The 72,089-nt window shown below is 40.5% G+C and overlaps 1 non-coding gene across 1 annotated transcript; it reads right to left on the bottom strand.

Moving 5' to 3' along the window:
- Nucleotides 1-28,356: 28,356 nt before the first annotated feature.
- LOC130039032 (U6atac minor spliceosomal RNA) lies at nt 28,357-28,479 on the bottom strand. Its single transcript, XR_008794828.1, has one exon. It is a non-coding gene; the product is annotated as a U6atac minor spliceosomal RNA (small nuclear RNA).
- Between the last annotated feature and the right edge of the window lie 43,610 nt (nt 28,480-72,089).

Raw genomic sequence — 72,089 nt, forward strand, 5'->3', positions numbered from 1 at the left:
TCCCCCTGGGGTTGTCCGGCACCCGTAACCTACTGAGAGAACTGAATGCATTTCTGCCAACAGCTGCTGGGTTCGGAGATTTGTTTCTGAGTCTCTGTGATCATGACCATTAAGCAGTTTGATCAGGAACCAGAGAGGCCATGCCTCCAAGTATATAGCTGAGCTGGATGGAGGTGGTTTGTGGGTGTGTCTCCCACATACCTAACTTTTGGCCATTTACTTTTTTGGTAAACTTGGCCCCAAGTTGTTGGGGTCTGGCCAAAGGCACAGCAGCAATTTTGGAGTATCTAGAAGTCTGACGTTGCCATCAGGCTGCTGATGCACTCACCTCACAGGTACAGATTTATTGTTAGTTTTAATAGCTTTCTTAGAGTGGATTTGGGATATCCTCTATGTAAGATAAATATCACCTGTGAAAAAAAATTAATTTTACTTTTTTCTTAAGTTAGGATGGCTTTTATTTCCCTTTTTTGCCTAACTGCACTGAATAGGAAATTCAATTCTGGTGAGAATGAGTATACTTGAATTATTCTTGATTTTAGGGGAAAAAGTATTTATTCTTTTATGTTGAATTTGATACTAACTTGCGGGAAATTTTAAAAATGGGGAAAAATAACACCAAAAGCAGAAACAACATATCAAGAACTACTGGATCCAGGTTCCATGCAGCCTCTCTTGAGCATCATGCCAGGATAGCCCCTACACGCCCCTAGGGGTGGCCCCATAAGTAAAAACAATTATCAGGAGTGGATTCTGAAAATGTGGATTCCTAGGTTCCGGGCAGGAGCAATTACGTCAGGATCAGGAGGAGGATCCTAGGCATGTTCTTTACCCAAACTTCTGGATGCCTTTAGTTTTGGGTACTGATGATGCAGATGATGCAGGAGCAGTGGCAGCGGGTCTCTGTTTGTGACTTCCAGATTCTTCAATATTTTTAAGAGTGATAATATTGAGTAATAAAGATGCTCATACTCAGAGTTGGAAAGTAGAAAATTTTATTGGAAAGTAGAAGAGAAAGGAAAAGGAACTCCCCTAGCAGGGAGGAACTTAGTATAGGACTAAGTTAAGTATGGCTCATTTTGTGGGGGGTTTATAGGAAAACTGGGTCTTTGTGTTATAAAGAATTCAGGAAGTTAAGGGTTTGTTGTGCAGGCCCTTTTAATGACAGTTTGGCTCTTTGTACTTCTTATTCATTGATAAGAATTTACAGGTGATGCAAGGATCCGGCAGATCTTTGTCTGGTCATTTGCCTCAGGTATGGCCCAGTTTTCAGCCTCCAGGTGAGCCTAATCTTTGGGACATAATTTGATGATGGGCAATTGCTAACTCCCTGTTTTTCAGAAAGAACACAGGGATTCACAGGATGTCAAAAATGTAGAATGGGCAAAGTCAAAAATGGGACTGCTCACAGCAGCTGGCAGAGGTGAACGGAGCCTTCTTCCTTCAATATCACAGTTCCAGAGTTCTGCTCCAGAGGAGAAAGTTTCTCTAGAGTCAAGTGATTGGATTATCTAACATGGTTGTAAACTCTATTGCTTTATGGTTCAAGCATCACTTTTCTTTCCTTCACTCTAATCCTTTTATCCTCTTATATATTGCTTAAGTATATATGAATTATTAAAGAATACAGTTAGTATACCATGAAATCATTTTTTTCCCTTCCTGCTGCTGGTTTATTTGCTGCCACACAGGATTTTTTTTCCTTTAATGTAAAATGTTAAATAAATAAATAAATAATAAACCTGTTTTAGAACTTATACCTTTGACTTAAAAACTCAAATTCTGAGTCATCTATTTACAAATTATAGATTGACTCCAGGCCTTTATTCCCAGCATCCGTAACCAATTGTGTTTATTAAAAAATGCATCTCATTTCCTATGTATCTCTTTCCTGGTTTGTAGGGGCTTCAGTTGTGAGTACAGATGGAAAGGGTTATGGGAACAGTGCACAGAGGTGCTGTGTATTCCTGATAAAGGTCTGGTACCACACCCTGCTTTACACCAAACACATTTTCCAGAGGCGCTTGGAAGATAAAAATACAGTGAAGACAACCTCTCCTCCATGTCAGATAAAGTTGGTTTATGTCCTCACTTTGTCATTTCCACTCTGTGTCTAACTGGTAACCGCTTAAGCTTTGGTTTCAGAAACTCACAACCCTCTGTAACAGATCAGATAAAATGAGTAAAGGTGAGGAACAAAAATGATGGCAAGGAGGCCACATTTGGGAGGTCAAAGAAAGCCTGCTGACAGGCTTAATCTATGGGCCTGACCGTAACTGATGAGGAGGTGGATTCCCCCACTCAGTTTGGTGTCCATTTCCTTTGAAGTGCCCGTGCCTTGTTTTAGTCAGAGCCTCTGTTACATGGTCACTGGATTGGTCAGTGGTCAAACATTTGTCCATTTTTCATAAATCAGTTTTTATTAGAGAAGCCAAACTCATCCACTGAGTGATTCACATGTTATTAATGGCTCCTTTCTTACTACCCCAATAGATAGAAATAGTTTTCACAGAAATGAAAGGCCCTGTGGAACCCAGGGTATTTACTGTCAAGTTCTTCACAGACTTCAGGTTGCCTCGACATAAGCTTCTCCTGCTCCAGCAGGCTCTGGCTCTGACTTTTGAAGGAGATTGTCTGACCTTGATGTCGGTGGGCCCCATGGGTGACTTTTGTGAAGTGGGGAGGAGAAAGACAGTCACTTTCTTCCCAACCGCCTCTGCCACCAGGGACCCAGGGTTACTGGTTTCTTGTCTTGCCTCGCAGAAAGGAATTTCAGGAGTAGACAAGCAGTGAAATAGATTTTATTTGGAGGATTTTTAAGGTGTGGAGGGGGAGAGAGTGGAAGAGTAAGGTATTCAAGAGAGAACACAGGCTTCTCCAAGGGTGTAGAGAGCCTCTACACACATACCAGCATTAGACATGAAAGCATGAAAGTACACATCCCAAGAGGGGAGATGTGGGTGACACATGTGCTCGGGCGACACATGTGGTCAGGCACCACATGTGCTCAGCCACATGTGTGCAAGCAGCACATGGGCTCAGGCAGCATATGCGAGCCCCTCCTTTGTTCAAGGTGGCCTTATAGGGTTTTTCCAACTTGTCCAAGTGAGGCTTCCTCCTAGGTCAAAGTCCGTTGCTGAGGAGGTTACCAGGGGGGTTGGGAATGGTGATGATCTTTGAAATTCCTTTCGGGCTTTTTGTTCCTGCTGGAGCTTCTTTGGGTCTGTTGCTGGTGCCAGGTCTTATCAGGCCTAAATTCCTGTATTCCTATTTTCTGCAGGGCTGGCTTTTGCCATTGCCTTGGGAGGGAGCCTTCCCTGTCTACCTGCCTACATCAACCTGAGTCAGCCAGAGCCAGATCCTGGTATTCACTCCTGCGTTCTTGTTTAGCACCAGTCCCTAGAGCCTTACTCTGAGACTGAAACTCTGGGAACCTGAAGGCAGATTGGGTGGAGAGGAGGGTCACACTGGATTGTGGGGATTTGGTCATTGATAGCTGCCAACAGAGACTGACCATGCTTTTGCTAGCAGTACTGAGGAAGTGATCACAGAACTAGGGAAGAAGGTGAGGACCAAGGTTTTTAAATTAAAAGGGACACCAAGATCAGGGGAGAGCAGGGCAGTTGAGAGGCTGCTGCCTTACCCTTCTGGACTAGTCTGTATCTTCTGATTACCCATGAGCGAGCAAGTCCAGAAGGCAAATGTTGGTAGTAGAGTGATGCAAACGGAGCCTTTCTGCTTCTTACCTGAATGTGGAAAAGATCTGGTGAGCTGCCTAGCAAGATCTGAAGTGTCAGAACCCAGGGATCTTTCAGAGTCCCTTTGTTGGAAAGCTTTCGTTAGGGTGTCTGAGCCAGGCCACCTGCTCCTGGTTCCAATTTCCTTTGACTGTGCAACAGGGCCAAGATCCAACCCTCCTCCCAGCAACCAGAACTTCCCCCTTTGCCCACTTCCTGCACCTCCCTTCTCCGAACACTCTGTTCCTTCATCTCTCTTTATCTATAGTGAGAAAACACCCATTCCTCCCTCAGTTCCAGAGCTAGTGTCTCCTCTGTGGTGGCTCTTTCCTTGTTGCTGCTCTATGAAATCTCTTCTCTCTGGGACTGCAAAATACCTTTTCTGTTTCCTTGTCTCTCTAGTGTTTACTGGCTTCTCTGTGGTTTTCTATCTTGCTCTCAGATTAGGATGACATCTTTGCAGTTGGGACCTCAACTTCCCAGCCCAGAGTCTGGCACAAGAGAGAGCACCCGTGATTGTAATGCACAGATGTCCTAAGTAACAATCAGTGGGCCACTGGAAAGTCACATCATCTCTTTAAGCCTCACATCCTAGCTGCCAAGTTCAAATCACCATCCTCACCACAAATGCTGCCATTGCTTTGGGAGCGGGCCTTAAATCACGAGCCACAGAACGCTTGTGAACTGAATAGGCAAGGTACTTAACAAAATGTTTGGTACATAATAAAGACTCGATAAATGCCGGCTGAGGTTATTACTAATACTATCAAAATCTTAAACTCGGCTGCATTTAAGAACACTGATACCATTTGAATACCAAATACTGCATGATTCAAAGCTCATTTCATTTTTTTTCATTGCCTTAGTGGTGCCACTGACTATGACAGGTTAGCTCCTAATGAAAAATCTTGCCTGGGTAATAAGGGGCCTGGTGATTCCTTTTCTGAAGGCTTTCTTCCCACTTGGGCAAAGTTTGGAGTCTCTGAACTTCCCTTTTCTTCAATCAGGTCAAGCAATACTGGGCAAGCGGGAACCAGCACCAAAGGCCAAGGAATGGACTCCAACACCCCAACTCATTAATATCGTCAGCCTTCTAACAAATGGGAAGCCGCAAAGCCAGACCGAGCAGCCACTTGGTCACATGGCGGGGGTCTGCCCCGGGGCCCTGCGCACATTGAGTGGACGGGCACAAGTGCCATCCATATTTCTCTGCACAGCACCGCCCCCCACCCCCCATGTCAGCCTGCTGAGCGTGCTTGGCCCAGGATCTCGCACTTCACTGAGAAGATTTATTCCTCAAGACTGACCTACATGGACGTATGTATCTAAATTCACAAAAGCTTGAGTTTGATGGCAAGCAACAAAAGGTCAGAGGAAAAGCAGGCAAGGCGTTTAAATCAAAATGATGAAACTGGGTAATTTCATTAGCAACAGTTGTATTTACTGGAAGTCACAGATGGTGCAGTTTAGCTCATAGCCAAGTTTTTAGGACAAAATAAGAATGAAGAAAGAAATATTTCAAGAGAGAGGTGGTTAAAAATTAAATAGGCACCAGATGGCTCAAGATTGTCCTTCCTATAAATTTGGTGAACGGAGGCATGCTGAATCCAAAGGCTTTCTGAATGGGATTGGAGTTTGCAAAGGGTCTTTATGAATATATAAATAAGGTCTTTAAAAGAGAGAGGAATAAAGTTTGAAATTATATTGAGGAGGTGACCAATAGTCATATTACATTTTATTTACTTATATAGGATTTCTCACAGACCTACTGTGCACCAGGTCCAGTTTTTATGTATGTTGATGAGACAAAGGAAGGTTGTATTTCTTTTGAATGTCAGGCATCTCCTTGCTTAGTCTAGGACAGGTAAAATATGGCTTTACAATGAATTTGACTAAAGGGATACACCTTTGTTTCCCTTTGGTGTGTTTGCTGATAGTTCAATGGTTTCTCATTTTTCACAGATTAAAATCTAAATTCTTTGTATGCTCAGAACCCTTCATTAACTGCTGGTGTCTATATCAGTCAGGAGACTTCAATGGGCAATGCATGATTGTCTGAGGTACCTACAAGCAGCTCAATGCATATTAAAGTCTGAGGAATACTATTCTAGACTCCTTTCCTATCTCCGATTCAACCTGCAGAGACATCATGTCCACAACCTGAGTTTCTAAGTCACATGATCTTACTATTTTGGGGCGCACACTATGTTTAATTTTCTCTTAGGTTCACTTCCAAGTCAGCTTAAGAAAGACCTCTGGAAAAAACTTTCTTACTATCAGAGTCCACTTAAGATCACGTGGAACCATTTTTTAAAAAAATTTTATTAGTGAAATACCAAGAGGTACAGTTGTAGACTTACAAATTTTTGTGCTTGGGTTTCAGTTATACAATGATCGAGTACCCATCTTTCCACCAGTGCCCATTCTCTGCCACCAATGATCCCAGTATCCCTCCTACCCCCCATCCCTCCCATTCCACCCTGCCTCTGTGTTATCTCTTTTGTTATCTCTCTCCTTTTGGGTGCTGTGGTTTGCAAAAGGCTGCTCAAACCCCTTGATTCTGAAAACACACCCCTTGAAAATCACTTGTGGCACCAGGTAATGCAAATAGGACAGTTTTTAGGGTCCTGCTCAATGCGAGAGAACACTGGGGATTTGAACTTGTGACTCCACCCTTCAAAGGCAGGCTTTAAGCCACTGCACGCGTCCTCTGGGTCTGTATACTCTGCCACCACGGATCCCAGTATCCCTCGCACCTCCCATTCCCCCCATTCCCCCTGCCTCTGTGGCAGGGCATTCCCTTTTGTTCTCTCTCTCCTTTTGGGTGCTGTGGTTTACAGAAGTGGCATTGAGTGGCAATCATGTTCGGTCTACAGTCTACTTTCAGCATGCTTCTCCCATCCTGGGAGGGTCCTCCCAACACCCTTTATTTGGTGCTCCCTTCTCTATCTGAGCTGCCTTTTTCCCTAGCATGTGTGGCTGGCCTGCAAGCCATGGAGTAAACCTCCTGGTACTTATCGCAGCTATTCTTGGGTGTTAGTATCCTATTTTGTTACTTTATGTTCCCCAGATGAATGCAATTTTTCTATGTCTGTCCCTTGTGTAAGCTCAAAAAAGGACAGCAGCAGCGGTGGCTCTGTCTCTCCTGCCACCCATGTTCGGTAGTCTCACAAGGGGTTCCCCCACCCCGGGGAAGATTGATGGCGATGAGCAGGCAAGGGAAGGAATGAGGGCCAGGCTGGTTGATGTCAATTGAAGTTTATTCCAATCCTCTCTCCATCCACTCCTGTCTCTGTCCTCTGCCTCTCCTTGCCCATTCTTACAGTCTCATTATAGCCCCCAGCATGAGGGATTGGGGTAACAATTACACATAGGTGTGGTCACAATCAATAGGGGTAGAATTCTTTCCCTTGGGGAAAGCTGCTTGTAGGACAGATTGTCATTATCAGATCAACCCACCCTAGAGTGGAATCCCCTGGGTGTGTTTCTCCTCTCCTTGTCCAACAAATATATCACTGTCACTGTCCTCCCGTTCATCAATTTTCTCGAGCGGGCCCAGTAACATCTGTGTTGTTACTGTGTTTGGCATATCGAATACATCACGGGGAGCTTGCCAGGCTTTGCCTTGCAGGCGAGATATTCTCGGTAGCTTGCCGGGCTCTCCAAGAGGGGCGGAGGAATTGAACTCCGGTCGGCCATGTTGGCTGCATGCAAGGCAAACACCCTACCCTTTGTGCTATCACTCCAGCCCCAACAAATATATAAGCATATATAATATAAATCATTTTGTATGGATACAGTAAGAAATACCTTAAACTTATAGAATTGCCCTCCTAGGGCCATCTCGATCTCAGACTACAGTACTCAGGCCAGATAGTCTTTCCTACCCCTAGCAGGGTCCTATTCATTACTTTGGATCATGACAGCATTTGTCTATGATCAAGGTAAGAATCGTGGCACTTTGGCCTGGCCCATTTCGATGCCAGGGTAGCTCACCGCTTGCCCTGGGTCCATTCAGTCCCTCCTTGGGACCCTGCTTTTGGGGTGTTAGGAACTAAGGGCAACTGAGGCTTAAGTTGAGAAAGCAGATGCCTGGGAATGAATAATATTCAAAGCCAATTAAATCCTAAGTTACAAAACATAATGTTAACGGTCTTCCTTTATCTATACAAAAAGGGCATTGCTTTAAAGTAAACTATTCAAGAGACATAAGGAGAGGAGAAAGGCAATATTAACTTATAATATAATTTCAGTGTCCTAGAAGGATCTGACCTTACAAATGAACAGATTCTGATTAGGGGAAAAAGCTGATTAACTGGTTGGGAAAGAGAGCATAGAGAAGTGGTTACAGATAATTGAAGGAATGGGAGTGATTTGGGAGCACAGTGATTGGTGTAACCTGATAAACCTAAATTCCTTGTGGAGAAAGGGAGAAAGAACAAAGCAATGTCATCCTACAGTCCCTCTCTTTCTGACTCATTTCGCTTAGCACAATACTTTCCATGTAGTACCACTTGTATGTAAATTTCATGACTTCATCTTTTCTAACAGCTATATAGTACTCCATTGTGTAAATGTACCAAAGTTTCTTTAACCAGTCATCTGTTCTCAGGCACTCAGGTTTTTTCCAGATTCTGGCTATTGTAAAGAGTGCTGCAATGAACAAACAAGTGCAGATGTCACTCCGACTGTACTTTTTTTGCCTTTCTGGGATATATTCCCAGGAGTGGTATTTTGGGTCAAATGGGAGCTCAATTTCTAATTTTTGGAGAATCATCAATACTGTTTTCCAAAAGGGCTGAACCAGTCAGCATTCCCACCAGCAGTGAAGAAGGGTCCCTTTCTTGCCACATCCACGCCAGCACCAGTTGCTCTTGTTCTTTTGAATGTGGGCCAGTCTCTGTGGTGTGAGATGATGTCTCGTTGTGGTTTTGATCTGCATCTCCCTGATAATTAATGATGTAGAGCATTTTCTCATGTGCCTTTTTGCCATTCAGATTTCTTCTTTGAGAAAGTTTCTGTTCATTTGGTCGCCTCATTTTTTGATGGGATTGGATGTTTTCTTCTTTTGGAGTTCAACCAGTGCTTTATATATCCTTGATATCAACCCCTTATTGGGTGTGTATTGGGTGAATATCCTTTCCCATTCTGTAGACTGTCTTTGTATTTTGGTCATTGTTTCTTTTGAGGTGCAGAAGCTTCTTAGTTTAAGATAGTCCCATTTGTCTATTTCTGTTTTCACTTGCTTGGCCAGTGGCATGACATCTTTGAAGATACCATTAGCTTCAACGTCATGGAAGGTTTTGCCAACTTTGTCTTCAATATACCTTATGGATTCAGGTCTGATGTTGAGGTTTTTAATCCATTTTGTTCTTACTTTTGTACATGGTGTTAGGCAGAGATCTGAGCCCATTTTTTTTTTTTTTGCATGTAGCCATCCAGTTTTGCCAGCACAATTTGTTAAAGAGGCTTTCCTTGTTCCACTTCACAGTTCTTGCTCCCTTATCAAAGATTAGATGATCATATGTTTGGGGGGAGATGTCAGTATATTCAACCCTGAGGTGGAGCTATTTTTAAGAACTTTGACCATTTCTCCTGGTGGAATGGTGTCCTTTGCAGTGTAACCCCAGAAAGACCACACAGTAAGGAACATCTGAGGATAAACACAGTGAAGATAGGTAAGATGTGTTTAGAAAAGTCTTTCTGAGAGCTTCAGTTCTGTTGATAGAATGTCTTTGATTCGACCTTCCTATTGTTGTCAACAGCAAATAACATCATGGAGGAGTTTTTGAAGATGATGAAAAGCAGTAACTAGCAGGCAGAAGATAAAGTGGCCTTGACCTTTCAGATAAGGGAACAGAGATGAGGTTCTTGTTAGGAACTTCTCCCTTTTTTGTTGTTGTTTTTGTTGTTTGTTATCATTTCCTTTGGCCTGATCTGGTGGTGCTTTGGGGGGTTCAATGCTCAGAAATTGCTCCTGGTGGTACTCAAAGGACCAAGCTGCGCTGGGAGCTGCACCAGGGCCTCCTGTATGCAAAGCCTGCTCCCAGCTCATTTATCTCAGAGCGTTTAGTCTGGTAATGCATTGTGTGTGTGTGTGTGTGTGTGTGTGTGTGCACACGCGCGCGCACGCACGCATGCTCACGCACACACGCAATGCAAGGAGATGGTAGAAAAATCAAACCAAAACTCAAACTCTTGCTATCAGAGCTTCCCTAGCAACCAGGAACTTAGGCAGCAAACAGAGGTACCGTAACCTTCTGACTTGTGTGATACCAGGTATGATTCTGGAAAAATAACAGCAGGTTTGTGAAAGACTTCAGCAGACATCTCTGCGTTCAGCAGGTAGACAGCCTTTGGGGCTGAATTCTTGGATTTTGTCAAGTCTTTAGTGAGATAGGCAAAGACCTTGGACTTGCCACTAAACCCCCAGAAACACCACACAGTAAGGAACATCTGAGGACAAACACAGTGAAACAGACCCGGCCTAGCTGTGCCTAAAACTCTAGTTTGCTAGTGTTTTCTGGTTGACAGTTATTAGTTGCTCTCTTAAAGGGACAATGATCATTTCTACTCAGGGAATACTCAATAATCACGTTCACCGTATTTAGACAACAAGACTTGGGGCGAGAGAGATAGTATAGCGAGCATGGTGTTTTTCTTGCACATGATCAAACTGGGTTAGATCTCTGGCACCCTTGCTGAGTCTTGCTGGAGAGATTCCTGAGTGCAGAATGGGAAGTAATCCATGAACACTGTTGGTTGTGGCCCCAAAACCAACAATGAAAAAAGAAAAATGCAGTATTTGCCTATCATCTGTCTAGTTTCCATCCTCCCTTTCTTCCTGTCACGATGACTAGGGAATCACTTGCATGTCTGATTGTGGTGCCGACACACATTTTCAATTAGGGTTCTCAGTGGGGCTCCCTCACTTGGGATTTGCTCTCCTTAGTTGTGGAGCTTGAGCATGCGCTCGTTGTCAGGAGTGGGTGGAACCCTTACAATTGGTGATCAGGAGGCTTGGGGGCTCCTTATGATACTTAGTCAGCCAGATGGCAAACAATAGAGGAACCACTAGGGCCATCCTGGCATGCTTAGGAAGTCTCCAGGGCCACACCCAGAAATGTGCAGGGACCATGTGGTGCTGGAAATGAAACCTGTACAGCTCTCTGACCCCACACTTCTGATCTGAGTCATACCAGTTAGGGCTGTGCTGCTCACTGGGGTGTGTAGGGTCGTACCCTTGACCCGTAGGGGCCATATGTCCTGACCAGGCAGCTCTCTTGTCTTCTAGTCATGGTGTTCATTACTGCTCAAATCCCCCTCCCCCCTTTTTTAAGTTTTATTTATTTTTATTTATTTATTTTTAAATTTTTATTAGTGAAACACCATGAGATACAGTTGTAGACTTACAAATTTTTGTGCTTGGGTTTCAGTTATACAATGATCGAGTACCCATCTCTTCACCAGTGCCCATTCTCTGCCACCAATGATCCCAGTATCCCTCCTACCCCCCCATCCCTCCCATCCCACCCTGCCTCTGTGGCAGGGTATTCCCTTTTGTTATCTCTCTCCTTTTGGGTGCTGTGGTTTGCAAAAGGCTGCTCACACCCTTTGATGCTGAAAACACACCCCTTGAAAATCACTTGTGGCACCAGATAATGCAAACAGGACAGTTTTTAGGGTCCTGCTCAATGCAAGAGAACACTGGGGATTTGAACTTGTGCTCCACCCTTCAAAGGAAGGTTTTTAGCCACTGCACGCGTCCTCCGGGTCTGTATACTCTGAAACTACAGCATTCCCCTCATAGAGGAGGCTGGGAGCATATTCATTTTAAAATTTTATATTTGTCTGTGCAGTTAATTTCTTAAATTTGGGGGGAAAATGTTCTATCCTTAAATTAATTTCAGACCAATAAGATATTGTAAATGCTTCCCATTGTCAGAGTTCTGAGATCCAATAGCCAATGAGGGCTTTGGTGTTGTGATGGAACGGGACTCTGTGATGCTATCTAAAATAGCGGGAAGCTGTCTATTTCCCATTGGACCCCTGTCCACATTTTCTTCAGAGTTGAAGCTCTGTCTCACTTTACACCCTCCAGATCCATTATAACTGAATTCTGGGGAATTTCACTACAGACACAATGTTTCCAACATTTGGCCTGGTTTCCTGAATTATTGTCACTAACACGACTATTCCACCTTAATTCAGACTCTTATGTTCAAGATGAAATCCTACGTTTTGTAATTACTAATTCCTCCAATGTCTTCATCAAACCCAATTTTGTACACCTGTTTTTCTGACCACTACGTTCTCTCAAATTCACAGCCTTTATACCAACTCTAAGAGCCAGCCATTGACTCCTCAAGGTGTTATCTGCCCCTAACTACTGGATGTCTCCCCTCCCCTCCCTCCAGCCACACCAACACTGGATGTTCTTATTCTTTTTGATATGTTCTCATTTATCTGGTATGAGGTGATATCTCCTTGTTTTGATTTGCATTTCAAACTAGAAATTGAACTTCCACATGCACATGGCCCAGCAATTCCAATCCTTGAAATATATCCCAAGGACTTAAAAAAAACTGTGACTTTGGACTTGGAGAATAATACATAATTCAAAGAATGATGGTTTACCGGAACCTCAATTCTATTTTTTTTCTCACCCACTGAGATGGTGGCTTCTACCTTTTCAGTTGCACCCTCCTAAGTTTTTTCGTTATCCTTCCATTCAGACTTGGTCTCCTATTTCACTGAAAAAATCATATATATATATATATATATAATAAAAAAGATGGTGGTAGTCCATATATTTATTTCATTTTTGTTCATTTATTTCGATTCCTCCACCCCTCTTGGAGACCCCGGCAAGCTACTGAGAGTATCTCGCCCGCACGGCAAAGCCTGGCAAGCTACCCAGGACGTTTTCAACATGCCAAACACAGTAACAACAAGTCTCAAGAAATGGAGATGTTTCTGGGCCTGCTTGAGCAAATCGATGAACAACGGGAGGACAGTGACAGTGACGTTGTTAGTATGGACTAAAGATGAGCGCTTCATTCAAAGATGCCACGCCACTGGCCGAGCAAGTGAAAACAGAGATAGATAAATGGGACTATCTTAAACTAAGAAGCTTCTGCACCTCCAAAGAAACAGTGACCAAAATACAAAGACAGTCTACAGAATGGGAAAGGATATTCACCGAATACACATCTGACAAGGGGTTGATATCCAGGATATACAGAATACTGGTTAAACTCCACAAGAAGAAAACATCCAACCCCATCCAAAAATGGGGCAATGAAATGAACAGAAACTTTCTCAAAGAAGAAATCCGAATGGCAAAAAAGCACATGAGAAAATGCTCTACATCATTAATCATCAGGGAGATGCAGATCAAAACCACAATGAGATACCATCTCACACCTCAGAGATTGGCCCACATTCAAAAGAACAAAAGCAACCGATGCTGGCGTGGATGTGGCGAGAAAGGGACACTCCTTCACTGTTGGTGGGAATGTCCACTGGTTCAGCCCTTCTGGAAAACAGTATGGACGATTCTCAAAAAATTAGAAATTGAGCTCCCATTTGACCCAGCAATACCACTCCTGGGAATATATCCCAGAGAGGCAAAAATGTATAGTCGAAGTGACATCTGCACTTGTTTGTTCATTGCAGCACTCTTTACAATAGCCAGAAACTGGAAGAAACCTGAATGCCCAAGAACAGATGACTGGTTAAAGAAACTTTGGTACATCTACACAATGGAGTACTATGTAGCTGTTAGAAAAGATGAAGTCATGAAATTTACATACAAGTGGTACAATATGGAAAGTATCATGCTAAGCGAAATGAGTCAGAAAGAGAGGGATAGACATAGAAAGATTGCATTCATCTGGGGGATATAAAGTAACAAAATATGAGATTAATACCCAAGAATAGCTGAGATCAGCACCAGGAGGATTACTCCATAACTTAGAGGTCAGCCGGGTATCCTAGAGGAAAGGGCAGTTCAGATAGAGAAGGGAGCACCAAATAAAGTATGTTTGGAGGATCCTCCCAGGAGGGTAGATGCATGTCGAAAGTAGACTATGGACTGAACATGTTTGCCACTCAATGCCTCTTTTGCAGACCACAACACCCAAAAGGAAAGAGAGAACACAGGGGATTGCCCTGCCACAGAGACAGGGGGGATGGGGGGATGGGGGTGGGAGGGATATTATCCATGGTGGTGGAAAATGGGCACTGGTGGAGGGATGGGTATCTGATCATTGTATAATTGAAACCCAAGCACAAAAAATTGTAAATCTACAACTTTAAAAAAAATAAAATAAAATAAAGGGAAAAAGAAAAAAAAAAAGATGAGCGCTTCATCTTCTGGTCTAGCATCATCCCTGTGTTGACCTGTTTTTTTTTTTTTCTATTGCCTCTCCTCTGGAATATTTCTAACATCATACTCATCTGTGTTAAAAGTGAAAAGTACAATGGCTCTACTTTCCCCTTTTATTAATGTTCTATCCTTTCTCTCTTGAATAGGACCACCTCTGGTTGCTGCTTAGTATAGCTCTTGAATTCCATCAACTTTGAGCATTTTCAAGTATGTGTATTAGGTAATGAGTATAGTGGTATCTTGACCCCTATCTTTGCAAGGGACATCATATTTTGGTGAACTTTTGGGCAATCATGATTTTCTTCCTTTTACTTATTCTTCCTAAATTTTCTATGATGAATATGCAATGCATTGGTTAAAGTAGGAGACAATAAAATTATATAAAAAGGAACACCATATTTTATGAATAATTTGCAATCAATTTTTGTAGCAAAATTTGGCAGTGGGTTGGAGAGGAATGGGCATTGGGACTGGGGCCAGTTCTACTCCTGACTTGCTCTTGAGAAGCCACGTAAATTCTCTGAATTTCTGATTCCTCAGCTGTGAAGAGGAGAAACTGCCATGTTCCCAGTTTTCCTTTTAACAAAGTTCTAAGAATCTTAAAAGAAAATGGTTGTGACTATGTCTCTCTAGGCTTACAAATCTAATCCTTTATCACCTTTAGCCATGCATTTGTGGGCCACATGGGCATTTTCCCTGACTAGAGAGGAAATGGGCAAGCTGAGAAGAGGGAGGTATAAAGCTGCATCAAGCTTGTAATAAAATCAAGTATCCATGCTTCATCACAAGCTCATACCTATTTCCCAATTTCTTCACTATGCTACTTTCAAAATATCCAGGTAAGACAGGGTCTGCTTTCCTTTATCCAGATCACAGATCACAGATCATCCTGTTATTCGTCAATTGCCTTGAGCAGGCCCCAGTAATGTCTCCTTCATCCTGGCCCTGAGGTTATATTCAAGGTTCTTTAGGAGAATGAGACCCATCATTGTTACTGGTATTTGGCATATTGGGTGCGCCACGGGGAGTTTGCCAGACTCTGCCGTGTGGGCAGGCTACATCTTATTATGACATCTCATTCCTTTATCCAAGTTGACTCTAATGGTTGCGGACAAGAAGTAGTGTTGTTGTGAAGGCCTCTTAGATCACTGGATGCTGCAGAGATATTAACAGAAAGCCACTGAAGATCACTGAGAGTTCCTGAACTCTAAAGATACTCCTTCATCATGTGGGACATTCACCAGGATTGGAGTAACAGTCTCATCTCGAGCTAAAGTTGTGATCTGGAATCTCCGGCACAGTGGGCAATTTGGGGTGGGTGGTTGGGTTCACATGAATGATCATGGAGCATCCGTATAATCTGTACCAATTGTTTATACCCATTACATTCTTTCTTGCACATTCTTCCCTTGGCTTGGATTCTAGTAAGTAGGGAGGGAAACCCTGCTGAGAAGTGAGATGTGCTGGATCCCATTTTCTGTGTTCATCACTACCTAGGTTAATAATTTGTTTCACATGTACTTAAATTTGGGTCTTTATTTTCTAGTAAAAAATTGATGAAAGGGCCCCATACTTACAAGTTCAAGTCATTCTCAGGGCATTGAACTGTAACTCTACAAGTCTATAGCCTTCACTACATAGCTCTTCATAGTTTAATTTGCAGGTTCCCACTTCCACAAGGATGCTTTCTCTTTATTCTACCAATCACTATCCTGTTCTTCACAAACAAAGAAGTGCATTAACTTGATGCCTACTCTGTCCCAGAGTGTGTGTGTGTGTGTGTGTGTGTGTGTATGTGTGTGTGTGTGTGTATACACACAGACACATACACACTGCCCCATTTAATCATCAGGACAACCTTTTAAGGAACATATAACTCAGTTAATTGAAATTCTTCGACTCCACTGTATAGGGCTGCATATATGAATTAAAAGTCAGGAAGTAAGAACTGCAGCACTGAGATTTTTAAGTGAATGCTCTAATTCTAGAGCAGAGCTCCTTCGAACATTCAAAGTGGTTTTTTAAGATTGCCCTTTGCAAAAATTTGACAACAACTTTCCTCCCCATTAAAATGAAAGGAATGAGAAAAAGGTCACCGAGGTCAGAGGCACGGTGGTGGATGGAAAGTAGACTTTTGGTGATGGTTGTATGCAGTCTATACAGATGTAAAGTTTGTAGCTATATGCAGTACTATAAATGCAATGTTAGCTCAATTAAAAATAAAAGGATCAGTTTGAGCCCATGTTTCTTCAACCTTCACCTTTCCTACTCAATAGCACACGTATTTCAAATTTTACCCTTGACTGTGTGGGATGCTGAGCAAATCCATCTAGACATGGATACCTGGAGCTGCTTCATGTTCAACAGAGGAGTTTCCTGGTAGATAAGGGCTCCACCCAAAAGACTTAGAAATGACTTGTTGGTTTTCTTATAATTGGATTGTTAGAGTTTTCACAGAAAGAATCTGAATCCAGAGAAGCACAATCTAAATGTAAATGAATGTTTACATGGGTATTTGGAAGGATTCTGGGGTTGGAATACTGATGTGGTGGTGCTTAATAACCTAAGGGGAGCTCAAGTTGGAGGCGTTGGGTGGGGAATTGCCCATCCTCCTGTTCCCACCTCGACAGAGGGAAATGGATCTTCTCTGGCTTCACAGCCTCCCTGAGCCTGTTCTGAAGCTTCAGTGTCAATCAGTAAATGATAAAAAAACAAACAATCAAAACAATAACAGCAAAAACAGTTACTGAGCTATAAAAAGGATCCACGGAAGTGGCTTCAGTAGTTACAGTACAATTAGACTGTCCTCAGGGAATCTGTCTTATTGTCAGTATGATTGGCTTCTTTGTCTTGGTCTTTTGTCTGCACTATAGACTTTAGATAGCTCCTATTCTCTGATCCAGGAAACCCAGGCCTCAAGATCCAATAGTTTGCAGTTCAGTCTACCATTTCTTTCTCAGACAGATCATATGTTTTTTCACTATTCTCTACTGTAAATTCTTCCTCATCTTTGCACTCAGGAGAACAGCATTCTTTTCAATTGTTCAGATAGTTTTCTCAAAACTGATTTTTAAAATCTCTTTAGGTAGAGTATTTGTCTGATACTGCTGCAACTTCTACTCCATAATAGATGGACTCCATAATAAAAGTAAAGGCTCTCCCGTTGATCATCGATTTGCTCGAGCGGGCCCAGTAACATCTCCATTGGAGACTTTGTTGTTACTGTGTCTGGCATATCGAATACGTCACGGGGAGCTTGCCAGGCTCTGCCATGCGGGCGAGATACTCTCCGTAGCTTGCCAGGCTCTCTGAGAGGGGCAGAGGAATCGAACTCGGGTTGGCCATTGTTGGCTGCATGCAAGGCAAACGCCCTACCGCTGTGCTATCGCTCCAGCCCAGACTCCATAATATAGGACACTATATTCCACTCCATAATATAGGACAGACTCCATAATAGATGCTCAAAACCCTTTTTGCTTAAATGTTTGCACATAAGTACAACAGAATATTCATTTTCAATAAATATTAGTGTGGACATGATGAGTGGCATTAAGATGAACAGATTAAGATGACATAATCTGATATCTCCTAACTCCATCCTCCACCAAGCTAAAGAATATATGAAAATAATTTTTCTTAGTTGTGAATTGAGAATGTGATTAGTACCATTTTCTCTCTCAATTCAATAAATTCAGTTAAAAAGTACTATTGAACCTCTATTATGTTCTAGATGGACCATGAGCTATTTGCCAAGTATGACTGGAAAATGCTCTACTTGCTAAATCATCACAATCTAGAAAAATAAATAGGGCTAGGTTTGCAGTGATGCGTGAGAGTAGGTTAATTCTACATGAGAAGAGAAGGCTACTGGGAGGCATCTTGTGTTTCTCAAGACTTGATAAAAACATTAGGAGAAAGGAAATGTTTGATTTGTTGTAAAAGCTAAATTGAATATTTCCCAGCAAGAATAAGGAAGGAGAATGCTAGGCAGAGAAAGCTGTATATACATAGGCTGGGAATGAGCAATGACATTGTAGAAACCTCTGAGTAGTGTCCTATTGGTCTGTTATTGCGGTAGTAGGAAGAATCATAGAGAGGGATGAAAAGAGAGATTAATAGATCCTTAGGCACCCCCACAGCCTCTCTCATGGTCTACATTTTCCTCCTGCAGAAGCAAAGGAGAGCTACCAAAGAGGAGAGTTAGGACTCTGGCATGATGTAAAAAGGTAAATAAGAAAAAAAAGGTAAATCAGAGCAGAGCAGAGCTGAGTCCTTGAGACCAATTATGAGTCTATTAAGATATTGTAGAGTAGGGCCAGAGATGAAGAACAGGAGTTAAGATGCATGCCTCGCATATGGCCAGTTCCAGTTTAGTCCCTGAAACCATGATCCCCTGAGCATCACGAGGTACAGCCCTAGACATCACCAGGTACAGCCCTAGAGTTCCAGGGGTGGCCAGATGTGGGAAGTCTCCAGACCTCCTGAGTACTGCTTGAGAGGGTGCCTCTCCAGAAAAAGAGTGCAAAGAGAGCTAATGAAGGGGTAGAGAGGGAACAGTCTGACCAATGCTTTATTCCTGCAAAAAGCAAGGAGAGGAAGATAGCGAATTGCCAGTTCTGTGTATTTCATTCCTGTATTTCTATCCCTCAACTTCAAGTATTTGATGGTTTATGGATAGATGTGGAAATGAAAGAATAATTCCAAATAGTTACCTAATTCCTAGATCTTGCTATAATTTTTTTTAAAGCTAAAATAAGACCAAGCTCATTTTGGAAAACATAGATGAAACATACAGGGACTTTTTGCTTTATTGTGTTTACTTTATTGAGTTCTACAGATAACTGTGCTCTTTAAAAATGAAGGTTTGTGTCAAGTCTGAATTGAGCAAGTCTGTTGGCATCAGTTTAATAATTGCACACGGCTCACTTCATGTCTCTGGATCCTGTCTTGCTAACTCTCACAGGAGTTCAAATTTATTATATTGTTGTTGCTATACCTATGATGGTATTCTGTGATTAGCAACATTTGATGTTACTGCTGTAATTATTTGGGTGCCATGAACCATGTCCATCAAAGATGGCCAAGTTAATCAATAAATATTATGTGTTGTTCTGACTGCTCGATCAACAGGTTATTTTCCATTTCTCTATCTCAGCTCTCTCTGTTCCCTAGGACAAAACAATATTGCAGTCATGCCAATTAATAACTTCACATGAACTAAATGTTTGAATCAAAGGAATAATATAACCTTGCTTGATTTAAACACAAAACTACAACACTAGAAATGAATGCATTTAGCAATGACAGCGTGTCAAAGTGGAAATAGACCGTTAGCAGAAAACAGTTAGCCAAGTTTTGAATGCAGAAGAAAGGCTCTTAAAGAAACTAAAATATCCTGAAGCAAATGTCAGGAGTATAAGAAAGATAAGAATCATAGGTGTGAGAGGTGACTTCTCAAGATAAATAGATCTCTCTGTGGACCACAAATTATGCTGTGCTTCTTTCCTTAGACTGACTTGACAATTATATACCAGGTCACCTGACTCCTGACTCACTTGCCAAATGATGTAGATGAATTGGGTGAAGTGAGGAGGGATGGAGGTAGCCTTATGAGAAGAATGTTCCTGCCTTCCTACTCCACCCACCTGAGTCACCTGTGGAAATGCCCAGGAAGGGTTAGGACTGGTGAAGTTTGATATGAGTACCTACATGGCAGAGATGCCAGTGATCTATCTGCTCCACTGAGCAGCTGTCAGGCTGTACCTGAAATCCACTTGGTCTACATAATGTAGCAATAGGCCTTCACCACCCAAATCTGCAGGGAGCCAAACTCAAGCTGGAGCAAGGAATTTCTCTGCAGGAAAAGAAGAAATAATCATAAATTCATTCTCCCACTTTTTTCAGGTTTTTCCAGGTTTTCTTGTTCATTGTTTTCCCTCAAAAAGAATTTCAGGAGGTGACAAATAGTGAAGTAAAAGAGTTTTATTTATAAAAATATGAAGACAGGGTGCAGAAAAGGAGGGAGGGAGGGAAAAAGGAAGAGAGACAGACAGAGGGAAGTGTTCAAGAGAGAACACAAAGTTCTTCAATGGGGAGAGACAAGAGTATAAATCTCAGTTGAGATGAAGATGAAGCTCCAAGACAGAAACATTTGACTTTGTCATTACACTGTTGGTTAGGATTTCTGATAGAGTTTTTTTTTACCAAATTACTCCCCTGGGACTTAGCTTGGGGCTTTCTAGGATGTTGTCAATGGTAAGAACCTGGGACAGTTGATGGTCTTTTCCTTATTCCTACCATAGCCTTTTGCTTTTCTCAAAGTTTCCCCTTTTCTGACGGCTTCTACTCTTTTCTGCATGATGCTTTCATTTCTTTGGGTTACTGTACAGCTGGTGACTTGAAACTTTTAAAATCATTTCTTGGTTTTGTTCCTTCCTGAAAACCTTTCCAGGGGTGCCCCTTTCTGAAGCCCAAAAACATGAAGCAGACTAGTTGCTGGTTTGGGGGAGGTTTGGACTGGATAGAAGATCAGACAACATTCCTTTCAGTCAAAGTCTCATGCAGAGGAACATCCTGACTCTCTGGAATTCTGTGAAGATGGAGAGGTGAAGAAGCTGTAGGTGAGGTTTGAAGTGAGAAAAGTTTGTTTTTAAGGTCTATAGAAAAAAGCCATCTCTGAAACACACAAGGTGGCTGCAGTCGATCAGGTGCTAATGCAGAAGCTGCAACAAGTGGTAGAGAAGATCTAGTTCAGATCGTTCATGAGTGTGGCTATTCCAAAAAGCAGATTTTCAGTGTAAGTGAAACAATTTTATCATAAAAAATAAGTCATCTAGGACATTCAGAGTAGTAAATTCATGGCTTCAAGTTTCCAGAGAACAGGCTGATGGTCTTGTTAGGGATGAATGTGTCTGTTGACTTTAATTTGAAGCCAATATTTACTTACCGATTGGAAAAGTCTAGACACCCTAAGAATGAAGATGAATCCACTCTTCCCTTCAACTGCACATGAAATAATAAAACCTGGATAATGATATTCCTGTTTACTGAATATTTTTAAAAAACTACCTCTGTAGTTCACTAATTGTAAAACAAAAAATAAATTCACTTTCAAAATATTATTGATTATTGATAATATATCTGGTCAAGATATCTGATGAAGATATACAAGGAGGAGAACATTGATTTCATGTCTGCTATTATCTATTCTTCAGCTCATGATCAAGGAGTCTTTTCAAATATCAAGGCTTTTATTAATGATGCATATAAATTCGCACCTCTATAGCATGCATAGATAGTGATTTCTCTGATGTATTTGAGCAAAGTAAGTTGGAAAATGTGTGGGATGAATTCTTGATATTATTAAAAATATTTGTGAATGGAATAGAGACAGTAACACTTACCTTGTAGGCAGCCGACCTAGGTTTGATCCTTGGCACTTCATATGGTTCCTTGACCACTGCCAGAAGTGATCCCTGACCACAGAGACAGGAGTTATCCTTGAGCACCACCAGTGTGGCCCAGAAAAAACAAAAAGTTTTAAAAGGAATATTTGTGATTCATGAGAAAAGGTTAAAACATCAACATTAACAGGACTCTGGAAATCCTTATTCAAAACCTCATAGATTTCTTTGAGAACTCCAAAACTTCAATGGAAAGTAATTAAAGATTTGGTGTAAACAGAAAGAAAACTAGAATTGGAAGTGGAACCCAAAGAGATGATAAAAGTGCTGTGATCTCCTGATGAAGCTTGAATAGATCAAGAGCTGCTACCTATGGAGAAACAAAGTGGTTCTTGAGAGGGAATCTATTCCTGGTGGAATGCTGAAGTGACATCCACGGATTTGGAATAGTTCATAAACTTGGATGCTTTTAAAGCAGGCTTTGGGAGTAGGAGAACTGACTTCAAGTTTGAAGCAGCTCTACCATTACTAACATGCTATCCAACTTCATCGTAAGAACTGAGGGAGGTTTCACAAAGGGAAAGGTCAACAGATAAGGCAAACTTCATTGCTGTCTTATGTCAAGAAATTGTCCTCATCAACCCATCCTTTAGCAGCACCCATTAGCCAACATCAACATTGAGATAAACCTTCCAGCAAAAGGATTATCACTTGCTGAGGACTCGGATGATGATTAACATTTTTTAGCAAAAACTATGTATTTTTACTTAAGTACTTGAGGTATGTACATTATTAATATAATGCTGATTTAATAGACTGCAGCATAAGTTTTATATGCACTGGGAGATTAAATAAATGAGTGCCTCACTTCTAGAGGCATTCACTTTATTGCGGTCATCCAGATCCCTGCTGCGGAACCCAGAATATCTCTGAGGTGGACCCAATCAGCACATTTGCATCACAAGACCTTTTTTTTTCCTCCCACTTTTAGACTAGAGAAATGAGCCCCAGGCACAATTTGATTAACTGAGACCCCGCTGGATTATTTATAGTAGAACGTATGGCCTTGAATGAGGCATTTAAGTGATCCAAGATCTAATTTTCTTATCTGTCTTTATGATGGAGATGATGGTATTTTCCCCACGGATGTGTTGTAAAGATCAAGAGAGGGAAAGAGTGTCAAAATATTTTGCAATCTGAAAGGGCCACGAAAGGGTTCATTAAGGATTATTCCTGTTAGGGAACTGAGTGCTGATCAACATCAGGCTGATTCTGGAAAGCCAACCAGCCACCAACAAAACTTTCTCAGTATCCATCCCTGGCTGATCCCTGTACAAAGACCAAAGAACGAGAAGCCTGTTTCTAAGCCAGTGCCCTTTCCACTCCTTCTCTACACCTGTTCATCCTTGGCATCACATGCTTTCCCCAAGCACTCATCCTAGTTTGCCTGCCTCAGTGCCACACCTAGAAAGATGGACCTTATTCTGCTGCTCAAATTTTAGCCCCCTTTGTAGTTGAGCTTAAGTGGTTTGGAATTCCTTGGAGACAGTGAACCGTAGAGCATACAGGACTGTGACCCGGAGAGGGAGGAGGTTAAGGGCAGGTATGTTAAGGGTTCTTTCTGATTTAACTATGCATAGGTATAGATGTACATGTGTGTGTGAGCACATGAGCTTGCATGTGTCGTATGTTGCACATGTTTTGGACATGTGTGTTGGACACATGTGTTCATGGAGGTCCTATGTGTGTCTGCAAGCACGTGGCAGGAGAATAGCTGTTCTCTATGCTAACATGACAGAACAGACAGAACCACCTGGAGTTTAGATGGGGCTGCTTGGATTTACAAAGCTTTTCTCTCTATCCAGTTTCCAGATCAGTCTGAGGGAGGGCCATTATCCCGATTTGTGCAGAGTAACCAAGGTAGAAGATGACTCATCTGTGTTTCCCTAATTGGTGGCCTGGAGAACAGAAGCCTACAAAGAGCCTTCTGACTCCTTTGGCGCTATTATTTCTTTGCTGCTTTTGGCAGATGAGCATGGATGCTGGTTTGTGGAGAAAAAAAGGTATTTAGGAGGAATGTATGAAGGAAAAAATTAAAAGTAAACCTTACTTCAAAAATAAAAGTAAAAGTGCTTCTTAAAGAAACTTTCAAAACATGAAACAATCTACAGATACAGGGTCTCCTCATTAGGAACACAGTTAACAATAACTATATTTCCTTTCTCTCTCTCTCTCTCTCTCTCTCTCTCTCTCTCTCTCTAGCGTGCTCTCTCTCTCTTTTTGAGCTTATCTTCTAGAGGAGCTTGCCAGTGATAGGTAGTTCCATATTCTATTTCCCACTTAATATTACATGACAAACATTTTCCATATCATTAGAAACACCCATAATTGTGATTTTGATTGGCTTAAAAATATTCTTTTTTTAGGTGTATGTCTGACAGAGGAAAGCATCCCGGCTCCTGGAGGACCGAGCTTAGGGAGTTATCACTTATCCAATCATTCCTCAGGCCCCGTGGAGGGCAAAACAGTATCCAGGTCAGCAGAAGTCAGAAGTTTCATCTCTAAAATTTTTAGTCCTGGAGGTTGAAACAAGCCTTCTCTCAGCAAGGCAGCCTCACAATAACACATCACATGACAAAAACTCAAGGTCTGAACTGGATGGGAAAGTGACCCATGAAGAACTTGCAATATTCCATGAGTAGCACAGGATGGTGCCAAGACTCCCTACCGGACAGCTCAGAGAATGGGACTGAAGAGGAGAAGCAGTGAGCAAGGAGCAGGTGTGTCACTTTGTGCACAAGCAGGGCTTGGCCTTTGCCTGCTCCCCAAGGCTGAGCCAGATATTCGTGATTCACTAGTTGGAGGAAGCCTGGTAAAAATCTGTGCTGTGCTCTCTCTCTCTCTCTCTCTCTCTCTCTCTCTCTCTCTGTGTGTGTGTGTGTGTGTGTGTGTGTGTGTGTGTTGAGTAACCCAGGCTTGGTGTACTTGCTATATGAGCAGACTTTAATAGAGAGTTCTCTGTGTCCAGTTTCCCAACCATCCTCTGGGATGAACATAAAAACCTCTTGATCCCTTTGACCCAAGAAAGTTCATCACAGAGGTGGGAGCATCCACATAAGGGGAAAGTTGCTTGCTGTGTCCCTTGAGATGAAATACTTAAACCTGTTTGTAGTTTTGCTTCCTCTCCTGTGGAAAATGGAAAAAAAAACCAGCTCTCTCATAGTATGGGAAGAGAGACAGCTAAGATAGACAAAGCACTTAGCTAAGCCTATCGTAATTTGTGACATCATCATCCTGAGACATTTCCTGTCAGTCCTCTTTTGATTCTGTTTAATGGAGGCTGAAATGAGACAGAGAGAGTCGAGTTAGGTGCCTTCCCAGTGTCACAGAGACAGAATAAGGATCTTAACAACTCGGCTTCAATAACTTTGCTCCATTACCCAGAAGGAATTTTCCATGGGGAAAGGAGATCTGCATATCAAAGAGGGGCACACACAGCGTTGCATGTGGTCAGGTCTTCAGAGATGAAAGCCAAGCCTGAAGAGGAAACAGAAGACTACAATGTTTGTTTGCCAGCATCCCAGGCAATCCTACAAAGACTTCTTTGCACTGCCAAAGTCAGGGGAGCCAGCTGCCATCTTTAGGCCCCAAGAAGGGGGTGAAACTGTGAAAAAAAATGGTACAGGATATGAAAATGCTTCAGAATCAGGGAAAGCGAGTCGTGAGCCCAGGCTGGTGTCCCGGAGAAGACCCTCCATCAGGGCACTGGACTGACTAGGATCCGAGGGATGTGGCTTTGTCAAACATCCACACTCTTTCCGCTTAAACCAGCTGCAGTTTCTCTGAGCTCCTTCTGGGTTCCGTTTCACTCTTTCTTGACACTCATGGGCATTTGCTAAGAAGTCCCTTTACCTCCTTACTTGACCACACCCAAGACTTACACCAGCCTTCGTCTTCTCAGTTGTTCTCTGTCTACACTGATGCCAAGAGTCCTGGTCCCTCCTGGAGGTATTTCAGCATACAAACATTCTAAAATGTGCCAGTGCGATTGATGCACGTTTCTGTTTTGGTCATATTTTTAGTGACAAATAATATAAAAATGTAATGACTAATAATAATATTAGTCATAGTAATAATCATAATATTAATCATCATAATAATAAAGTAATTACAAATAACAGTATTGAGCATTTTCGTACCTTGTTGATTTCTAGTTTGGGTATCATTATATAAAATCAATAACATATATTTAATTTTGCTAATATAAGGTCTAAAATATGAGTTCTTTTCCTTTTTTTTTTTGGTGGGGGGGGTGGGTGGGAAGAGTTTTGGGCTCTGCTCAGAGCGTAATTCTGGCTCCATGCTCAGAAACTTCTCAGGGTTTTTCAGGGACCACAGGGGATGTTGAAGGTCAAACGGGGCTAGCTGGGTGCAAGGCCAAAGTTTTAGTTCCTGTACTCTCTCTTTCTCTGTCCCAGTTTTTATTTTTTCTGTGAGTTTAATAAAACTCACATGTAAATCACTTAAATCTGTTTTCTTTTTAACAAGGCTAGAGATATGCTATTTGAAGATATTTGGCTAAGATTGGAAATGGTGTAGTATAATTTGGACACTTTTCTGATTTTTATTTCTGCTTCAGTTTTGGGACTGCACACAGAGGCGACTCCCTGCATGGTACATAGGAATTGTCACTGGCAGTGCTCAGGGGACCCTGCAGTGCCAGGGACAAAATCAAGACTGCTGCCTGTGAAACCTGTGCCCCAGTCTTTTCTGCCATCTCCACGGTCCTGGCAGACATATTTTTCCAAAGTGATTACATCAATTTATACATCTACCAGTGTTGTCTGAGAGTTTTTGTGTTGATCCTCACACTCTCTCCCTCATTAGTATTGTTTAGCATAATTGACTTTGTCTCGTGGTTATTAGTGTAGATTTAACTGATGACTGTCAGGACATTATGCTTCCATCTTTCATGAATTGTCCATGTATTTCCCCTTTTTCTGATGATATCTTTGTGTTTTTCTTAATGAGTTTAGGAACTGTTTCTATGCCCTGCATTTGAATCCACAACGAGCTTTCATGAATGCGTTCTTAAGTATATCATCTATATTTAATATAATAATTATATATGCAATTTTTTCAAATACAGACATCTATATTATCTATAGATTATTTTTGTGTACAACATGAATTAGAAGTTCAATTTTTAACATTTGACCAAGTGGAAAATTGAGTATCAATTCAGTTTGCTTAATGTATATTGGTTTATTTGCACTAGTGAAATTGTTCTTCTGGTTTATTTGTGAGTGTGTATGTGTGTGTATTTGTGTACACACATATTATCTGTCATTAATATTTGTAATTATAGAAATACTACTTAATCAGAAAATCTTCTTACAAAGGTTTTCTTGCTTGAGTATTTTCTTTTCTCCAGTCATTCAAAAATCAGCCTTTAGTTGTACAAAGCGATAATGTTTTTCTATTTATTCCTTTCTATTTTCCTTGTTTTTTTTTCTCCTTGAAAGGAATTCTTTTATGGGGGTGTGGGGGCAGAGGCGGGTGACTTTTTAGGGCTTACTTCTGGTCTGCACTCAGGAATCACTCCTGGTGAGCTTGGGGAACTATACCCAGTTAAGTTTTGTGCAATACTACCCAATTATCCCCTTTGAATGAAAGTCTTAACTCAATTATTTTCAATATTTAGTACATAAGTTTAAGACTGTAGATATATTGGAGCTGGAATGATAGCACAGTGGGTAGGGCATTTGCCTTCTTGGGTTCGATTCCCAGCATCCCATATGGTCCCCCAAGCACCGCCAGGAGTAATTCCTGAGTGCATGAGCCAGGAGTAATCCCTGTGCAACACTTGGGTGTGACCCAAAAAGAAAAAAAAAAGACTAAATATCTCTATAATCTGCAGCTTTCATTTACTCCTATTGACTCCCATATATTTGATTTATAGAATCTTCGTTGTTATTCAGTTCTGAATATTTCATCATTTCCATTACATTTTTTTAAACTCATTGGTTACTAGCAATGCGGTTTTTTCTTTTCAAATTTATTATTTATTTTTATATCTTTTTTTGTTTGTTTTTGGCCATACCCAGTGGTGCTTGTGGCTTATTCCTGACTCTGCACTCAGGGGTCATGGCTTGGTGGACCATATGGAGCTCTGGGGATTGAGCCTGAGTCAGCTTCATACAAGGCAAACACCCTATCAATATTGCTCTGGCCCCATATTTTTAAATAAAGGTTTTTCGATTACTTTGAAGTGTGTATTGAACCTTTTATGATTCTATGGAAGTTCTGGGCACAACCTTTATGACTAAGCTTGCAGGAGTTTGGTGAATTTTATGTGTTTGTGTAAGAATGCATAATTTCCTTCTGTGGGTCACTGTTAGTTTCAGATTGATATTGGTTCTGTTCAAATCTATTTATCTGTCAATTTTTGCTCTGCTTGATCTCATACTAATAACTTAGTGTATATGAAACTTTGCCACTAGCCATGCTGATTTGTCAGTTTTCCAGAGTAATTCTGTTGGGGTAGGGCATTCAACTACTTTTGAGGAGAGTGACCTGTGCTATCTCTGGGGTATGTCTTTCCCTGTTCTCATCTTCCCATCATCTGGGAGGTCTTCTGTTTCATATGACATAAGTGCAGAGGGCAAGCAGGGCTTCTGCGCTCTATGGGACTTGGCATAGTAAGCCACTGGGATCTCAGGTGCTTGTCAGTTGTGGCACCTAGTGTCAATCATCCTAAATATGCCTTGCTGGCATGTCTTTGGCCATAAATTCTATTTCCCCTTTTGTTATTTTCCATATATTTATTCATTTTTGGTTAGATGCCACGAAGTAGGTGGCAGTGCCTTAACTGTATGAGTGTTGCAGGCTGAAGCCTCTTCCATCCTTGTCAAGGGGAGTGCTAACCTTGTCTCCTTTCATACAACACCAGGGCCCCTTGGAGGAGAGCGGGTTGAGTTTCCCTCTCCGCCCCGAGCAGATCTCTGACAGATGAAGACCTCTGGGACCCAGCCAAAGCCATGCTGAGACTACTCTGCACATGCTTGGACAAGCCTCACCCAAGGAGGAACTGGCAGAGGAACCCAGGTGTGCGGGACCCAGAGCTGAGATCTCCAAGCTTGCTCGGTTCAGGACTGGGCCTCCTCCATCCACTCCCCCACCTTTCAGTAGCAAGACAGTTACTCACCAACTGCCATATAACCTCATCAATGGCCAGGATCCAGAGACTATAAAACCAAGCTCCTGGAAGCACGCAACCTCTTATTCTCTACTTCTCACTCTCAGAGAACCCAGCAGTCTACTGAGAGTATCACACCTGCATATATGCTTGACTAGGAATACCTGTAAATGTGATTAGAGGCTGCCCCCAAAACCTCCATTCCTCTCGGAGAGACTGGCAAGTTACCGGGACTATCCCGCCCGCATGGCAGAGCTTGGTAAGCTACCCATGGTGTACTTGATATGCCAAAAACAGTAACAATGAATGGTCCTCATTCCCCTGACCTTGAAGGAGCCCCCAATATGTCATTGGGCTACACTAGCACGTGACAGGGACGAATGGAGATGTTATTGGACCTGCTCGAGCAAATCAATGAACAATGAGGTTATAGTGATGGTGATAGTGATATTCATTTTTGTTCATATTTTAATTAGAAATCCCTTTGAATTAACTTAGTAAAGTAAAGCTAGCACAGCAGGTAGGGCGTTCGTCTTACAAGCGGCCAACATGGCCGACCCGAGTTCGATTCCTCCGCCCCTCTCGGAGAGCCCGGCAAGCTACCGAGAGTATTCGATATGCCAGACACAGTAACAACAAAGTCTCCAATGGAGACGTTACTGGGCCCGCTCGAGCAAATCGACGATCAACGGGAGGGCCTTTACCTTTACCTTTACCTTTGAATTAACTTAAATGATTAACCCTGCTTTAAATGTATATATTAAAACCAAAATATTGTTGGGTTAAATTTTATCTCAGTGTGTCTTCTTAAAATTAGTGACTCTACTTTTATTTCTTGGTCTTTTATCTGTCATTTTATTTTGTGCTTTTTATTTTGAAAAAATTTCCTTGCTTCTCCCCACCTCCTTATCCCCCATTTATTTGGATTGCTCAGGGGACCATATGGGATGCTGGGAATTGAACCCGGGTTGGCCAAGAGCAAGGCAAACACCCTACCTGCTGTGCTATCACTCCAGCCCCTTGCTTTAGTTTTTTTCATTTTCTTTGTTTTCACTTTTTACTGGCAATTCTAAAATTTTGATATACAATCACTTATATTTTATCTTATTTTTAAGATAATTATAAACCTCCAGAGTTGAGAAATATAAAGCATCCAGAACATCAATTTTCTTTATCTCCAGATAATATCATCTTCTGTTGTCACATATTTATGCAATATATATACATGTATCACATATATGTATATATCATTATATGTTCATATTTCCACAAATACATATATGCCACTAAGAAATAAACTTATTTCCATTACAATTCTTGTTCTCTAAAAATTGATGATTTTGTATATGTATACAGTCATTCGTAGAATGCCATGTAGGATTTTTAGAAAAGGATGGGGAGATGGTCTGAATTTTGTTTTAGCTTCTACTTCAGGGTTTTATTTTTGATTGTTTTGTTTTTTTTCTTGTTGGCCATTTCTGTACTGCTGGCATCTGTGCTGAGACTTACAGTGGCAAAAATAATGACATGTAGCAAAGATTTTGAAACAAAGTATTTTTTCTTTTTTTTTTTTTAAAAAGAAAAACTGGGAAAAGAACCTAGATATAATTCTGATCGCTCATCTATAACTTTATCTGTTTTTACCCAATGATTCTTATAATGTTCCTTTCTAAGACTGGGATCAGAACCAGGGTCCCTCCCTGCCCTTATTCCTAAAACCTTAGTTTTCAACATGGAAAATTACGCATATATCATTCATCTTTTCTGATATTGGCATTGTGAAGCATACTAGTCAAATAAGTTTTGTGAATGACCTTTACTTACACTGATTATTTTTATGATAAATTGAGGTGTGTATTTTTGGTAAGAATACCAGAAATAAGATATTATGCTTTTCTTAGAATTGTGTGGTGTCAATTTGTCTCATTACTGGGTTGATGTCAACTTTTATCATGTAGGTATGGTGCTGATGTTTGGGCATTTCCACTGGGTAGTCACCATTTTCCTTTGGAGCAGTATTTTTAGACAAGTATTTTAAAAAAAGAGAAATTTGAATTCCCACTATACTTTTATCCATCAACTCTTTTTTGAATTGAGGTAATTGGTTTATGAAATTATATATATTTCAAATGCACAACATTGTGAATGAATACATTTATAACAGCGGGTAGGGCGTCTGCTTTGCACGCAGCCAACATGGCTGACCCGAGTTCGATTCCTCCGCCCCTCTCGGAGAGCCCGGCAAGCTACCGAGGGTATTTGATATGCCAGACACAGTAACAACAAAGTCTCCAATGGAGACGTTACTGGGCCCGCTCGAGCAAATAGATGATCATCGGGAGGGCCTTTACTTACTTACTTACTTATACTCACCATCTGAAATTAGTTTCTGGACCTGAAGTGGGTAGGGTGGATAGGGCCAGTGGGTAGGGTGCTTGCTGTGTACCCCACATCAAAAAAGAAAAAATCAATTTCCATCTTTCACTATACAATTGATTCTTTTTACTGATTTCTCTATTCTGTGTCTCCCTTTCCTTTCCCTTCTGTGACCAATATTTTATTTTTATAACTGAAGTTGTTTTTGTTTTGCTTTGTCTTTCATTAATGTTGTTCCTTTATTTTCAACATATGAATGAAATCGTGCAGTGTTTGCCTTTTCTTGCGTGGTTTATATCACTTAGTACAGTACCCTCTAGGTTTATTGCTGTTGTTGCAAAAGGCAGGGTGTTATCTCTTTTATATAGTTGAGTAGTGTTCCATTGTGTATGTGACACATCTTCTTAAACAATCCTTACACAGGATATGGAGGCATTTCCTACTTTTGACTATTGTGAACAAAGAACTAGGGGTGCATTTACACTTATTAATTGCAACAGCATCAATGATTGCTGCCACTACTTTTACTATTATAAGTCTTTCAAAAATGGTATTATTTTCCTTTTTCCATTATTTCTTGACATTCACCAATTGAAATATGCTCTTATATCTTATTTTAGTATTTATTCAATTTTAAAATTCCTGGCACTGTGTACTCGCCATGTTTCTGCCAATCTGGTAAATTTTTTACTAACACTCATATTGTGTTTCAGATTTGCCATTGGAAGATATTTTTGGTGGGGGAGCCACACCCAGCATGCTCAGTGCTTGCTCCTGGTTCTGTGCTCAGAGATCAGAGCGAGGCTGCTGGAAACATATGAAGTGCCAGATTGAAGTCGGGTCACCTTCATGCAAGACAAGTTACCTGCCCACTGTACTATCTCTCTACCCCCAATGGAATTTTCTTAAAGTGGGCTTTGGTATCCTTTTAATTTGTAACCATCATTCCTTGAGCATTTCCTAATATTTGGACACCACAAGATGTTGGTGGCTCACCTTTATACCAATGTGCTCCATTCATAAAATCTAGAATTTCTCTAAAGAATTTGGTTCCTGCTGGGATGTACCAGATCTGAAGCCTTGATCTGATTGCTAGAAGTTCTCTTTGTTACTGTGTTGTAATAACTTCCAAGGCCTCTTAGTAGGCATAACTGAGGACCATTCTACATCAGTTAACAGAGGTTTCCTCTTTTGTAATAGATATATTTATCTCTATTTTATTATCTTTGAATTTTGAATCATAGGACGGCCTACCTTACATTGAAGTTAAAGAGAACTTTACCCATTTTTCTTTAGATTTTGCATATTTAAATTTTTAATCCATTTGAATTTAATTTTGGTCTATGGCACAAACATAGATTTGATTTTGTCTTGTTTGAATTGATAACCAGTATCTCAGAACTATTAATTCAAAAGTCATCTTCTACCCAGTTACTTCAGATAACACTGTCACTGTCACTGTCCTCCTGTTGTTCATCAATTTGCTCGAGTGGGCCCAGTAACATCTCCACTGTGACTATTGTTACTGTGTTTGGCATATCGAATACATCATGGGGAGCTTGCCAGGCTTTGCTGTGAGGGCGAGATACACTTGGTAACTTGCCGGGCTCTCCGAGAGGGGCAGAGGAATCAAACTCTGGTCGGCCATGTTGGCCGCTTATAAGGCAAATGTCCTACCTCTGTGCTAAAGCTCCAGCCCCCATTTAACATATTTTATTATATATTAAGATTCTAAAAATTCTACTTTGGAAGTCTATTTGTCAACTCAAGTCAAATAACACATTCTTTTAATTATAGAGACTTTCTGAATTTATATTTGTCTGGTAGTTTGTTTTTGTAGTTTTGGGAGGGTATTTGGCTGTATTTTTTTTATACAAATGTTAGTATCAATTTATAAAGCTATAACTTCCTAAAATATTTGTTGCAATTATTTTGAGTTTTAATTAGTCTTTCAATAAACAAGGGAGAAATTAAAATTGATAAGATGTAGAATCAAACTATCCAAGAATGATTTCTTAGATTGCATTCATCTGGGGGATATAAAATAACAAAATATGAGATTAATACCCAAGAATAGCTGAGATCAGCACCAGGAGGATTATTCCATAGCTTAGAGGCCAGCCGGGTGTTCTATGGGAAAGGACAGCTCGGATAGAGAGGGGAGCACCAAATAAAGGGTGTCTGGAGGATCCTCCCAGGAGGGGAGAGGCATGTTGAAAGTAGACTATGGACTGAACATGTTTGTCACTCAATGCCTCTTTTGCAGATCACAACACCCAAAAGAATAGAGAGAACAAAAGGGAATGCCTGCCACAGAGGCAGGGTGGGATGGACGGGATGGGGGTGGGAGGGATATTACCCATGGTGGTGGAAATGGGCACTGGTGGAGGGATGGGTGTTTGATCATTGTATAGTCGAGACCCAAGCACAAAAATTTGTGGATCTACAACTGTACCTCATGGTGTTTCACTAATAATAATAATAAAAAAGAATGATTTCTTGCATTTAAGTTTACTCTGTCTTCCAAATACATTTAAAAGTTTTGTTTACCTTTATTTTACACACTGAAGGTTTTCTAAGTATTGAATTATTTGTTATTGCAATTTTTCTACCATAACTTCCTGTAGCAGATTATTATGTATATATGTTATTGATTTCTGCATTAAAACACATAAAATTTTATTAGCAACATTATAAAAGAGGAAGTGAATAGGAACTTCTAGGAGGAATAAAAATGGATAGTCAATTGACACATGAAAAATACTCATCATCACTTACTATTGGGAAATCCAAATAAAGATGACAATGAAATATAATATCACACCAGTGAGAATGCACATATCAAAAATACTGGGGACAATCTATGTTGACGAGGATGTAGTAAAAAATGAAACTCTCATCTACAGTTGGTTGGAATGTTATCTAACTCAACCCTTATAGAAAACTAAAACTTGTGCTGCCATATGAACTAGCAATTCCACTTCTGGGTATCTTACACAAGACAAAAAAATATTTATTCAAAAGGACATACACACTTCATTATTCACAGCAGCAGTTATTGCAATAGTTAATATATGAAATCAAAGAAGGTATCCAAGGACAGATGAGTGGATTATGATGATGTGGTGATATATATATATATATATACATATATATATATCTCCAGCTTTATATATGTGTGTGTGTATATATATGTATATATATATGTACACACACAAATATATATATATATACACAGCAGTAGGGCATTTGCCTTGCGTGCAGCCAGCCCACCGGAGCCGGGTTCAATTTCTCTGCCCTTCTCAGAGAGCCCAGCAAGCTACTGAGAGTATCTTGCCTGTAATGCAAAGCCTGGCAAGCTACCCGTGATGTATTCAATATGTCAAACACAGTAACACACATGCAATGAATGGGCTACTATGCAGCTGCAAGGAATGATAAAATTATATTTGTAATTTGCTGGAACTTGGATGGAAGTGGAAGAAATCATGTTATGTGCTATAAGCCGGAGGAAGAAAGACAAACACAGGATGATCTTACTATCTGTGATATACAAAATAACTAAACAAGGGAAAACAATGTAGTCAAGTGGTGATGCCTAGAATATCCTTGACCTCAGAGTCTGCGGAAGAAAAGGACAAAGAAGGAAATAAATTGAGGGTAGGAGTAAGATGAAGTGGGCAGGAAGTGTCAAGAGCTAGGAATCATGGGCCTAGGGTGTATCTGTGGTGTAGAGGAGTGGCAAATACCCAAACCGCAGAGTCAATGACAATAAAAGCAGGAGATCCAAACTACAACAATCAAACTTAAAAATACGCCTGTCAAAGAGGAGGCTGGAGGAATGAGGGAGTTGCGAGGGAAGTTGGGGACTCTAGTAGAGGGACATGGCCGACCCGAGTTCGATTCCTCCACCCCTCTCGGAGAGCCCGGCAAGCTACCGAGAGTATTTGATATGCCAGACACAGTAACAACAAAGTCTCCAATGGAGACGTTACTGGGCCCGCTCGAGCAAATCGATGATCAACGGGAGGGCCTTTACCTTTACCTTAGTAGAGGGAAGTTGACACTGGCAGTAGAATTGGTTCTGGAGGCTCTAGAACACAGTGTTCCTGCAACACGATTATGTATAACTGTAAATCGTAATCTATTGACAAAAAATTTAAAAATTAAAAAAATGAGTAATCTCAAACCGTTCATTTATTACCTTCATTTTTTGGTGATTTTTATGCATTTTATTTTCATAAAGTAGTTTACAACAGTTCATTACAGATAATATTCAAACACCCACCCCACCAGCGAGCATCTTCCCACCACAATAAGAGAGAAATGTGTTAAGGTTGTCATATTTCATTCTGGAGCCATTTAAGCCCCTTAGATAAGAGAATACAAGCAAGTGTGTTAAAACCAAACAAATGTGTGCTACTTTAGTTACATCAGCGGGGGGTAGAGTGCAAGAGGTTGCACGGCTGCAAATGCGGCAGCGTTCCAGGAAATATTGCATTGCTCTCTTCCGGGAGTTTTATTTTATAGTCTCTGGATCTTGGCCGTTGATGAGATTACATGGTGCTGGGGGCAGTTTGTGGGTGTGACTGCCAAGCTTTTGGAAAACTGGGGAGCTGGGTGAAGGAGGCCCCGTCCTGATCTGAGCAGGTTTGGAGATGTCAGCCATGGGTTGCACATACCTGTGCTCCTCTGTCGGTTCCCTCATGGGTGAGGCTCCTCCAAGTGTGTGGAGAGCAGCTTTGAGCTTGGCTGCCACTGGGTTCTGGAGGTTTTTGACTGCCAGGGTTTTGCTTGGGGCAGGGAGGGAAACTCAACCTGCCCCCATCCCCCTCAAGGTGCCCCGGTGAAGATAGCTTGGTGAGGGGGGGTGTTAGGAGATTCTGTCTATTAACCTTCATTTCTCTCATGAGCAATTTAAACTTTGAGCTTTCTGCTCACAACTTTCAATTAATTTTTTTCAGTATATAAGTTTCTCCTTGATTTTCCCGTTTCTCAACGTTATTACTATGATAAATATTCAATGCTTATTTATATTTTACATTTTCCAGTATCATTGCTTATTCTTATCGTTCAGAGCCATTATTCACTCTGGATTTGCTTTATTTCTTATTGAAGCATACTTTTAATAAGTCTTTCCACACAAGTATAGTGAACTTTTCCTGAAAATGCCAGTTTTTAGCATTTATTCTTGAAGAGTAGTTTAGCTGAATAGTACATTTCATTGTCTTTAGTATCTGTTGCTGGTAGGAGATCTCAGTCACAGTAATTACTGTTGCTGATTAATTTCTCTTTTGGCCTCAGATAGATTTTTAAGTTGCCTCTTCGCTTAGAGCACTGTTCTATTCTATGTGTGTAGTGTGCATTTATGCTAATTAATTTTTCTCAGAAACTTTTTGGCCCCTAAAATATGAACATTTATGTCTTAAAGCTTGGAAAATCCTTGAGGATTACCTCTGAACAATTTTGGAGGCCTCTCAAGTAGTGGTCAGAGTCCCCCAATGCTACTCTTGATAAGACTTGGCCAATGGGAGCCAATGCTTCAGTGTGGGGCCTGATGTTTTACCCCTACTCTAGCGCTACAGATCATCAGGGTCACAGCCTGACAACACTCAGGGACCTCCAAGGCTACACCTGGTGGGGCTTGGGGGAGAGTGTGGTGCTGGGGATTGAACTTGGGGCATTTCACATGCCAGACATGCACCCCTAATTCTTGTGCTATCTCCCTAGGTCCTTCTTTGTATATTGACTCTTCTTGTTCCCATCCCCATGTTCTGGATTTTCTAATATATATGCTGGAAATCATTATATCCTCTGAGGATCTTAACTCTTTCATCTTTTCTGTCTCTCAGTGTTGCATTCCAGGCAGTTTCATTATATCTATTTTTACATTTCTCTTAAACTCTCAGTGGTTCTGCCTAGTTTTCTGTCCAGCTCTTCCACTGGATTTTTTTCAGTGTCTATATTTTTATTTCTAGATCTTATATTTCATCCCCCCCCAATCTTTTCTTTTTTTTTTACTGCCCTATTTTTGCCATATAATCTCTTTCCTGCTGTTAGATTTTGTGCTAGAGGTAGTACAAGGTTTTGTTGAACCTGAATCTTACAGATTTATGAAGAATTGTATTTAAGGAAAATAATACACAAATACAGTGTTAAATATGTTAGTTAATATTTATTTGAATAAGAAAGAAAATAACAAAAATTATAGTGGCAAAAAAATTGACAACTGCTACAAATACTATATAGGATCCAGATAAATAACAATAAAATAGTTGTCTTTTATAACTTTACAATAGACCTACTATGTATGACAAGAGAGAATTTTAAAAAATCATTTCAAGAGAAGGTTAAGAAAATAACTCAATCTTTTGTATTGTGTATTTTACCAAATTTAATTTTTGTTTTTGTAGTTTATTAAACTTTGACTTGATATAATAGTTTTGGCAATATGCCTTTTATAGTTATAAAAATTGGGTAAATATCTCTTTTCTTTCATTCATGAACTATATAGCTTGAAAGGGTTTTTACACATGAACAAGTGTGTCAGCACAGTTCAACATTTTTCTTTTCTATATGTTTGTTGTACAGGGTACTCGCCTAAGTTTGTATTAAGATATGATCCCTGGCACAGTTCCTTTGTGCAACTACATGGAAATGACTATGAATCACTTGAATAAGTCCCACTAAACTGATGTATAACTTTAACCCATTCCACAAGATGGCTACTGTCACTCCAGTGGTTTTAAGAAGAAAATCACAGTGGATTAGAGGAATAAGAGTCAGTGATTTTAACCAACTAGAAATAAAATATCTAATAAATTTTATAAAACTATGGGGCCATGTGAGTACATTGCTAGCCCATGTAAGGTCTTATATCAGTGAGGAAACTTGATGCTTTAGTAAACTGCATTAGTTTCCCAACTCTGCTTGAGGAATCATTAATTATAATGATTACAATGATTTTATTTTATTAAATAATCATTTAATTATAATGATTTTAAAACTACTTTAATCAACTTTATTATTTCTAGCACATTGGATGCATCAGTGGCCCTTACCTTGCATTATATATAATCTTGGATTATAAAGTCAGTTTCAGTTAGACTTGTTTTCTGTGAGATCCCATGGTCCAGGAAAGATCTACTTGAGACCCTTTTTTATCTGAGAAATGTAACAGGGCTAGCTGATGCTGGAAACACCTCAGATTCGTTGTGTGTGGTTGAGTTTGAACTCAGTTTCGGTTGTTGTACTCTCACAAATCTGTTGCCTAAAATTTTGTGACTCCCACATTAAATTACACAAGCCCCTAAGGGATGGACCTCATGCTTTAAGAAGCTAAGCCATTGACTGTGGTGATTTCTGACTATCTTTGCCAAGATTTTCTGGGCCCCAATTCATGATTATATGAATTTCTTGGCAAAGGCAAGATTATACAATACACAGTATGCCGATATGCAGAATGATAGTTAATGATAGTTGGAAATGATCAATCTGGATGAAAACTGAATGCTGAAAGGAGGCAAACTGATATGCATGATACCTTTTCAGTAACAGTATTGAATACCACAGCAGTGCCAGGGGGCGAGAGAGGGAGGGAGGGAGGGAGGGAGAGAGATAGATAGAGAGAGAGAGAGAGACAGAGAGAAGAAAAATATCTGCTATGGAGACAGGCTGTGGGTGTGGGGTGAGGGGGCCAGGTGGGAGGAAAACGGGACATTGGTGGCAGTAAACTAGTAAAGGGATGGGTTGTTGGCAAATTGTGTGACTGAAACTTAATCATGAACAGTTTTGTGGCTGTGTATTTCATGCACAGTGATTCAATTAAAAAAAGAGAGAGAGAATTTTGATCTGTACACCTTTATGACTCCAATGGGAGCTTCTAGCTCCTTGCAGAAGAGTCTGGTGGATGCCAAGTTTCCTCTCTATCTCCCTGAACCAGTGGGTAAGACTCTTCTAGACTGCTTAGAATCTGATAAGCTTTTTAAGGATAGCAGGAGATTGATATCTCTCCTCTCCCTGCTCAAAGGACTTCAATCTAGATTCAAGAATCTCATAGACTATTTTAGATTCTGTTCTTTCTCATCTCCCTTTCAAGTTTGTCTTTTATTTTTTTCACCTACCTTGGTTTCAAACTCCATGTATTCGACATTTTTTTTTGTTGTTATTGGATTTGCTGTTGTTGTTATAGCCAAGCTATTGAGCTTGGAAATATTCAGTCAATTTAGTCAAGTCAGTTACAATGCATTCGTTTATGGCATATGGTATTTTTCATTTTATTTATAGTATTTTTAAGGCACTGTAATTTACATGACACTGGTGATAGGGTTTTATGCATAGAATGTTCTGACCACACTTTGCAGCAGAGTTCCAATGTCTCCTTCCACTATTGTCTCAAGATCTCCTTTCACATACCTCAACTCCTGCCCTTGGTAAACTAAGCTCTGTAGACCAAGTTTAGGTTCCACTGGTGTTGACCATTTGTTATTCCCCACTATGTGTTTTGTTATAACCCACATATGGAAGAGTGAGATCTTTCTGCATCTGTCCTTTTTCTGGCTGACTTCACTCAGATGAATACTCTTCAAATCCATCCACATAGCAACAAATTGCATCATTTCAATATTTTTATAGCCAAGTAGTATTACACTGTGTATATGGAACACAGCTTTTTTTACCCACCCCCCCCCCCCCCAATCCAATGTTGCTCAGGACTAGCTCCTATCTCTGTGCTCAAGGATCACTCCTGGCAAGCTCAGGGGACCATAAGGAGTGCCAGAAATCAAACCTGGGTTGGCTGTATGCAAGGAAAATGCTCTACTCGCTGTACTATAGCTCTGACCCCAGACCAGAGCTTCTTTATCTGGTCATCTGTTCTTGAACACTTGGGTTGTTTGCAGATCTTGTTTATTGTGAATACTGTTGCAATAAACATTGAAGCACAACTGTTTTTTTTTCAAAATAGTGCACACACCTTTTGGGAGGGAGGGAGGATACTGGTGATAGGTGTGGTCTTGTAATAGATGCAATATTATAAAGCACGATACTGCAATCAACTAAACAATAGTACACACAATATTTTTGAATCCCCTCCACATATCTGACACTTTCTAGCATACTAGATAGACATAAGTAGTTCGTTCGACACAAGTAGTTCATTCAAATTTCCTACCATTGTGGTGTTGACTTTATAGTAAATTGAAATCTGCTCTTTAATCCTGGGGACTCATTTTCTTGCAGTGCAATAAGAGGCAAGTCTACAATGTGACCATGATTATCTTAGAGCTGCACATTAAGCTTGATAGGGCAATAGACGTCTAGTTCCTTCTTTACTCTTGTGTGGTATTTGAGGTCACAAACATTGTGTAGTAACTCTGGGCCTGAGTCCTGTCTGACCACCAAATGATATCTTATTTTTTATTTAGTTATTTATGTATTTTTTTGTTTTTTGATCATACCAGGCAATGTACAGGGGCTACTACTGGCTATACACTCAGGAATTATCCCTGGCAGTGCTCAGGGGACCATATGGGATTCTGGGAATCGAACCCTGGTCAGCCGCGTGCAAGGCAAATGCCCTACCCTCTGTGCTATCACTCCAGCCCCACCTAATGATATTTAAAAGTGAACTTTAGATCTTCCTAGTGCTCTTGGTGGAACCATTTCTTTCTGCTGGCACTTAAAAAAATTAATTTATTTTGGCTTTTTGAATGCCCTCCACATATCTGACACTGGAGTACTAGATAGCCACTAATAGTTCATTCAAATTTTCTACCATTGCACTGAGGGCTTATTCCTGACTCAGATATCTCTCCTGGCAGACCCAGGGGACCATATGGGCTACCAGGTATTGAACTTTGGGTCAGTTGTGTGCAAGGCAAATGCCTTACCCGCTGTACTACCACTCCAGCCCCAGACCATTTTTTTTAAAGGGCTTGTCTTTTATTTTTTAATTTATTTTTACTTTAGATACTCTGATTTACATAGCTGCTGTTGGTAGTTTCATACATGAATCAGTCCAGCAGTATTTCATCCACAAACCTGTGTGCTACCCTTCACCATCATCTCAGTGCTCTCCCTCCACCCTAAGTAGTAAGCTTCCTACCAAAGAGCAGTTCTCAATTTCTATTGTCTTTGAGCATTTGTTATTACCTTACTATGCTTATTTAGATCCCATAGTGAGTGAGATTATTCTGTGTCCGTTCCTCTTCTTCTGATTAACTTTACTCAGAATGGTACTTTCCAGATCCATCCACAAATTGCATGTTTCATCTTTTCTTAGAGCCCAGTAGTATTTCATTGTGTTTATATGCCATAGTTTATTCAGCCAATTATCTGTTCTTGGATACTTGCGTTGTTTCCAGATTTGGGCTATTGTGAATGTGCTTCAATGAACATGAAAGTGTGAAAGGTTTTTCTGAATAGACAATTTGGATTCTTGGGGTAGATGTTAAGAAGTGGAATTGCTAGATCATATGGAAGCTAAGCCCTAGTCTGTTTTGAGAAGTGTTTGTATTATTTTTTTTTTAAAAGAACTAGATCAATCAATATTCCCACCAAGCAGTGAGTGTCAGTCCCTTTTGTGTGCACTCCTCCAATGGTTGTTTCTATTCTTTGTGATGTGTGTGCCAGTCTCACAGGTGTGAGGCAAATCTCAGTGTTGTGGTTTGCATTTCCCTAATGATAAGTGATGATAATACTTTTTTACATATATCTTTTGGCCATCTGTATGTCTTCTTCAAAGAAGTTTCTGAACATCTCTTTTTTATAGGATCAGTTACTTTTTAATTGTAAAGTTCTACCCGTGTTTTATATATCTTGGATATCAATCCTTTATCAGATGAGTGGTCTCTTCAGTCTGTGGGAGTATTTTTTTCTAGTTATCAAGTCCTTTGTGTTATAGAAACTCCCTAGTTTGATATAGTTCCATTTGTTTATCTTTGCTTCTGTTTGCTTGGCCATTGGATGGAATCACTAAAGATATATCTAGATTCAGTTTCTTGAAGTGTTCTACCCATGGCTTCCTTGACATAATCTATGGATTCTGGTCTGATTTCAGGTCTTTAATCTATTTTGGTTTGACTTTTGTCATGGTGTTAGATAGGGGGCCTATTTTGTACTGACCGACCAGCTTTCCTTGTCTTTCTTATGCAATAAAAACTATTGCCCACTTCCTTATACTTAAGTTTATATAAGTATAACATATAAGATATATAATTAAGGTTTTTTTTGCCTTAATTATTGGAAAATAAACTTCCTTTTTATTCACTTTTCAGTTTCTTTATGTTCAGAAAAACTTAACCCATTTTGGTGTACAGTACAAAGAGATTTGACAGGCTCTATAGATAACACCACAATCATGATGCAAACTCAGTTCATTACCCTAAAATATTCCCTTGTGCCCCTTTGTAGTCAATTTTCCCTTTCCCTCCAGCATTTTGTAATGGCTCATCTGTTCTCTATCCTTTATCTTTTCAGGAATATCATATAAATGGAATAATACAAGATGCAGTATTTTAGGTCTGGTTTCTCTCATTTAGCGTAATGCATTTGACATTCAGTCACAGTGTTGCTCATGTTAGGAGTTTGCTCATTTTCTCACATTACAAAAAAAACCCAACTGAGAATTTTCATTTTGAAAGGCTAACTATCATCTTGATCAGTAACAATTGATTGATATATGATGCTATCTTTGCTAAGATACTATCAAAAAAGTTATATCTAATTTCACCACGTTGTAGATTTGTAGGGGGAAGAAAGACACATTGTAGATTTGTAGGGGGAAGAAAGACACAATCCCAAGACTTGTATTTTGAAATCCTTAAAATGGGAGTAAATGTGATGTATGGGTTGCAGAAAACACTGTTATTCCAGATCCCAGCAAGGAATATTGTGATATTTCTACAAATCTGAGAGGGATCTGATAGGTAGTAAATAAAAAATTTTTAAATACTGGAGCAGCCAGGTACATGAAAATAGGTATGTGCAGGAATGATGGAGCCGCATTGACCCTTGGGGGCTTTGGGAAGTATGAGACCACTGCGTTGGTAATTACTTGCTCAAGAGATCATCTGTCTTTCATTCCCAACCTACCAGCTACTTCCCGCAGTTCTCCCTGATGTTGGAGTAGCAAGGGCTTCTGGCATGTTCTCAAACATGTGGGCATGTGAGGCTACCCCAAAGAGCAGTCAGTTAGCACACTGCCACCTTCACCTATCTTTTCCAGAAACTTGGCATGGGGTCTGGCTGCCAGGCTGCACACCTGCTCCAGTCTGCCTCGTCATGTGACCCACTGAGCCGTGAGCTCTCTTACATGAGGAGGCCATACACCTGTTCTTTTTAGTTGGGCAAGGAAACCATGTATATAGCATGAGCCAAATTTCACCTTCAGATCCATGCATAGAATTCCCATTCCAAGTTACAGGAGGCAGCTGCATGTCTGGGGTGAAGATGGACTCCGTAGCTGGCAGGAGTGGTCTCTCCCCACACCTGTGAGCTGTCTGGCCAAGCCCAAAGGATATAAAATACATATGAAGTACAGCCATTGCTTCCAAGTACCACACTTTCTGTTTGAAAGCAGTGTGCAGTGGGGAGAAGCTTCTTGCTGCACACTGATATAGTGAATGGCTCACACTGACATTTTAGGTAGGAAACATTGTGCATAGAATCTCAGTCTTGAAAAGTCCTTCCAGATCATATGAACAGGTTAACTAGTGACCACTTTGCTTGGACAGTGTCAACATGTCTGCTGCCCCTCTGCAGTATCCCTTGAGACAGCTAATATTGTGTCATTGATTAGAACCACTCTGGCATTCACAAAGTTGAATCTCTGCAGCATGAAGAAGCTGAGCTCCATTCTACAAGTAATTCCTGAAGCATAACAGGGAGCAAGGCAAAGAGGCTCTGGTTGGAGTCTTCCCATTGGACCAGGATTCAATGAAAAAGCCCAGTCCTTTTCTTTAGTTCTTGAGGGCAAATTATGTGTTAGTAAAAAAAGGTTGGGTTGGAGCTATAGCACAGTGGGTGGGGCGTTTGCCTTGCATGCGGCCGACCCAGCCAACCCAGGTTTGATTTCTCCACCCCTCTTGGAGAGCCTGGCAAGCTACCGAGAATATCTCGCCTGCATGGTAAAGCCTGGCTAGCTACCTGTGACATATTCGATATGCCAAACACATTAACAGCAAGTCTTATACTGGAGACGTTACTGGGCCCACTCGAGCAAATTGATGAACAACGGAAGGACAGTGACAGTGACAGTGACAAAGTAAACCTCAGAGAGCTACTGAAATTTAGTATCTAAAACTAAAAGTTGAAGTTTGTTAAAAATTTGTATAAGGGCTCATTTCCTTACAAATAAATGTAGATCTATCTTGATGCATACATTCTAATGTCTTTGCCCTTTCTGATCCCTTTGAGGACCTTTGAACAATGATGACTATAAGGAATTTCTGGATTTTATTAGGAAAAAATATCTATTTCTTGTTTCTCTTTGGCTAAATCACATACTAATGTCAATCACAGTTTCCTCCCTGCTAAACTCAGCCAGAAAGAAGGAGGGTATGGAAATGGGGGAAGAAACCTACCCTATTTCTAAAATGCCTGGGATGTGTGCTGTAATTTTAAACTAAGTGAGCTTTCATGTGTTTTGAACGTCAACTCTGGGCCTTGACCTTTATAGGAAGAGGCTTGGTTAGAATCAAGGCATTTAAATAAATTGATGAACTGCTCTTTGTAAGCTTCCCGTGAACCTGTGAATGGTCACAAATAGAGCTGGCTCTCCCGCTTGGGGAGACCTAGGTTAAAACTGCTGCCTATAATTTTCACAGATCTGTAAAACAGGAAATATGATCAGTCATTATCAACAGCACCACATTTACCAGCCTTTGTGCAGAGCATAAAATGTCTCTGGGAATTAAGACAATCGAAACCTACAGTCCAAAAAAGAACTCATGCATGTTTAGCTCAGAAAACTCAGCCAAGGAGCTGGGTAAACAGTGATGAAAAACCCAAATGTTATTCAATGAAAGAAATTCACAATGTAGTTTAAGTATGCACTGAATCTTTTATTAAAATATCTTGGCTTATTAAATGCCATATTAATGTTGCTTTCCAAATACAGTTTTAATAATGATTATAAGTGTACCATGGTGAAGTTTGTGCACCCATTAAAGGAGAGAAATATGCCCACGTGGTGCAGTCATCAAATCTGCAAACTGCCATTTTGTGAGTCGCTAAGAGGTGAACCACCACCCAAATGCAAGCTTGTGGCTGCTGCAAGGAGAGGCAAGAAGTTTCTAAATGCTGACACCGGTCATGAAACTGATATTTTATTTAGATGTCCTTGCAGCACAGAGCTCCCGGAAATCATGTTTATAGTCTTCGTGCAATAGAAATACAAGCGCCAGTGTATATTTTGGCAGGTAGTGCCCGATTTAGTTGTAATAATTCACAGCGCCGCTCCAGGGCTTCCATGTTGCTCCAGGCAAAAACCTGTATTATAAATTACAGCACACAAAGCTGAATTTGACCTACCAGTTGATGCATAATAAACTGACTTAATTCTGAATATTAACTACACATTGTGGCCTAAAGGTTTTATGCTCTCTAAATGTAACAATAAATTATACAAAAATCTTTCTCTTGGGTGAAGCCTAAATATAAATAAATCCCCAATCTTAATACCATGCCGAAAGACCGGTTACTATAGATACCAGAGGAATATATTAATCTTAAATATTATTGCTGAATAAAATAACTTTAGATATCACTAAGTACCTGAACTAATTATAGAAACTTTGGAGAGAAGTTTCAGCACTTGAATAAGCACTTTCCCATTGGCCACACTTCCTGAGCAGAACGAGTGAAGGTATTGCCTTGTCTCCTCAGTGATCTGCATTAGTAAAATAATGTTCTCTACTTCCACGCATAGGTGTTCGCTTGCATAAATGCTTAGGAATAATAATAGTATAATTATTTTATTTTGTTATTGTCAGTAAGATAATGAGTGCAGAGTGTTTTGAAACCACACCATCCGATCTAAATACTCATGGAATTGAGGAGTGTATTTTAATCAATGTAGGTATTTTTTTCTACAAATAATTTCCTGTGTGAAACAGATGAATCACTTAGCTTCTCTGAGCTTCTTGACTTGATTCTGAAAGGGAGATAAGAAAAAGAAAAGAACCATTTATTTTCCAGGACTGTGGTTTGTGAATAGTTAAAACCTAAGTTAGGTTGAGTCCCCTTCCATTCTTGAGACTGAGCAAGACAGTTTTATACAAGCCCCTTCTGAGTTCATTTCTTGAGCACGTACTATAACTGAGATTCAGGAAATTTGGGTTTGCTGTTGGGATAAAATATCTGAAATGAGTTATTAAACCCAAAATACACACATATATGTATCTATACATAAACGCAGGAATTGTGGTTGTATTGAAGTAGGGAAAAGATCATTTGCTAACACTGAGAGAAGGTCAGGAAAGTTCTTCTCCAAAAGGGGCATTATCAATGATCACCTTTACCATTGGGGCACCAGTGTCTCTTCATTTCTTGTCTAGACTGTAAAAGTCTCTTCCAACTGCTCTTTTGGTTCTCTGTCCGTCTTACCTTTCTGCCATGGAAGTTATCAGGTATCATCAAGTGTGTAATATTGACACTGAGCCTAAGATGATCCTCAAAATAACCCTTCCCTATGGGCTAATGTTCAAATTATAAGGTATGCCTGCCTTAGTGTACCCAATACCTTAAATTCTGCAATTTCTTTCCAGACTCCTTTTTTTTATTCCTGCTACACACACGCTGGGCTCAAATACTCTGAACCTGTCTCATTCCTTGATCATGTTTTGTAATTGCCTCTGTACCTTGGCATATACCATCCTCTCTTTCTTATCTAGAAATCCACAGCTCCTTCTTATGGCACAGCTGAAATACTAGCCACCTTGCTAAGGATTCCCATGATCCCTTTTTAATAGTCTCTCTATATACTCATATATATAAAGTATTTATTCTGTATATACTCAGAGTGTTGAACACATCAGCACAGTTTTACACTGTGCTAAATAGTTCATTACTCCACATCTGTCTTCCCCCTTCTTTGGAAGCAACTTGAAGGCAGGAGCAGTGATACTCATCTTTGTATCTCCAGGGTACAAATGAAGGAACCTATGAAAGGACTTAATGAATGTTTAATTAAGTGGGAATTTGATTTGACTTTATCCCAGAATAATGACTAATATTTTGAGAGGCGAATATGGAACAGAGTACTTTAAGGACCAGAGAACAAAGAGCTTGAACACAGGGCAGAGAGGACAGTATGGAGGAGACCCAGAGGGAGCATGTCTGGCCATTCAGCTGGAACAAAGGGAAGAGACAATGAAGCTAGAGACTGAAGATAATGCTGGAAAAGTCCCTTGGGATCCTGTTGTGGTGGAGGATTTGAAGTTTTGAAATGTGAGCTAAATTTTATGGATGTCAGGGAGTTACATCTGTTTTGAGCAGAGTAGTGATGTGATCAAAACTACATTTGAAGGCACATACCTAGGAAGTGTGGAGGAGGTGGGCTGTCTTGGGGATTCGATGACTCTCCTCTTGCTCGAGGAAGGGGCGCGTTCACATGCTCCATTGTTTCCACTTTCTTAACTACTTCTTTATACTTTACCAGTCTCCTTTCAGACAAAGTAAAAAAAAAACAAGTCATCTACCACAGCTCTTTCCTTGTTCAGGCCTCAGGTTGCATGGTGAGGATTTGGGGACTTTTAAAGCATGTGATGGACAAGAACAAGGGCATAGCATCCCCATTCAATGATCGCTGGACTTTCATTTTTAGCAACACCAGAGAGATGGAAATGGTTTGATATGGAGCCACGCTTGACCTGTTCTATTTTTGCCAGGCTTTCAGGCAGCTTAACAAGAACACGGGGTTCCTGAGCCCATGAGGGCACTGGAAGGTTTTGCTTTCTCTCAGGGACCCTGGTTTTCCTCCTGGCTCCCCACACTCAGCAAAATTCAGGAACCACAAGCTTCAAGCAAGTCTCCGTACTTTTCATCACAAATAGCACCTCCTATTTTCTTTTTCCCAAGAATTGCTTTAGCTATTCGTGGGGGCTTATTGTTCTATATAAATTTCAGGAGTGTTTGCTCCATTTCTTTGAAGAATGTCGTGGGTATCCTTATAGGGATTGCATTGAATTTATACAATGCTTTCGGTAAAGGTAAAGGTAAAGGCCCTCCCGTTGATCGTCGATTTGCTCGAGCGGGCCCAGTAACGTCTCCATTGGAGACTTTGTTGTTACTGTGTCTGGCATATCGAATACTCTCGGTAGCTTGCCGGGCTCTCCGAGAGGGGCGGAGGAATCGAACTCGGGTCGGCCATGTTGGCCGCTTGTAAGGCGAACGCCCTACCCGCTGTGCTATCGCTCCAGCCAGTATTGCCATTTTGACAATGTTAAGTCTCCTGACCCATGAGCAGGGGATATCTTTCCATTTCCTCATGTCCTCTTTTATTTCCTGAAGTAGCGTTTTGTAGTTTTCTTTGTACAGGTCCTTTACTTCCTTAGTTAAGCTGATTCCTAGGTACTTGATTTTCTGGGGCACAATTGTGAATAGGATTGTTTTTTTCATGTTGCTTTCTTCTCTCTCACTGTTTGCATATAGGAATGCCATGGACTTTTGGGTATTGATTTTATAGCCTGCAACTTTACTATACGAGTCTATTGTTTCTAGGAGTTTTTTGGTGGAGGTTATTGGGTTCTCTAAGTATAGTATCATATCATCTGCGAATAGTGGGAGGAATCAACCTCCCGAACTTCAAACTGTACTACAAAGCAGTAATAATTAAAACAGCATGGTACTGGAACAAAGGCAGAACTGCAGACCAATGGAACAGGGTTGAATACACTGACATCTCCCCTCAATCATATGATCATCTAATCTTTGATAAAGGTGCAAGTAATGTGAAGTGGAGTAAGGAAAGCCTCTTTAACAAATTGTGCTGGCATCACTGGACGGCTACATGCAAAAAAATGGGCTCAGAACTCTGCCTAACACCGTGTACAAAAGTAAGATCAAAATGGATTAAAGACCTCAACATCAGACCAGAAACCATAAGGTACATTGAAGACAAAGTTGGCAAAACCCTCCATGACATTGAAGCTAATGGTATCTTCAAAGATGCCACGCCACTGGCCGAGCAAGTGAAAACAGAGATAGATAAATGGGACTATCTTAAACTAAGAAGCTTCTGCACCTCCAAAGAAACAGTGACCAAAATAAAAAGACAGTCTACAGAATGGGAAAGGATATTCGCCGAATACACATCTGACAAGGGGCTGATATCCAGGATATACAAAATACTGGTTAAACTCCACAAGAAGAAAACATCCAACCCCGTCCAAAAATGGGGCAATGAAATGAACAGAAACTTTCTCAAAGAAGAAATCCGAATGGCAAAAAAGCACATGAGAAAATGCTCTACATCATTAATCATCAGGGAGATGCAGATCAAAACCACAATGAGATACCATCTCACACCTCAGAGACTGGCCCACATTCAAAAGAACAAAAGCAACCGATGCTGGCGTGGATGTGGCGAGAAAGGGACACTCCTTCACTGTTGGTGGGAATGTCCACTGGTTCAGCCCTTCTGGAAAACAGTATGGACGATTCTCAAAAAATTAGAAATTGAGCTCCCATTTGACCCAGCAATACCACTCCTGGGAATATATCCCAGAGAGGCAAAAATGTATAGTCGAAGTGACATCTGCACTTGTTTGTTCATTGCAGCACTCTTTACAATAGCCAGAAACTGGAAGAAACCTGAGTGCCCAAGAACAGATGACTGGTTAAAGAAACTTTGGTACATCTACACAATGGAGTACTATGTAGCTGTTAGAAAAGATGAAGTCATGAAATTTACATACAAGTGGTACAACATGGAAAGTATCATGCTAAGCGAAATGAGTCAGAAAGAGAGGGATAGACACAGAAAGATTGCATTCATCTGGGGGATATAAAGCAACAAAATAGGAGATTAATACCCAAGAATAGCTGAGATCAGCACCAGGAGGATTACTCCATAGCTTAGTGGACAATTGGGCATTCTAGAGGAAAGGGCAGCTCAGATAGAGAAGGGAACACCAAATAAAGGGTGTTTGGTGGTCCCTCCCAGGAGGGAGGGGAGATGCATGTCGAATGTGGACTATGGACTGAACATGTTTGCCACTCAATGCATCTTTTGCAGACCACAACACCCAAAAGGAGAGAGAGAACACAGGGGATTGCCCTGCCACAGAGGCAGGGGGGGATGGGGGGATGGGGGTGGGGGGGACATTATCCATGGTGCTGGAAAATGGGCACTGGTGGAGGGATAGGTATCTGTTCATTGTATAATTGAAACCTAAGCACAAAAATTGTAAATCTACAACTGTACCTCATGGTGTTTCACAAAAAAAAAAAAAAAAAAGAAAAAAAATAGCACCTCCTCCTTGCAGCGCTCTTGGCTTACTCACCCCCCACTGTGCCTGAACTGACCTTCCTTGCATAATATTTCCTCTTATTCTCTGAAGTTAATAAATTTCAGACTGGTAAAATAACTTTATGTGCCACATGCCTAAACAGTCATTCATTTCCTTAGTCATCCTTTTATTTATTTATTTTTTCACTTCCTATACCTGGTATAGGAATCAAGCCCTCACAAATGTGAATCAAATTCTCTACTGCTGTGATAGCCTCATCCCAAATCCATTTATTAATCCTTCATAATTCTCTTCTCCTTTTTGCTTGCATTGATACCTAATGTCTTGTAGATTAGCATGCACCAATGCTTTCCATTTGTATGTATTTTCTCTATATCAGGAAAGGAAGGATCAATCCTTCTACTTCTGTCTTGCAGATGAGAAAATCACATCTTTGAATCACATTCCTGAGTTTGCAAAAAATGGCAAGGAGCTAAAATCCATTTTTTCCATCCAACATAAATACCCTTTCTACTATGCCTTCCTAGCTCATGCTGTCTGACTGAATGAGTGCAATTGAGTCTTGGTTAGAATTTGGGAGGACAATTAGTCAAGATCTTCATGAGGAAAGGAGCTGTTGAGATGCCATCACACTCTGCAGAGTCCTGGGGAGGCATATGTGACAAGCAGGGGAATGTGAGAGATTTCCTTAATCCGTCTGAAACATTTAAAATTCAGCCATTAATCATAACAGCTGCATTCTTGCTTCAAGTGATCAGCTGCTAATGATTTCGACATTCTGAGTTTCAGAAATTCCTATTAATTGTCCTTAAAAAGGGCAAGAATGAATAATCTTGACTTCATTTGTGAGGAATGAATCTCTCTCTCTCTCTCTCTCTCTCTCTCTCTCTCTCTCTCTCTCCTGCATTCATTTCACCTTTTTCTTTAAAATCATTTGATTTAAAGTGCAATTCTTTTCTAAATCTTTGTTTTTATAGGAATAACTTCTAAAAGTTGTCAGTTCTAACTTGCGGTTTGGCCCAAAGAATCAATAAGAAAAGGTAGGTCCTTTGAAAGCTAAGTGCTTTTAGGAGCTTCACCTTAGAATGTAACCCAAAAGCAAATAGAGGCTTACCAGGGTAATTTCTTTAACATTGAATGGACAGTCTAGCTTTAAAGAGTACATACATACATACATACATATGTATATGTGCAAATGTATGTGTGCATGTACGTGTTGTGTGTATATGTGTATGTGTGTGTCTGTGTCCATTGTGTGTGTCTGTGTCCATTTCATTCTCTCCCATGTCTACCAAAAAGAGAAGAGCTCTTGGATGTTCCCAAAATTCCTTTTAGTCTTTGTAAATTCTCAGAATTTGTTATGAAGGCTTAGTGACTTTCAAAATAGCTTATTTCTCATCCTAGCGTGCTCTTCCAGGCAATTGATTAGTTTTCAATAAAGTCACTAATGATTTCAAAAGCCCACATCAGTCCATGTGCACTAACACTCAATTGCTAGTAAATGAGCTTTATTTTCCTGTGGTGATTCATCTGATTTGTTCTTTTAGTATATTGTATGTGCTTACACATATGTCATTAGGCTTGCTGTAGCAAAATACTAAGCTGAGTATCTTAAACCAGTAACAAATGTTCTCCCAGTACTGGGGGTCTGCAGCCCAAGATCAAGCAATTAACAAGGATGGCCTCCTTCTGCAGGCACTGAAAGTCTGCTCCAGCCTCTTTCCTTGTTTCTTGAAATTCTTGGTTCCAGCATAAGTCCAATGTTTGCACGGCATTCTCTTTGTATCCATGTCTGTCCAAATTACCCCTTTCTGGGAGCAATGCCTAGGACCAGGGGTCATTCTCAGTGATACTCATTCAACCAAGCTGATGGTTCAGTGATGGCATGTGACGATGTGGAATTGGGCAGTTCTGGAAGCCACCAGTATCACACCCAGTGTTTAGCGTGGGAGGAGATATTCTGTGCCAGAAATTCAATCAAGTGCCTGTGAGCTATCTCTCTGGTATCTAAACTTTTCTTTTTGCTAAGGATACCACTGACCTTGCATTAGAGAGCCTTCCTGATCTAGTTTGACCCCCACAATTAACTAAGTATGTCTGAGACTATATCCTATTTCCAAAGAAGATCAAATACCTGGGACTTAAATATGAATTTGGAGGGAACATATTAACCCATAATGGTTTATTACTTGTTGGTGACCTAAAATTTATGTCTTTGTCAAATGTAAGATGAATTTAATCATCCTGATGTTTCCAAGGCTCTTCACTCATTCAGCATGAACTGTGAATCCAACATATTATCCAACTATCATATTAACCAATATCTAAGTCAGATATTGTTGACATTCAGGGTATAATTCAACCTGGGGAAATAATTATTATTGCCTTCAAACCTGTGAAGTCAGACAAATGTTCTGTTCCTCATATTCAAAGGTTTGAAAGCAGAGAATACATAATTTATTCCAAAAGGAAGAAATCAAAGTACAAGTGTCCTGGGTCTCCACCAAGTCTGAAATGATAGTACCATTGGATTTCAAGGTTGAAGATGGTTCTCTTTGCCTGGGCCGTCTGCCCTCTCTTCCTACTAAGGCAAGAATGTCACTTTCAGTCCTGGGCATTAACTCTTCTTGCTGAGACAGCAGAAGTGGTCATTCTCTCTAGGACCTATGAAGTAGGTCTTTCACCCCATTTTTTTGAAGGATAACATGTTTGCAACAAATTGCATCATTCCTGCCTATAGAGTTGCTGGTCCCACTTCCGTTGTGTGCTGTCTCTTAGCCCTTTCCAAATTGGCAGCATTTTTGCTGAGATGGTTGGATCCACAAGTTCACACACTTAATCTCTGTAGCAAGAAATTGTGCAGCCACATTTTTGGGTCTTTTCTCTAGAAAGTTTTCTCATTTTTAACGATATGTATATGTTGAGGATTTTCCAAATTTTCAAGTTCTAGTTTCTTTTAGCATAGCAGGTCCTGCTTCAATTTATCTTTCTCTCTTCACATTTTACTCTAAGCAAATAGCTAAGCTCATCATTTATAAGTTTTCCTTTTCACAGAGAAAAACTCCATTCAGCCAAGTTTGCTGTCACTATACTCTTTGTAATAAGGACTTTTTTTCTTAATTTCATCTGCAATGACTACATTTCCAAAAAAGGGAACATTCTGAGATTGGGAGGGTGGCCTTAGACTTTAACATATGAATTTTAAAGGAACATAATACAGGCTGAAGCCACCTATAAAATATTCAGAATCTAGAAGTACTCAACTCTTTCCTTGTTTAAATTTCAAATTGCATTTTTGACCTACGTATCTTAGCAAGTGAGCCACCAAAGATGCCAGACAACACTTACCTTTTAGCTAATGACTTTCATTGAGTTTCCATGACTACAATAGTGTTAATATTTTTATTCTATGCTTATAGAGCCACTGTGTACCATACCCACTATTGCCCCAGATCCCTCCCTTCTCTCCTGCCTCCAAACTTTCCCACACTGCCCAAATGGGCTTTTATAGTTCTGTGAAGCCAGTCAGCTTCACCCATGTGATTTCATGGGTGCAAGATTTTCAGAATTTGATCTCAACTCTAAGTCCTAGTCCAGATAACTTCCTGGTTTCAGTAGTCAGTAATAAAAACAGATCCCACTGAACAAGTTTTCATACTTGTGAAAGGCTGTTTAGGGAGGATCTAAGTTCCTTGCAGTTATTACATAATCCAAGGATGACCATGTGAACTAGTACTGAAAAATCTTATTTTACAAATTAGAAAAGTAGTTTGAAGATGTGCCTTGGTCTATACTTGGCTGGCAGAGATCCAGGTCTTGTAAGGTTCAAAACTTGTTTACAGGGTGAGCTGACTTTCAATCGACTATAGGCCTAGTGTCTGAATCAATATGTCTCACCCCAACCAGGACCCTCAGTTCCTCATTACGATCACGATCATGATCACGATCATCCTGTTGTTCGTTGATTGCCTCGAGCAGGCACCAGTAACGTCTCCTTCTTCCTCGCCCTGAGATTTTTAAAAAAGCTATATTCAATGCTCTTTCAGGGCTAGGAGAATGAGACCTATCATTGTTACTGATATTTGGCATATTGAGTACGACACGGGAAGTTTGCCAGACTCTGTCCTGCAGGCAGGATACTTTCGGTAGCCTGCCAGGTTCTCCTAAGTAAAAACAAGATGATAAGATGTCACGTGGCCGCAAATGCAGCCGCATGCTTCTGGCAGCTGGGTTTTATAGTCTCTGCGTCTTGGCCGTTGATGGGACCACCTGGCGCTGGCAGCAGCTTGTGGGTGTAACGCCTACCTACTGGAAGATGGGGGATCTGGGTGGAGAAAGCTCAATCTCGGTCCGAGCAGGCTTGGAGATCTCAGCCCCAGGACCCGCATGCCTGGGTTCCTCTGCTGGTTCCTTCATGCATGAGGCTTTTCTGGACGTATGGAGAGTGGTCTCAGTGGTCTCAGTTCCTCATATCCAGGAATATTCCCACTTTAAGTCACCTTTAGTTATGGTTAGTTTTCCAATTCATTAATTGAAGTCAGAGAGCAGATCAATGGTCTATTCAGTCATTTGGTGCCTTGAATGCTGTCTTGTTCCTTCTATCCCCTTTCTTCTGAGGGAATGGATCATTGCTTATGAAATTCTGCTCACTCTTTGTATTCTCTTGGCCCTTAGTGAGGCCATTTGAAATAAGTCTTACTAGAGGACACGCACAGTCTCCCTGGAGCCCTGGTTCCTGAGCTCAGCTTGAATCATGCACTAAGTCTCCTAGATCCTTGAGGGCATCCTAATGATTCATACTGTTGCTTATCATCATCATCATCATCATCATCGTTATTTTGTGAATAGGGTTGACAAGTGAGGGAAAGTTCTGTGGCTGAGTAGTTTATTAATGCATTAAATAAGTATTTTGAGTACCTGTGGTAGAGTCATGCACAGTACTAGTTCATTGCATTCTAATGTTCTTCACTAAGTAGATACTTAAGTGGTGGTCATATAGACCCTCTTTTGTCAGTGTCCAAGGCTGAAATTTGGAGATAGCCATAAAAATGTTGCATTTCTGATTGTATGCTATTTGATAACTGTGCCTTAAGTTTGATAACTGTGGTTTAGGTTAATTTCAAAAGACTATTGCAAACCCTAGTCAGCTCTCTTGACTTCTCAATGATCAGCAGTGGATCTCTAATTCAAGAAATTCTTCTGAAGGTGTCTGGGTCTATTTATAAATGGCCAGTACCACCTATGGGTCTAGCAAGTCCCAGAAGCTTCCTATTTGCTGTGTAAAGTGGCATTTCCTTTCAATTGTTCCCAAGTGGCTCCCCTCCAACTTGGAAGCTGCTCCCTAGTTCTCCCTAGTTGTAGCTGCATAAGGCCATATGCAAGTGCTCACTCTCCTTTATCATTTCCTTTCATGACTGATTGGATCATTTCTGAATTCTGGCCTTTTTAGGTGGAGGAAGCTATATCATTTGGAACCGTTCCTGACACTACCCTTGATCATCTTAGCTACCCCTCATAACAGGTTTGCTCTGATTGTTAACAAATGTGGTGTCTGGGATAGTAAGGAGGTTTACCAGGTAGGGTCCCCACGCCAAACTCTTGCCATCTCTTGACCCCCTCCTTCTGTTTCTTATCTTCCTGAAGATTCCTTCATCCAGGACAGTGTCCCCCTGAATCTAAAGCAGCTGGCATCTCAGACAGGAAAGCAAACTTTTTTCCTGGGGTCACGCCATGTGCTATCATTCCAAAGGTCTGTCTCATTTTAGATTCGACAATTTTGAAAGCCCCCAAAGAGTGGAGCCACCTGCCGAGAGGCTGCCTGGCTGACTGGGAGAGTTTGTTGAAGTAGGCTTTATTTCAAGTGTGAGGACCCGGTTTATTAGAAGCGCTGGGGAGGGGAAGGGGGGGGGGGGGAACCCACATCCCAGACTTCTCACATGCTTGTGAAATTCAGATATGAGAAGAAACATTGTTGGGATCAATCAGAATCAGCTGGCCACCTGGCTGGAGGGAGATGGCGAGGAGGGGAATGGGGAAGACTTTGAAAATCCTGCCTTGAATAAAGCGCCCTGACTCCCTGGGGCGGGACAAGGATGAATGAAAGCTGCTTTGGCTTGTGCTGACATCCAGTCCCTGGAGTGAATGGCATTTGCCGCGGGAGGCCAGGGGTCTGTTCTTCTTTTTCAATAGGAGCCTTTGTGGTGTCTGGTTTAGAATCTCTCAACCCTGCCATTCCTGCTCTCTTTTAAGGATGGCTTGTCAACACTGAATGTTGGGTATACCTTGAAAAGGTAGTCTTGTTCTTGGCAAAATGCTGATTTAAAATTAGTCCTTCACCACAATACATTCAACCAAAGAGCAGTCCAAAGACTTCACTTCCTCAAGAAAAGGTAAATAAGAAATTTACTTTTTCCTCCCCAATCCTCCTTTCTAGCACCTCAAGCTTGTGGAACATGGCCTCCACCAGATTCTCATTGTATGTTCACAGGCCCTCAAAAGAATATTTTCATATATCATTCTGTTTATCTTAGGGGATCCACATTAAAGAAGAGAACCTAAAATTAGCATTACATTATTAATTTAAGAGCAAGAAAAGAATTAACAAATCACAAATGTTAAACAGCTGCCAAATACCCCCAACATCACAGACTTTGAGACAATTGCTCATTGTTTTCATCAATGAATCAATTGATACATCTCTTTGTTTGTACATTTTTTTGTTTTATACCCTTGGTCTTTTTTTCAATGACAATAATTTTCTAAAATTGCCTATAGAGGAAATAGAAAGATAATTCCCTCTTTTTTTCTATTGTAGTTGATTGAAATTGTTTTTTATTATTCATAATTTAGAATATTTCCATTCAGCTTCACAACTCATTACTGGTAATTTCATGTAAATTCTTAGGATTTCTATCAAGTTTGGGGAGACACAAATCAAGTTTCTTTCCCATGAGAACTGTAAAATTTCAAGATATTTTACTTTCTATGAGTGTTTATTAACTAACTTTTAATACTATTTGAATTTATTAGAGTAAGAATGCTCCTGGAAGCTAGCCAGACTAGCAATAATTTAATTATACTTGGAAGTAGACATATAAATAGATGCCACAGAATTCAAACTAAATATTTCCCTAACTTCACTTTTGCAAAACTTTGTACACTCACAGGCTCGAGAACACCTCTCGCTCTTAAGGGGAAAGCTAATGGAAAGCAAATTGGATTGTTAAGAGCGGTAAACCAACCAAAGTTAAAAAACTTTTTGAAATTTTTATAAAATGGCCTTATCCTTCTCGTCTTCTCAACTCTGGACCCACCCAGACCAACACCTGGTGGGAGGTTACTCATTAAAGGTGATTTACTCTGGGCCCTTGTCCATAGTTCGAACCAGGAATGTCGCCATCTGTCCTCCAAGTTCCTACTCATTCTTGGAGCCCCCTATCAGGTAACCACCTGGACTGGTGGTGTTCCCATAAGCCTCTCATCTGTTTCTGCCCCGTTCCAGAGAGGATCCTTGACTTGAAGTCACAAACTCCTAGCACCACTCTGATACTTGAAGCAGGCACTCAGCAAAATAGTTCTTGACAAATGGATTTGAAAACTCATCTGTTTTCCTAGGGTTGGTTAACAAGGGGTGACTGACCCTGAACCACTCACTAGAACCACTTGTTTCTCCAAGTTATTTTAAGGGTAATGCTATAAATGGGATTTTGACTCCTTTTACCATAGATAAAGGAAATCCTGCTGGGTTATTGGTCTCTGCCTACAGAATGTACAGAAGAGAAAAGCCTTTCATAAATGACTGATTTCTAAAACAGATGTTCTATGTTCCTTGGACTGAAAACTCTTTAGTTAGAAATGAACCAGGGCATTTATAATATGAATTTTTGAACAGGTGCTTTGAGCAATGCTAATAATGATCAGTGTGATGGAGACTTAGTTTAAAGGTGTCAAGGCTCAAGAGCACTAATAAAACAGCCCAGAGGAACATGAGCTCACTGATACAGCAGAACTAATGAAGGACTCAGTGCTCAAAACTGTCTCTTGTCAGAGAGGAAGTATTTGTGCGTGGTCTCATCCAACCATACACTTGACAAGGACAGAAATAGAAACCATTTGTGGCCACCTGGCAGAGATTTTCCTGCTGCCTCGGGTTTATTATTCCTACTATTGTACTTCCTTCTTTCCTAAAAAAATCTTTTTCTTTTCCTTTTGGCCTTTTCAATTGGCTTCAGCACCTTGGGTGAGTTTTCATCAGCACACTTCATTCTTTACCGAACAATGAAAAGATAAGGGGAGGGGGAAAGGAGGAGATAAATCTATTACTAATTGTGAAGGGAACATCAGGGGGAATTGTGCTGGCTTCCCTGTTGTTCATCCAAATCATGTTGTTAATTTTTCTTGACACATGAAAGAGGGATAAGGGTGTTCCTAGATTGATAGGAAGAACCATGAGCATCTGCAACCTTGTCTAAGCTAGAATTAACATGATTATTTACTCGGTGCCTACTATGTGCAGGCTGCTTCTTGGCACTGAGGCCAAAAAAAGAAAGTCTTGTTGAGGAAGAAGCTCTAAGGCTCTCTAGCTCATGTTTGTCCCCCTTGCCTCACAGTTACTGTAGTCCTTGGCTGAACACATGCTCTATGTTAGGAACTATGGCAGATGAGAGAAGTAAGACAAAATCTCAGCCAGGAGTGCAGGTCAAGGCAGCCTGCAGTACTGCCAGAAAACAGATAGCTCTGTGCTGGAAAGAGAGGAAGCATGGTTGAGCTGGTTAGGGAGAGTTAGGGCAGAAACAGGCATGCTTCTGCTCTTGTTCTGAATAGCTCCCAGCAGTCCTAGGAGGGATATAGTACTCCACTGTGAAAAGAAGTTCTGCCTCTGAGAGTCCGTTTGTCCTGCTCAGTGCCCCCCAGTAAGACACTGGAGAACAGGGGTATCTTACTCAGCTGTCTCTTCAATCCACCCTTTTTAGTTAATCCTTGGGATGAATCAGCCTATTGAGAGCATGATTCAAATCCACACAAGTCTGACCATAAACTCCAAGGTTCTTCCTTCCAGTCCTTGGTAGATGATGCTGACTTAAAATATCCAAGAAGTTAGACTAAAAGGTTTAAATAAATAGAACTAAGTCCATTTCTAAGCATTTTGACTTTTAATGAGAATGCAAATTCTAAAAGGTCCTAGGGAGACTCAAAAAATACTGAGGAGGAAGATTAGGTTTGGAGGGGTAGATTTGAGGACCACAAATTGTCTGTGAGCAAAGGTTCGGATAAACAGAGGCAGGGAGAAGAGAAGGAGAAAGACTTGGGGAAAATGACCTTGGCAGGACTGGAATGGAACAAGTTGGTGGGCCTTGGAAATTATTCAATGGACTACTTTATTTTTTAGTGAGGAGATTTAGAACAAGGAGGTTAAGCAAATACTAAGTCAGTTTCCTCATTCAACCTAGAATTTTGGTTCATAGACTCCCTGCACCTCTATTTCTCATCAATTGATCTAGGTTAAGAAGCAAATAGTTAAAGTGTACTCTGTTATGTCAGTAATCTTTGATTTTAAACTTCCTTTTTCAGTGATGATTAAGGGTGATATCCTGTTGGTTGTTTGCCATTTCCATATTTTAGATCATTTGGTCACTGATCACTAAAAAGCTAGGATCTTGGTTGAAGAGATAGTACAGCAGGCAGGCCATTTGCCTTGCACTCAATCAATTTGGGTTCTATCCCCAGAACTCCATATGGTCCCCTGACTCTGCCAGGAGTGATCCCTGAGTACAGAGCCAGGAGTACCACAGAGTATGGCCCCCAAACAAAAGCAATAGATAAATAAATAAATAAGGTAAAGGTAAGGTAAAGGCCCTCCCGTTGATCGTCGATTTGCTCGAGCGGGCCCAGTAACGTCTCCATTGGAGACTTTGTTGTTACTGTGTCTGGCATATCGAATACTCTCGGCAGCTTGCCGGGCTCTCCGAGAGGAGTGGAGGAATCGAACTCGGGTCGGTCGTGTTGGCCGCGTGTAAGGCGAACGCCCTACCCGCTGTGCTATCGCTCTGCGGTAGGGCGTTCGCCTTACATGCGGCCAACACGGCCGACCCGAGTTCGATTCCTCCACCCCTCCCAGAGAGCCCGGCAAGCTACCGAGAGTATGCGATATGCCAGACACAGTAACAACAAAGTCTCCAATGGAGACGTTACTGGGCCTGCTCGAGCAAATAAATAAATAAATAAATAAAATGTTGTCATTGTTTGTCCATGGAGATTCCATCACAGTGTCCAGAATTTAACATGCACCTCCTTGTGATTCTACATGAGTAGAAACGTGGATCTGATAAAATGATGCAATAAGAAATATCCTGTGTACAAATTTGATAAGCTTTTAACAATATGGTGCCTGACAGCCTCTCACTTGAAGAGAAGACATTCTGTCAATCAGAATGAAGAAAGCTAAAATCTCTGCTTTCATAAAGTTCTTTCTACCTGCAAATCAGCTTTCTTCTTTCCAGCTCTGAGTGTCTTTAATATAATATGCCAACTGTAACAATTGGAAGCATAACGAACAGTAAGTTGCTTTCTGACTCTCAACCTTTTTTCCTGACATCAACAAGAATCTGGCTTTCTGAGTGATGATGTAGTAGCTCTCCGCCTCCCCTTTCCCACCCTCCCGACCCCTCCCCACCACCAATTCTACATCCTTTGCTCTCTATTCAGCTTAGAAGGCAGGGTGGAAGGAAACAGTCATTGACCCCTGGCACAGATGAGTTCTTGTCATTGTCTTACTTCATCTTCAAATTAATCTTGGAAGAGTTGGTAGTGAGGAAGGTGATAGTGTCCACCTTGTCAAGATGGTGGATTGTGGTTGCCCATAGCTCAGACACAAAATCCTTAATTCTTATGACCATTGGAGATGAGACCTTTAAAGAGGCGGTTACATTTCAGTGACATAGTAAGGATAGGACTCTAATTCAATAGAACTGGAGTCTCCAGAAGAAGAGGGAGAGATATCATGATTCATGTGTACAAGAAAAAGGCAGCATGAGAACAGAGAAGAGAGGCTTCTGCCTGCAAGAAGCCTCAAGAGAAATCAAAACTCTGAACACCTTGATCTTGGATGGAATTCTAGTCTCCAGAATCATGAGAAAATAATTTTTTATTCTGTAAACCCAGTCTGTGGTCTTTTGTTATGGCAGACCTAGCCAAACAAATTTCCTAGAGGAAATGAAGCAAACCTCATGGAAATGGTTATTTCTCCATTAGGGAATCAGACTTTTTTTTCCTTTTTGGGTAACACCCCGCGATGCACAGGAGTTACTCCTGGTTCTGCACTCAGGAATTACTCCTGGCAGTGCTCAGGGGACCATATGGGATGCTGGGAATCGAACCCGGGTTGGCCGCGTGCAAGGCAAACGCCCTACCCGCTGTGCTATTGCTTCACCCCCCAAGGGAATCAGACATTCTTTAAGCAGAGAGACAGGTTGAGAAGTGGGTCTGACCCAGATTGTGTCAGTAAGACAATATGTCACAAAGAAAAAGTCAGTTCTCAGTGCTTGAACCTGAAAGGAACAAAAGGTTTACATTTGGCTTCCCTTTAAAATCTGAAATTCTTGTGGAGTTTAACCAGTACCTTGTATATCCTTGATATCAACCCCTTGTCGGATGTGTATTTGGTGAATATCCTTTCCCATTCTGTAGGCTCCCAAACCCATCAAAAAATGGGGTGAGGAAATGAACAGAAACTTTCGCAAAGAAGAAATTCGACTGGCAAAAAGGCACATGAGAAAATGCTCTACATCACTAATCATCAGAGAGATGCAGATCAAAACCACAATGAGATATCATTTCATACCACAGAGACTGGCCCACATCCACAAGAACAAAAGCAAGCAATGCTGGCGCGGATGTGGCGAGAAAGGGACCCTCCTTCACTGCTGGTGGGAATGCCGGCTGGTCCAACCCTTTTGGAAAACAGTATGGACGACTCTCAAAAAATTAGAATTTGATCTGCCATTTGACCCAGCTATAGCACTCCTGGGAATATATCCCAGAGAGGCAAAAAGGTATAGTCGAAGTGACATCTGCAATTGTTTGTTCATTGCAGCACTCTACAATAGCCAGAATCTGGAAAAAACCTGAGTGCCCAAGAGCAGATGACTGGTTAAAGAAACTTTGGTACATTTACACAATGGAGTACTATGTAGCTGTTAGAAAAGATGAAGTTATGAAATTTACATACAAGTGGTACTACATGGAAAGTATCATGTTAAGCGAAATGAGTCAGAAAGAGCGGGATAGACACAGAAAGATTGCATTCATCTGGGGAACATAAAGCAACAAAAAGGGAGACTAACACCCAGGAATGGCTGAGATTAGTACCAGGAATTTTGCTCCATGAATGGAAGGCCAGCCACACGTTCTAGGTGAAAAGGAAGTTCAGATAGAGAAGAGCGCACCAAATGAAGGATGTTGTGAGGACCCTCCCAAGGTGGGAGAAGCATTCAATTAATATGAATTCAATTAATATGAATTCAATTAATATGAATAAGGACGAAATAATACTCCAAATTTAAATGGTTACCATAAAACACAAGTATGAGGGCTAGAAAAATAGTTCAGCAGGTAAACATGTGCCTTGCACATGTTCGACCCTGTTTGGATCTCTGGCACCTTGCAGCATCCCCTTAGTTTTCCGAGAGTGAACCCTGAAAACAGATACAGGAATAATCCCTTAGCACAGCCATGGTGCTCAGCCTCCATGAATTATAAGGTTCTGAAGATCTTGAGCTTTAGGATAGCTCCTATTGTACAGATGATTCATTGAGATAAAGCCATGAGTATGTTTTGTCAATCATCAAGCTTTATATAAAAGTGCAAGGAATTCTGCAAGGAATCACTGCTATGAACACGATCATTTCCTCTGTTTTCTGCCCATATTATAGACTGCCAAGAAGGCTCACTCAGAGATGCTTGAAAGATGAGGAGAGCAGAAGGGATGGGGGCAATCTGACTACAGATTTTAATCACACACTGATGTATTATATTAGAGTAGAATTAATAATCGACTTTGAGGCGGGGTACAGAACATGTTTCTAAGCAGCCCCGCCTTTGGTCTTTGCTGGAAACTGTTTCTAGGCAGGGAAGCATTTGCAAGACTGACAGCTGGGAAGTGCCTCTAGATAGATGAGGCAGAATGACAGAATGGAATTCTCCTGTTAAATAAACATACCTCTAGGACCTGCCAGCAAGATCTTTATAGGAAAGGGTAAATTTTCTGTTTTATTTTTTCCCTTTTCCTATTTGATAATAAAACTAGCCTTTGAAGAAGGTGAACGTTAGGCCTCTTTGGAATGTCCTAGGGTCAGACATATTATAAGATGGAATCTATGAGAATCCTGGATTCTCTTGGCCAATTGGGGACCATGGAGCCAAGGGCTGCTGTCCTGGTAATGACTCCCTTTATTGATGAGTTCTCCCACTCTCCACTGCCTTGCCTTCATGGAAGCAGGAGTTAAAGTGAAGGGTTGAAGCTAGTAGTAGGAGGAGTGTGAATACAATTAAAAAAATTGACCTTAAAACATTCTTTTGGAAACATCTATCTCTGAATCAGATTGGTTCAGGATATACTCTAACTATAACTGTTTGTTTGCCAAGGGAAATGAATAACAAATGCAAGATGCCCTTTATGTCACTCGTTCCAAGTGTGGATCATGCTCTTCACCTACCTCACAAGCCTCCTGCAGTTAAAATCTTGGCTGAGAACTAAAGTTAGAGGAGGATGAGGACCAAAGACACACTCAGACACTACCTGGCCTTGGTCATGCACTGTCACTGGTAGACCTTCTTGGATCACCTGCTGATATCTGCCCCGTCATGAAATCTAAGACCCACTCATTACTAATTCAGACCACAATCCTTCCTCTTATTTCCCCCTGGAATTCTGCCTCCACACACATCTGTCTCCCTTTGCTCCTTTCTCTTCTTGGTATCCCAGAGAACCCTAAACTCAATTTATAAATGCAATAGCTTCTCCTGCAAAAGAACCTGCTTTATCATACAGATAAGTTCAGTTTTATTTTCAATTCCTCCCTTTCTTGAAAGAAAAAAGAAAATACTGTGGGCTCATAACCTTCAGAAATTGCATTCACTCTTGAGATATATGATTCGCTCCTAGAAGTAGGAAATGCAGTATTTTCTTCAGGGGCATTATGCTGAAGATAATTCCTGGTTGATCTCCTTTTGAGTGGGAACCTTTACCAACTTCCATGCCCACCATGAAGTTCCTTTCTATTGCCAGATCTTATATCTCTGTTCCCAGGTAGGCACTCCCTAGAGTGGTGGAAACTGCAGGGGAATGAACTTTGGTCTGCATAAGAAAGGAGTGGACCATGGTCATAGTTCAGAACATGAGAGGGTTTCTTTGAAAGACCTTGGCATCCAGAGGCTAGTTTCCATGGAACAAGACTGAGAAAAGAACATTATCTTGCCCTTAGTGCCATTCTTCTGGCATTAGTTAATAACAGTCCCTGGAGCCCCTGCCAGAAAATATGCAAGGAATAAAGATGTCTGGCATGTATGGGGGGACATTAGATGCATTAATATGTTATTAGGCAATAACAGGAACAAATATTCAAACCAGAGACTTGGCGCTTATCTGTAGGGCTCTTGGTATGTTAGGAAAGAAATTACCTTTTCACTTGTGATGCGCAGCGTGTGTTCAGATCTGTGAGACTGGTTTTGGAGACACAAATGGAGATGCGCTGAAGCTGACAGAGGTGACAGCTTCTCACATATGGAAAACTGAATAATAACAACAATTCCTTTTGTGAAGAAGGGCTGGAAATTATGCTTTCAATTCTAATGTAAGGCAAGGACTGAGATGAACAGATTCAAATTGGAGTTTTCCTGGGCTCAGTATTTTGTTTTTTAAGTGACAAAGGAAATAATGCTTGATGAAGTTGCCTCTAGGGGATTTGAAAAAGATTCTTTCTGCTATTTAAAAAAATGAGATTTCACATGGCAGCTATTAATTACTACCAGCCATTTGATAAATACAACACTAAGTGGTTTAATGCCCTCAAACGCCATGTTGCCCACAATACACTGAATGGTATAGTTGTAAATATAGATTTATCATATTCAGAAAGTAATATCTGCTTGTAAAAGATTCAAGTTGGCTTGTTTTATTGTTTTTGATGGATGGTGTGAGGAAAATTTGACTATAAATTAATAAAAATGTGATTTACATGGCACTGAAAATATATATTAAGACAAAACTTGTTTTGAAGGGGAAGGGAAAGAATATAGAATCTGGTCTCACAGGATTGAATATTTACATATTTACTGTGTCATAAAGTTGAAAGTGCATTTTTATTTCAATTAATTACAAGATTGGTTCTGACGGATTAAACTTTGGAATCAGGGGCAAATGAACATGATCCTATATAGAATATAGCATGGCAAACATGGGCTGTTGACTCACTTTCCCACCCCTTGGCAATGCTAGTTTAAACTTCAGAATAGTGGTTCTCTTCCTAAAATTTTGAAAATTTGAAGACTTTAAAAAATGATAATGAGCTCTGATTTTGATTTGGTGAAGCAGGCATCAAACAATGTACTTCTTCCACAAATAGAGTTATACACATTGTAAACAAAATTCCAGAACCACTCTTGGGAGGCTTTGGAGACTGAAATAAGGTAGATTGATTTTGTAGGCAACTTGATCCTTGATGCAGAAAGCTTTCATGGAGTAAGTTCCTTGACTTAGTAATAGCTAAAATCTGATAACAAAACCATTTAAGTATTTGAATAGAGCATAAACCAAAATTACAGAGTAATATTAGGGTGGGAGAGAGAAATGCTGGAAAATAAAACTAAGAAACAGAAACTCCACATTTCGTGTTTAAACTCAGCCTCTGATTTCTAGCTAATACTTGAATCAGGAATGCATGGGATGAAGAGGAGAATGAGTGTAGCAAAGGCAGGAGACAAAGGTGGGGCTGGAGAGTACATAAGCCGGGCTGGGAATCAAACTCAGGTTGGCAAGGCAAGCATTTACCTGCCATGAAATCTTGGAAGCCAGACCTAGCAATTCTGACTCCTATAATCCTTCACTTAATTTATTTCTATATAGTCATGTTATTTTTATTATGTGGCATCCCAACACACTGTAGGAATATATAATCCATATTATAAGTTTATTTATAATTTCTGATACAATGATTTTTAGCTCAAATGTATGACATTATCTCATTTTGTCATGAAATGAAATTTTGTAAATTTAGTCATCTTTTCTGTTTGAGGGGGCACTTGTTGGGATACACCCTGCAGTGCTCACCACTCATTTGTGGTGCCTAGGAGGCTATATACATTGTGAGAATGAGGCAGGATTAGTTGCATTCAAGGCAAATGTCTTACCAACTGTACCATCTCTTTAGTTCCTCTTTTCAGCTACAAGCTTTTGTAAATCTCTCAGTAATTAACGTCTACTATATGATCACTAAAACAGAATGAATAATATTAATTCTCAATAACTGATGAAATATTTCATAGGTAATTTTGTAAAAGTTCTATTCATTCTCAAAATAAGTTTGTGCCCTCCATTTGGTACAAAACTTTATTAATTGTGCTTTAAAATTAATTTACATTTTAATTAATGGATTATGTTATCTATCTAAATTTTATGTTGGGGGGCCAAACTGAGTGGTACTTAGGGCTTACTCCTGGCTTGGTGATCATGAATCACTTCTGGTGGACTCAGGAGACTGCACGGAAGCTGAGAATCAAACCTAGGTCAGTCACATGCAAGGCAAACACCTTACCCACTTAAACTCTTCCTGGAGCCAATCTATCATAAAATTTTAACTATAGCTCTTAGAGTTAGTTGTTTAGAACATTACCACTTTAAGACCTTTTATGTATTTATAAATTTATTAGAGTTTTTATTCAATCACTCTATGTTGATTGAAGAAAACTAAATCAAATATTAGCAAAGCTATGTACGGTGATCCAAATTATTTTATTTTTTAGATATATATTAAGGATTATGTTGCAAGAGATGATTAGCCATCTTCTAACAATTTAAAGAGAAATAACATTAAGTTGAAGACTCCTTTTTGAATTTAAGAAGTGTAACAATTTCCATTTTCTACAGAGAAAAATAGGGCCATCCTTCATTGACATGTGTGAAATAGATAGTATTTTGTAATTGTGATACTATATAGTATCTTACTAAATATATATATATACATATATTACTGTAGGTTGTTATGTTAATCATTGTAACACTACTTTAACTATTTCAGTGAAGAGAAGAAAGTGTGTCCTAAGCTCAGACCTTTAGCACTACAAGGCTGAGTCAAATGAGAAAGCTGATAGATAGTTGGTGTTTTTCCCATGTGACAACTGTTCTTTTCAGCCCCTGAAACTCTTCTTAAGGCCAGAGTGAGGATTGAGTTCAGCATTATAACCAGGCATGTTGAATCTTGGCATATCTATTCTCTTGTGACTAAATATTTTTCTTTTCATTTCCTTTTTTCCATTTTTGGCGACACATGGTGATGCTCAGGTTTAACTCCTGGCTTAGTGCTCAAGGATCAATTCTGGCGGACTCAGAGGACCATATGGGGTTTCAGGACTCAAACATGGGTTGGGTGCATGCAAGGCAAACACCCTGCCACTGTACTGTCACTCCAGCCACAACGTTTTTGAAAAGTATCAAAATTCCACAGCTTCAAACCCTGAATCATTTTGGATGAACACATTCATGAGTTGAGAGAAAGAGATGAAGAACAATGTAAAAGAAATATATACACATGAATATACATTCATATATTTATAAATATATACACGTATATTTATAAATACTATATGTGTGTTTTTGTGTGTGTGTGACCAGACCAAAACTGAAAAAGAACTAGCTATATAATAAAGTTCTTTCTTCTTATGATGCTGGTTATTTTGATATGAAAGTAGCATGACTGTGAACCAAACTTTCGAGTCCACCATATGTTCTTCCTATTTTTGTTCTATATTTTGACGCAATCTCTGATATTAAAAGGTCATCTGAATGAGTGGAGGGGAGAAGGCAGATGGAATAGAGAAGGAATCACTAAGAAAATGATGGCTGGAGAATCAGTAGGGATGGGAGATGTGTGCCAAAAGTAGATAATGGACCAAACATGATGGCCTCTCAGTGTCTGTATTGCAAACCATAATGCCCAAAAGTAGAGAGAGAGTATGGGGAATATTGTCTGCCATGGAGGCAGGAGAAGGGTGGGAAAGGGGGTATACTGGGGAGATTGGTGATGGGAAATGTGCACTGGTGGAGGGATGGGTGTTTGATCATTATTTGAGTGTAACTCAAACATGAAAGCTTGTGACTATTTCACGGTGATTCAATAAAATTGAAAAAGAAAAAAGGTCATCTGAGTTTGGACCACATAGCAATGAAAGCAACAGCAACAAACAGAAAGAAGTACTTAAAGTACTTAAAGCAAACTAATCAATATCAATGCACTTAGACAAATATCTTCTTTATTGTTAACATATGTTAGTTATGTTAATCATTGTGAAACCATTATGGTGATGAACAATTTCAAATGCTACCTTTGGTGGCTCAATGCAACTTTAGGTTGGACATTAAGAAAACAGTATTTTGCAAAGTTGGAGATGCCCCCTGGAAAGATCCAGGGTATGGCAATGACCTCACATGCAACTGATGAGGGACTTTCTGTTTGTTCGCTTAAAGAATTCCTAAGATGCTTTGTTTCTGAAAGACAGGAGGTAAGTCACTTACGTTTTAGAGCCCCTTAAAAATGTGCAGTGGGTGCCTGGATTGATAGCACAGCGGGTAGGGCATTGGCCTTGCACATGGCCAACTCAGGTTCGATTCCCAGCATCCCATATGGTCCCCTGAGCACCACCGGGAGTAATTCCTGAGTGCAAATCCAGGAGTAACCCCTGTGCATGGTCAGGTGTGACCCAAAAAGCCAAAAAAAAATATCTGTAGTGGGTAGTAGGTTAGGGAGGCCAGAGGTGAGTCACATGATGGGTGAGAGTTGAGGACCCTGAGAATCTTCACATTTAGAGATGTCAGATCATCAGTACATAGTCTTGATTTGTTGGCTCTTGATCTGCATACTTCTCCTCTCACTTTAATTTCTATGCTTAGATGGTGGACTCTATTTTGCTTTTCCTGTTTGCTGCACCTGAAGGGAAGTGGAAGCAAGCCTGTGGATTGGAGGGGCCATTGTCATTCAGGAGGGGACCTCTGCTCCTGCAGGCAGCACTGGGGTTCAGTTGGAGGAGCTGGACTCTTGAAGGTAGCAGAACCCAGGGCCCAGTGATATTCATGCTTAGGCTCAGCAAATACAAGTCCCTTGTGTGTTTGACGGAGCTGTTTTTCCAGAATAGGGTCCTCATCTTGCCCTAAGTTTACTCACTGTGTTGGGAATTGCGCCTTCTCTGCAACTCTGCTGTTCCCCCATCTTCCTTTTTACTTCCCCATCTCTCAAGGACCCTTGTGGTTTTCACACTTGTCTTTGACTTAGCTCTTCATCCCTTCACCACCTACTCTTCAATCTCTGGTGGCTCCAACAATAGCTGCATTAGAATAGAATAGAATAGCTGCATTAGAATAGAACAATAGAATTTCCATTTTATTTGTATGTACATAATATTGACCATTGCATTCCTTCTGCCAAAGTTATCTTTCCAATGCACGACTTGTGACTGTTTCAGTGGTTGCACTGCCAGCTTGTGTTAGATGCAAACTCGACTATAACAGCCACTGGCTGAGGTACTCTGGATGTGGGTCCCAAATCCCTCTTTAGAGCTGCTGTTTGGGGCAGTTCCTGGCTTGAGTGATTGTAGGGTAAATCACCTCAGAAGTGGACACATAGAGAGAACAGTGTGTAAAGTTTTGATGAGAGAATACTCTGAGCATCAGCTTTTCTGGGGAGGAGTTGGAGGGGAAGTGACGCAACACCATGCAGGGAGATCTGGGCTACAGCAACAGAGCCTCAGATGATCACACACGAGCTCAGAGCCTGGGGGGATTTTCAACTGTGTTTTTGGTTGGAGAAGGAAAACTGGACCCTTGTGTCTTTGCAATAATTTGACACCATTGAGGTGGGTGCAGGTTGTTCTGGAAGTGAGACGTGACCTCAAGTCATCTTGTTTCTGCAGCTGAGAGCAAATCCTCGAGAGCACTGAAAACAGAAGCTACAGGAAGCGACTGGATGCAGGGTGATCTGGGCATATGACATATTTGTACTGTGAGGGATAAGACAGCATCTCTTGCTAGCTCATTGTCTTGTGCCTGTTTATCAACCTCCTGGAGTTGTTATAAGGATTAAAGGTTAATTGTGTCAGGTGTTGGGTATAGGATCAGTACTCAGTCTATTATTGATAGTATTATTATTAGACATCGAATACTTTGTATGTGCAAGTTTTTCAGAGTTTCAAACAGCTAAAATTATTCATTTTTATGTTGTTATTTGTTCTTCATGATTTTGAATGGTGTTTAATATTTAATTCCAGTGGATTTGTTATAATGTATAACATTATTTCTCAATTCATATATGCTTTTTGTTTTTGCAATCAGAATCTGAGTTAAATATTATCATGCATCAGTATTCTTCCAGGCTTCAGATTATTTTCTTAGGCTAGCTTCCCAGAAATGGAATTACTGGGTCAAAAACATTTTGACAGCTTTTGATCAAGAGTGCCAAATAGCTTTACAAATGCATTGTAATAATTTTTCTGACACTAGCAATATAAAGCATATCAATTTTTCTGGAGCTTTGTCAACAAGGGGTGTTGTCATTAAGTTTTTTAACTTTTATGGGTATGTAACAGCAACTAGGTTTAACTTCAGCTTATTTGATTACCTATGAATTAAATTATTTTTTTATGAATGTTTACTTGCTGATAGTGTATCCTCTTATATGGACCATCTGTTCTTTTTTCTTTCTTTACATATGTTTTGGGATATTATTAGAACTTTAAAATAATTTATTTCAAGGGCTCCTTTTATAAATAAAATTATTCATCCCATGCTTTATTCAGTGTGCTTCTTGCCTTTCTTTCACACTGTGTTGCAGATATAGGGTAGTCTAGATTTTTTGGTGGTCACATCTGTCGATCTTCACCATGTTATTGCATTCATCCTTTTACTTTATATCATTTCAAGGCATCTCATGAACATTTAATTTTATCTTCTTAATCTTTCAAAAATATTTTAGTCAATAATTAAACTACATATGCATATATATGTTTGTATTTATTTTGTTTTGAAGGCCACACCCAGAAGTGCTTAGTACTTTGTCCAAGGTTCCCCATTCCCATCACTCCTGGCAGTTCTCAGGGATCCTCTGCAGTGGCAAACATCAGACCCTTACCCCTGTGCTATCTCTCCCATCCTGATTCATCTGTATTTTTTCCTGACCTATGGCATTATATACAAATATGAGGTTAACCAGTTATAATAACATTATTTTACAGGTAAAAGTTCACCAAAAGGTT

The sequence above is a fragment of the Sorex fumeus genome, unplaced genomic scaffold (assembly GCF_029834395.1).
Source record: "Sorex fumeus unplaced genomic scaffold, SorFum_2.1 ptg000081l, whole genome shotgun sequence".
NCBI classification, from domain to species: domain Eukaryota; kingdom Metazoa; phylum Chordata; class Mammalia; order Eulipotyphla; family Soricidae; genus Sorex; species Sorex fumeus.